Raw genomic sequence first — 67,581 nt, forward strand, 5'->3', positions numbered from 1 at the left:
TTTAACACCTGTATGGCCTACTGTATAGTAGTTCAAATATACCTGTTTTGTAACAATTGCTTTAAGTTTAACTATAGGCTAGTTGTAGGACTCGTGCTTTGCTTTCCAACTGATGCAGGTGTTATCCGTCATTATTTAAGGCTATTTTTTTAACGCATTAAAAAGAAAAACATTTATTGAACAGGCCAGTAGGTGGCACTCGTCCATAGGTCATGCGGGGATCCTTTTGCTTTGATGGATTGACTTCTTTTTCTCCTTCTGCAGCGCTCAGTTCTCCATCTTCATGTGTGCGCACGGGTCCCGAAACGTGCACATCTGTAGCGCATCTGTAGCGAAGTGCATGTAAAAAGAATGTTAGTTTTGCATAGTTGCTTGTATAGATGGTTATTGGTATGGTTTGCGACATTCAGTGGTGAAAGAGTTGTAGACCTACATGAACACTAAGGGTATCCATCTGGCTTTTCAATGGTATTTGAAGTGTCATTTTTAGTCTTCTCCACTCTACTTCAACATCTTTCCACTTGATTTATTTTCCCATTGAACTTTGTCTGGGTCACTGAGCTGACCCTTATTTTCACATGTGTTCTGTACTGTCACATTTTCTCTCCTCCCTCCCCTCATGTGTGTTCACTTGCCCCTCCCACTAACACGCTCCTCTGCTCTCTTCTCACTCTCTTCCACTCTCTCTGGCACACGCAACCCATAGGCGTACAGAGGAGACACTGACACACACAGCAACTCTACAGACATGTCGGACTCCGAGACCGCCGTTCCTACTGAGGCCCCTGTCCCTGCCACATGTGCAAGCATCAAGGCAGACCTGGACAAATGGTGAGTGTCTGTACGGACGGATGTGGTTTTCTCTGTTTTTGTCCGCCATTGCCAACGGGACCAACGTCTCCAGGATGCCCATCCATGGCTTCCAACTCATTGGATGGACATGGCAAATCCGCAGTGCTTCTAGTGCTTTTCACTTAGAAATTCGCAGTGTCTCCAAGTGGATTTCAGTGTTGAGTTGTGTTTTAATTGAAGCAACTACCCTCCCCCCCGTCGCTTGGAGGAAGGCTATAAGCGGTGCATGATGAGTTGATGTTGTTTGAAATCCTTGTGTTGCGCCATGATAAAATGGTGGAACAGTTGAGAAGTGCAGTGAATGATGATAGAAAAAAATCAAAATTTAAACTGCCTTGGAGGGTTACTATTGTAGTGTAATGGGGGGTCTTTGGGTCAAAGCACAGCAGTCTCTCACACACGCCTGATTGAAGGCAGGGAATTTGCCTACATCATGTCCTCTCCTACTCGCTGCCCCCCCCCCCCACCCCTGTCCCCGCTCAGCTTTTCTGGCCTTGATGTGTGAGCGTTAGCCAGCGCTAAGTCGCTAACTCACTGCTTCATTGTCCAAATCTGTGTGCACCTTTCCCCCCTCCTCTGTCCTCCCTCTGCAAGATTAGTGCAGAGTGAGATTGTTGTGGGTTTTATCTCTAGAAATGCGTAGAAACAGGAAACATGATGGCATGTGTGAGGGCTCAATGACAGTGCAATGTCAAAGCCTGGTTCGATGCAATGTCAAAGCCCGGTTCGTCTACTCTAGCCCTCAGCGGTTTTCAACTCTGTCAATCTTCATTGACATTTCACCAAAACCTAGATGCATTTTGACCCTTGGTGTTGTATTTTGATGTGTTGTTGCAGGGTTTGGAGCTAGGCTAGGCTAGGCTAGGGCCTGGAGTGTCCCAGCCTGTATAGGCCAGATAAGTCCAGACCAATGGGTGTGAGGGATGAGATAAGGATGCAGGGTTTAGGGGGTGGTAGGTTGCAGGTTGCAGGTTGCAGGGCAGGCTAGGGATGGGCTAGGTTGGCTGCTGGTTGTAAAGTTTTGTTTTAGTAACATTTTCAGGGTGCCTATAGCGGTCTTGAGCCATGGTGAATTGAATGTCATCGAATTGTTGTATGCCACCTTTTTATGAATGGACTGTAGTATTGATACTCATGGTAGGCCTCTTATAGTTCACGTTGCATCAAGTGCCCTTTACCTCAGTATTTATACTTGTATAATTTGTCAATGTTGCATTAGAAACTAGATGAAGGCTTTCTCAACACTTGGGTCAAGCACAATGAATTTGTACTATGTACAGCTCTTTGGTCTACGCCACAGTAAATAACATCTACTTTGAAGTTTGGTCAAGGGCCCTGTGCTGTTGGGGTGAAACCTTTCAGGACACTTTGTTAACCCTACAGTCAAGGATTGTACCGCTAACCCTCAGGCCAGGGTTCTACTGTTAACCTCATGGTCCTTGGGGTTTGTCATTGATGGGCCCAAATGATACTGTATCCTGTAACATGGTCCACGTGACGGCAGTGGACCTGCTGAAGGCAGCGTAGCTAGCTGTACCAGAGGGCTGACTGAGTAATGTATACCAGGACGATGTATTTATAGCTCCACTCTTGAATCCTAAATAGTCATGCATGGGTTGGTCCAGGATACCATGTCCTGTCCCATGGCTTTAGTTCATGATAATGTTTTCGACTTAACGTGGAACCTGAAAAAGTATACATTTTTAAACGGCCTCACACAATGCACAGCTGACTGCAGACATCTTGGCTGGCTTGGCCTGCCCTGACATGTCACCTAGAAATACATGGGTTAGTAAACGCAAACAAATTTCATGTTGTTAATTACACCTGTCTTATCCTCGGATATCCACAAGTACACATGCCTTAGGGTCTAGGGGTCAGTTTGGTAATGGGCCAAACAACTCCTCTGGAAAGTACTTTGAGCTTGTGGACACGGCCTAATTATTCTAGAACCTGCGTTGACTGACATTTGAACCTGTGACAAGGTATTTGTGTGTGCTTTGTATGTGCCTGCAGTGCGTTGCGTATCTCCTAGTCAGGACATTGTGACGTATAGATTATACATGTCAATGTATGACTTGGATACCTAACGGCTGCTTTAAATATTAATATTAACCATGTTACAGATGTCTACTACCTGTGTGGGTCCTGCTGTGTACTTTGAAATTTGGTTCTGTAGTAACTTTGGCAGTCTAACTGTGTGTAACTTGTAAGCCAACACCCTAGCCTTCCACACAGACCCTGGCCCCTGGCTTGTATGTAGACATGTGTGTGCTTGCTCTGCTTGACTGAAAATGTGGTTTACTTGGATGGAATGCAGTGTTACTGCAATTCAAGAGCCCTTAGCTACAACAGGGCTCCAACTGGAAACCAACTACACCCTATTCCCTATTTAGTGAACTTATTTTGACCAGAGCCCAGTGAGCACACAATATAGGGAATAAGGGTGCCATTTGAGAGTCAGACAATGTTTGTATTCGTCCTAGAATGATATCCCTATCATTGTAGGCCTGCCCTTAGTTCCCTCTATAGTTGTTCACTCGCAGGCGTCCCAATGCCATTGAACTCTCCAGTGTGGTGACTTTAGGTCGCTCTTAGTTTCCTACTCAGACAGGCCCGGTAACCAACTTCAAAGCTGTTCACAAGCTAGATGATATTGGCTCTCTTTTCTTTAGTATACTGGTCTGGATGGTTCCCCCCTCTTTGGTGCGCTTTTCTAAGCATCCCTTATTTTCCATTAGGACAGCCTAGTTATACACTTTCTATACACAGTTTGCACTCACTATTGAAGCTCAATTCAGATTATACTGTTGACCATATTATATTTAATACTCCAAACCAATACTTTTTTTAGTCTGAGTTTTGCAAACTTGATTGATACTCAGAATTGAGCAGGAGTTCCTTTTTAAGGCACTAAGAAGGGAAAGATTTGGTGAAGTGGTAAAAGCGGATGCTGTTTGATTGTGAGGCGCTATACAAATTTGACAGTCATAAGATGGGGACTTCAAATAGGCCTATGGCATGTCAAGGGAACTGAAGCCTACTGTTCAGATGGGTTAAATGGAAACTGAAATCTGGACTATAACCTCTCACAGCCTTAATATTAACTCCTACAGAATTAAGCATTTCTTGCAGTAAAATGTAGTAAAAATTTTGACTCAGGTACAGGAGTGGAGAAATATGATTTATTTATTTTAGCATCTTGAGAGAATGTGTTAGATTACTGTATTGCTGTATTTATTAGTTTCATAAAAGCTGATTCAGTATTTCAAACACATAAAATATGCATCCAAGCCGAACTGAAATCTTATCACAAACTATCATGTTGGGTTGTTGTCACAGCTTTCTACACTGAACAAAAATACAAACGCAACATGTAAATTGTTGGTGTTGGTGTTGGTGTTGGTCCCAAGTTGATTTAAACAGTATGATCAGGTGCAGGTGCACCATGCGCTGGGGACAATAAAAGGCCACTATAAAATGTGCAGTTTTGTCACACAACACAATGCGAAAGATGTCTCAAGTTTTGAGGGAGCGTGCAATTGGTATGCTGACTGCAGAAATGTCCACCAATGTCTACCATAATCCCCCTCAAAAATGACGTTTTTGTGAATTTGGAAGTACATCCAACCGGCCCCACAATTGCAGACCATGTGTATGGCGTTGTGTGGGCGAGGGGTTTTCTGATGTCAACATTGTGAACAGAGTGCCCCATGGTGGCGGTGGGGTTATGGTATGGGCAGGCATAAGCTGCAGACAACTAACACAATTTGCATTTTATCAATTGGCAATTTGAATGCACAAATATACCGCAATGAGATCCTGAGGCCCGTTTTGAGGCCCATTTTTAAAAATTAGGTATCTGTAACCAACAGATGCATATCTGTATTCCCAGTCATGTGAAATCCATAGATGAGGGCCTAATGAATTTCAATTGACTTATTTCCTCATATGAACTGTAGTTATGTATAATCTTTGAAATTGTTGCATGTTGCGTTTATATTTTGGTTTAGTATATTTCCTTAAAACCGATCAAACTGTGGTTATGGCATGTACTTCCCAGTCCCTAAATGTCTTTGCTTTGCAAAAGATGCAGAGATGACAGAACTTTACCAATGTCAACAAGATTGAAGCATTCATTCTATTGATTTATTCTGGTGAGCAAGGATTTATTTAGTCTTCTAGGGCAACGTATAATGACAGAAGAGAAGCTGCATGTATCTAAATACAGACAAGTTGACTAACAAATAGCCTACCAAATGTTGTAAATTATAAGCAGAAACATATCTAAATGGAGCAAAAACAAATGCTCACTTTATCACATATAGTCGGGCGGTTACGGGTGGGTTATTAGCAATTGCGGTTAAACAAACCACTGACCTGTGCACAACTAGTGGCCAGCCGACAGCCCTAAATAATTCACATCTTAATTTCCTGATTGTAAAGGCAGTGTTTCCATCAGTCCAACCACCCAATCGGTCATCCTACTCCCATACAAACCCAGCCCTTGCCACCCAACCCTCTTTAACTTGCTCTGTGATGCACCCTAAAGTGGTCGGTGCCCATTGCCATGCCAACATGGTGGCGGTGCCATAACGTGACTGATGCCCCCCAACCCCCTCATGTTGTGTGACAGCTATCATGGTGATGTCACCAGTTCACTGCCCCTGCTACCTCTGACATCCAGAGGTAACACTCTGCAGCAGATCACTCTTGCATGTTGATCACTCAATCCCAAGATGTTAACTTGAAACTAATATTTTTTTATGTACAGTATATTCAAACCCCCAAGTTCCCCCTTGGTTCATTCACAAAGGATTCCCCATTTGTTTGTGGGGAGCTGAAGATGGAGAGACAGGGGAGTTAGGTTCTGTTCAGGCAGCATTACATAACAAAGCTTAATTGGTTTGGTTGGTTAACGAGGCCCCAGGCTACAGTTGTAGGGAACCCAGACCCAGTGTCACTCTTATAGTGGCAGAATGAATGTGTTTCTATCCATCCCTCTTTCCCTTCCCTCCCTCCATTACAGTTCAATGTCATTTGATTATTAAAATGGCTGCCTGTTTTGGGTTTATCTCTCCTGCTTCTCATTGTAGGTTTGGTCCAGTCATATGTCTCTAAGCACTTTCTCTCAGTGGTAAAAGCAGGGGATGTTTATGGTGGATGGATTATCATGGCCACACAGCCTCAGGGCCAGGTCCTCTGTGCTGCTGTTGGGTCATCTCTGCTGCCTCCACGTCACTGCACTATCACCCTTCCCATGCCTCTTTTTACCACACACCCTTACACTCTTATGCGTTCAGTGACTCAATCGACACACACTACCCTTCTTCAAACCCGTAGCAATCGGCTGCATAAACCTTTTTAATCTGCAGAGACCAGCTGTGAGTTACATCATAGAGATCAGCCCAGCGACAGGGGGACGGAGGGAGGACGGGGCATGGAACCAATGGGAGAATGGTGAGGTAGTGTGGGGTTGCAGACAGTCATGTCAGTCAATCCATCCCCTCCTGCCGTCTCTGACCAACACCCTCCTACCCAGCCTTTTCGTCATCTGTTTTGAATTGTCACGCAATCACTCGCTCTCCCTGATGCCCACCTTCCATCACAGATGGGTTTATCCCCATCCCTCTCTCCCCACCTTCCTCTCTTCCCTCGCTCCCTTTCGCCGTATCACACTAATGCGTTGTGTCAGTGTCTGCCTGCTGTTTGGTGCAGAGTTCCTGAAATAATCTCCCTCAACACCCTTCCCTGTCCTCTCTAGTGACCAGTATGCCAACAATCTCTACCTATGTAACCAGTTCACTCCTTTTAGTGAGGGCAGTGTCTGTCTGTAGGACCAGTCTGACTTGGTTCAATCTGAAGAATGCCAACATTGTTTAGAAAAGCTCATACTAGGATAGGGTAGGCTTGGACACTTCCAGGCTGACAGCTTGACACCAAAACATCTTTAGTTGAGTTGACCAGGATCATTTGGTGCTGAGCTCGATGGCTAACCTATCTAAATGCTTCAGAGATCGCTATTCGCTCCATAGCTGTCAAATTGTGGGAGAGGAGAGGATCCAAGGTCCCTCCCTCAGAGGTCCTAACCATTTGTTTGTGTTCTCTCTACAGTGTGAAGGAGGGGGGTGACTGTAACGATCTGATGGAGGCATTTGCAGCCTGTCTGAAGAGTGTAGCGGAGGCGTCGTGAGGAGAGCAGGAGCTAGACTCACAGGAAATGTAAGTTCAAATGCAGGGGCGATGTGTCTTGATTTGGCTCCTAACTACTAAAGCCAACCTTTCTTTGTCCAGTAATGGACTCTCTGTAATGCCAAAGGAAATGCTTAGCTGACTATTGGGGCTCACTCATGGAATGTGAATTGAATAGCCTGCAGGATCTGGCTTATGGTGTAAACAACCCAATGGTGTGCCAGCCAGTCTATACACTCTAGCCAGGGAGGCAGATGTTAAGCCAATATGACTGAAACTAATTCTGCACACTTTCTCTTGTTCACTCTCTCCAGGTCCACTGCACAGGATCCTCCACGTTTCCCAGCATTCCCTTCTGCACAACAAGCACTGGGCTGAATGATACTGGCTGTGTTCGGCGCCTGACAGAAACCATCCACCTCTTACTTCCCTCCCCAACCCCCCTTGAAGCTTAAATGGTGTCTTCCGCGCTGCTCCCACCATGGCTGAGTACATCCAATGGTAGACAATGGAGCGTATGGGTTTTATGTAAATTGTCCACTTGAGATGTATACATTTAAATGGAATAATAAAGTCTAAAAGAAATTGGTATAACATTTTGCCTCTTGCTTTGCTTCTCTTTTTGAATGTGATGTGAAATGTCATTTTTTGCTCTTTAAACTGTTTTGTAACCTCAATAGACAGGTTGGTTGTTTAGCAACAAAACCGACACGTGTGAAACTATGGGGCAAAACAGACTGGGTTGGCATAGATTGTTGACAACATGTAAAATTTGTTTCGTCTCCAATGTTTATTGAAAACATAAATAAATGTGCACTTGTCTCAAATACATTGTTACAGTTGTTGGTTAGCTAGCAAGCTTATTTTTGGCATATTAGCACAGATGTGACATCAGTTCAAACTCCTCAAAACAAGACCATGGTATCAAGAACTAGCTGAAGGCCTCCCGGGTGGCGCAGTGGTTAAGGGCGCTCAGTGCCAGCTGTGCCATCAGAGTCCCTGGGTTCGCGCCCAGGCTCTGTCGTAACCGGCCGTGACCGGGAGGTCCGTGGGGCGACGCACAATTGGCCTAGCGTTGTCCGGGTTAGGGAAGGCATGGTCGTTAGGGATGTCCTTATCTCATTGCGCACCAGTGACTCCTGTGGCGGGCTGGGTGCAGTGCGTGCTAACCCAGGTTGCCAGGTGCACAGTGCACAGTGTAGCCTCCGACACATTGGTGCGGCTGGCTTCCGGGTTGGATGTGTGCTGTGTTAAGAAGCAGTATGGCTGGCTGGGTTGTGTATCGGAGGATGACTTTCAGCCTTCATCTCTCCCAAGCCCGTACAGGAGTTGTAGCGATGAGACAAGATAGTAGCTACTACAACAATTGGATACCATGAAATTGGGGAGAAAAAGGGGTAAAATTCAACAACAGAAAAAAGGACTAGCTGAAACGAACCACTGGTGATTCTCCACATGGAAGCTTCTTGTCATAGTTATTGGCTATTTGACCACCCAGAGTCACAATCCACAGACTTCTGCCCCATTGAAGCGTGCTCATAATTTTCTTGACATTGTCAGCTAGCCCGCAGTTTCATGTACTGAATTAGGTTATGGCTTTGGGTTTTTACATCTGTTTGATACTTTAATGACCTGTAGGGACCAGGGTCCCTATTTATAAAGCTTCTCAGTGCTGATCTAGGATCAGTTTAGCCTAATGAATGAGATTGGGGGTACATGATGCTACATCACAACTCTTACTCTGAAGTGCTTTATGAATACGGGCTCATACCATCAAAAGCTGGTGAATGTGTCAAGATGTCATTTACTTTAAGATTCAACTCATTATTCCAAAAACCTTTGAACCTGGGACTATTCTGTCTCTTTGTAATGGGTTTAAAGGACCAGGAGATACATTTGACTAATGAAGTTAACCCTTACTCTGTCAAATGCAACTGATACTCTTAATTCTGACTGATTCCATGAACGCACTCTGAACGAGGCACTGGACACATCCCCGCGAACGGGGATGCTGTGCACTGGCCTGCATCCCCATTTTCCACCCTTCTACGAAACTGTACACTTGCTCTTTCTCATATGGATTGAACAATGGTGTAAACTGACTCCAGCTTAATGCTTACACCAATCATATGCTTTTAAAAACATGATGGGAAAAGTGCAAGTACACTTCTGGAAAAGGGTGTAGAACTAAGTGGGGTTCAGGGAGGTATGACACACCCACTTTCTATGGTGTGAGTAGACTCCAAGGCCAATCAGGATGCGTGAGTACATGAAAGTTTCAATCTACCTCCTGGGGCTCCGGAATCAGATAGCTGATGTGAGAGAGAGAGATGGAACTGCATGCAAGGACAATGTGTGTGAAGGGGGCTGGGCAGTGGGACATAGCAAATCAAAGTTTATTTGTCACATATGCTGAATACAACAGGTTGTAGACCTTACAGCTTACTTACAGGCTCAAACCAACAGTGCAATTTTTAAGTTAAAAAAAGCTATTAGGTGAACAATAGATAAATAAAGAAATAAAAACAACAGTAAAAAAGTCAGTGAAAAATAACACTAGCGAGGCTATATACAGTTTCGAGGCTATAAACACGCACCGGTTCGTCGGGCTGATTGAGGTAGTATGTACATGTAGGTATGGTTAAAGTGACTATGCATATATGATAAACAGAGTAGCAGTAGCGTAAACATAACAGAACTAGGAGTGGCACATAAGTGGACGCCAGCCCATGAAGTCTTACGCTTCAAACACATCGACAGCGTCATTGCATTTTGGTACACCAGAATTACATGAATTTCCAATGAAACCTTGTGTTTGCCTTACACCATTGCGTTGCAGAGGCAGTTGCAGTGCGTTTGGTGTGGTGCATACATTGGATTTATCGAACATATGCTTCAAACTGTATGGGTAGACAGCTTGACAGAAATGGTAGCAGAAGGTGAATGTTGAACTTTTGTTGCATACATATCCAGATGATGCTGAGTATTATTGTGCGCAAAGGACCCTGTCGTTGTGTTGGAAGCGTTAGCCCACCTCTTGTAGTTGATTTGATATTTGTAAATGTGAGTTAAATGCTCTGTGAACTGAGTGTGTGAGATAGGAGATACACTAGCTATACATTATGGTCAGTATGCGTGTGTGAACTGTGTATGAGAGAGCAAATGGCGAGAGGAGATATGGCAATATAGGTGGTGGTACTGTACATGCATGTGGGAGATAGAGGGTGTGTGTGTACGTGTGTATGCGTAACAACTGTGGCCTGCTCTCACTGTGTTCCCAGGAATGTTCAATGTGAAAGAACATACCTTTATCCCCTCTCCCCAACCTCCTCCTGACACACAAACCACTCACCAGAGGGGTATCCTACAAAGCAGGTTTGAGGAGTTAGCGAAGCAACATTGGTCAATTTGGATAACCGTCATACAAAAGTGGCTCACCTTTTAGCCAGGTAAATTTCTATGGCAACAAATCCTTCAGAACTAACCAGCTCCAGGGCAGGCTAACTCCACTTACCCTGAATGAAATGTCTGAACCACGAGTTGAGGTCCATTGAAAACAGATTCCCTCCCTCTTGCAAAGATTGCATCATCATCCCCTTGATTTGAGGAAGACTGATTCAATATTTTATTAATCAAATGTTTTGTGTTAAAAAAGAGTAATGTTACAATATATCACTTTGCAAATTTAGTAACGACAGAATGCATTTTAAACTTCACGCACTGTAACGCTGACTTTTGTATGACTTAATACAACTATTTTAACGGTAGGAATGGGGAAAAAAGTGATAGTGCATTGATAAGCACACCAAAGTCAGCATTAAGGACAAGTAATAAAATGAAGATGGCACTAATAAAAGCATATTTCTCACCATAGCTAGCTGAATTTGCTAGATAACTTTTCTTTCATTTTAATTAAGGCACACATTAAAATGTGGCACTGACACGCCTATGGATTGATGTTTTAGCATTGTATCAACGAAGAGTTCGGCGTTCGGCGCGCAATATACACCGTCGTAGTACAGATGAAGCCTGAACTGGAATGTGAAGCTAACTGAAGCTGGTTAGCTTTGGAAAACCCTAAGTAGATCTAGCTTGCTTCGTATACCCCACATGACAGTGCTCAATCCAGACATATTTACTCTAACTTCACTGTACCCCTGGTTGGACCCCAGAATCTTCATTGGGACTCCTATGCCTGACTGGAATTTTGCTGAGGGGGGAGATATTTTGGTTCATCCCAGAGTTATGTGTCAAGGGGATAAGGACGAGGGGTGGGACGGGGGTGTTGAGAAGGGGTGGAGTAGTCTTTGTGGAGGATTGGATGGGGGTACATACCGTTTTAACCTGCCCGCTGGTAAACTTTCGCCCGGGACTTTTAAAAGGATAGAGGATGTTGTTCCTATGACCAGAGAAAGTTAAATATTCCTCGATATTAAAATAGACGCGATGAGCTGCTAATAATAATAAAAACCCAAGGCTATCGATACACTTGGCTACTCATTCATTTCAACTGCAGCAGTTGCAATGAAAAGTTGCTCATAAAAACAGCAGCTATTTGCTGTATTCTTTGACAGTCTCTCTCTGGTCATGGTTTCAAAAGGTATGAAATCTCAAATGGGCTAATATCAAACTTTGCTGGGTCTTCGAAGCTGTTGCCACGGTGATTTGAGCTATCCGATTGGCCAGTATATTAGGCGCACTCGGTCACAGATCCCCTGGTCTGCTGGAGTTTGTGTTCAGACAAATGAAATGGTTCCAAATGGATCCACTTTGTCTACATGGTGCACAGGGCTCGCAATCAACCAGTTGGTAACCATGAATTACACCTTCATGTCATCTGCCTGTTCATATAGTCTGGTGGTTATGACGAGAACTGCAGTAAAAAAAAAATTCACCTACTGCCCAGACACTCAAATGTATACAGGCCCTAGTCTAGAAAGGCATTTTAAGAAGTCAGTCCGCGTCTTTCTTTTTCCCAACGCAGTTAAGCCAAAACCACGTCCCAGAGGGGGCGTTCTACAACGCTTTGAGCGCTCTCCAAGTCTCCAAAATATTTGAGAAATTATTAATAATAAGCATATGCTTTTACCTGATAATTGACTACAAATGATAATATAACAACTTCAAATACTGATCTAGTAATGTTAAGTAGCCTAGGTTAACTTAGCTGACCTTCAATTGAGGGAAACTCAGAAAAGAAATACAAGGGTAAATGTTACCAAACATAATATAATAACAGGCCTGCAATTACTGTAGGCAGCTAATTGTTAAATTACACTTTCCATCCTTACCCTGGAAGGTCACTGTCTCTGTGCGGATCTCCAGTGAGTGAGACAATGCTAGCTAGTCAATGGGAGCGTAGTAGAACGCCCCTCTGAATAACTTATTTTTAAAACATTTTTTTATTCATTTCACCTTTATTTAACCAGGTAGGCTAGTTGAGAACAAGTTGTCATTTGCAACTGCGACCTGGCCAAGATAAAGCATAGCAATTCAACACATACAACAACACAGAGCTACACATGGAATAAACAAAACATAGTCAATAATACAGTAGAACAAACGAAAACAAAAAGTCTATATACAGTGAGTGCAAATGAGGTAAGATAAGGGATAAGGTAAGGCAATAAATAGGCCATGGTGGCGAAGTAATTACAATAAAGCAATTAAACACTGGAATGGTAGATGTGCAGAAGATAAATGTGCAAGTAGAGATACTGGGGTGCAAAGGAGCAAGATAAATAAATAAATACTGTATGGGGATGAGGTAGGTAGATAGATGGGCTGTTTACAGATGGCCTTATGTACAGATGCAGTGATCTATGAGCTGCTCTGACAGCTTCAGAGATTTTTGCAGTTTGTTCCAGTCATTGGCAGCAGAGAACTGGAAGGAAAGACGACCAAAGGAGGAATTGGCTTTGGGGGTGACCAGTGAAATATACCTGCTGGAGCGCGTGCTACGAGTGGGTGCTGCTATGGTAACCAGCGAGCTGAGATAAGGTGGGGCTTTACCTAGCAGAGACTTGTAGATAACCTGTAGCCAGTGGGTTTGGCGACGAGTATGAAATGAGGGCCAACCAACGAGAGCGTACAGGTCACAATGGTGGGTAGTGTATGGGGCTTTGGTGACACTGTGATAGACTGCATCCAGTTTGTTGAGTAGAGTGTTGGAGGCTATTTTATAGATGACATCACCCGAAGTTGAGGATCGGTAGGATGGTCAGTTTTACGAGGGTATGTTTGGCAGCATGAGTGAAGGATGCTTTGTTGCGATATAGGATGCCAATTCTAGATTTAATTTAGGATTGGAGATGCTTAATGTGAGTCTGGAAGGAGAGTTTACAGTCTAACCAGACACCTAGGTATTTGTAGTTGTCCACGTATTCTAAGTCAGAGCTGTCCAGAGTAGTGATGCTGGATGGGTGAGCAGGTGCGGGCAGTGATCAGTTGAACAGCATGCATTTAGTTTTACTTGCGTTGAAGAGCAGTTGGAGGCCACGGAAGGAGAGTTGTATGGCATTGAAGCTCGTCTGGAGGTTAGTTAACACAGTGTCCAAAGAGTGGCCAGAAGTATACAGAATGGTCTCGTCTGCATAGAGGTGTACCAGAGAATCACCAGCAGCAAGAGCAACATCATTGATGTATACAGAGAAGAGGGTCAGCCCAAGGCTGGTACCCTGTGGCACCCCCATAGAGACTGCCAGAGGTCCGGACAACAGGCCATCCAATTTGACACACTGAACTCTATCAGAGTAGTTGGTAAACCAGGTGAGGCAAAATTTTGAGAAACCAAGGCTGTCGAGTCTGCCAATAAGAATGTGGTGATTGACAGAGCTGAAAGCCTTGGCCAGGTTTTGGCTTAACTGTGTTGGGATAAAGAAAGACGCAGTCAGTCCATGTAATATATATCACCATTATATTCACACACTGCAAACGATACACTGAATAAGCTTAGTGTCGTATAATAAGCCCATATATGGGCCGGGCATCTGGATGACGCAAGACACTATAATAATAAATCCATCATACCAAATAATAATAATTGGCCAAATAAATAAATCAAAAATAATCAAATTAAATCATGCAATTAAATTCATGTTGTATGTTACTTTCTGCCAAGTCAGGACCATGAACAAGTACTGCCGCCCAATGTGCAAGTGCGGAACTGCATGATGGTGTGTCAACATCCTAGGCCTATTATTAATGGGGTACTGGTATCCATTCGCTACGACTGTTGTTGCAATTTATGAGAGAAACTAGACACGTCATAGAAATAACTTGAGATTAATAATATCTGTCCGATTTTACCAATCAATAGGCTAGATCAAGAGAAACATACTTTTAGTTAAACACTAGTAAAGTCGTGTATTACATTTTGTGTTGCCTGGGATGAAATACGAAAGACGTGGAAATGGATCACAGAGGGACGTACAAATACTATTAAAAGGAAATAACTTAATCGGTTTGTTATTATATACTATAATATTCTATTCTACAAGAACATTCAACAACAAGTGTATCTTCTTTTCTTTACACCATTAGATGATGGAAAGAGTATTTTCATGCGTTTCCCCCTCAGCCCAAAAGTTGGTGTGTTTGAAAAGAGAAGTAGGTGAGCGGATAGGAGGCGACGGAGAGAATATTTTAAGGAAAGGTAGACAAGGAAAGGATGGAGGAGAGAGCGGGGGGCGGAACCCGGATGCTGATGCTGCCGTATCGGATGAGGAGAAGGAAGAGGGGAGAGTGAAAAAATAAAACGGTTTTGCGGCCAGAAGGGAGGCTATCCCGTAACGGATTGTGGATGCAAAGAACTTCGACAGACAAGCAGATATTTTTTGAATCGCTTCTGAAGCTACATCTTTCTGTACAAGGACACCGGTGAAGGATGAATCTTGAAACCAGCGGCGGCAGGAGCGCGAACGGGGATGCTGTGATATGGCCATAGACGGCGAGGGAGGGAGAGAGCAAGGGATAGAAGGGAGGAGGGAGGAGAGTACTACGCCAGCTAAATATTGTCATTTTTTGTAGAACCACGATTTATTACAACCATCCAATCGAGCATTTTACATAATAGAGAAAACGATTATTTCTCGAAATAAAAAAATATTTTGGTCTGAACAGAAACGCAAGGTGAAATTGTTGACAGACGTTGACTGGAGAATACAGATAAAAATAAGTGTAGGCTAGTCCGAACGGGTGTGGATAGCAGGGTGGCTGTTTTGACTCTCTGTCCCCCCTCTATTTCATGATACCAGGCCCTGGGATAATCCGAAGAGTGCACCGGATATTGGGAAAACCACCCATCTGAGGCTAAAACGGAATATTACTATTCATATAGCCTAAAGGGCGGAGCAGAGATAGTTTTACATACCAAAATGGGATAACAAGAGGTGGAGGGAGACTAAAATATGTTACGATAATAAGATTCTTTACAAATGCCATTAGTATGTTTTTATAAGGATCACTGATGACAGTAACGGGTGTAGGCTATGGGGTGCAGAATTGTGTGCAATCTAGCCGTTACATGGAGCCTATCTGATTCAATCATTTTTGATAGGCTATTGCAGCTCCTTACATCTATCTGCCTGTACTAATATTAACAATAGGACACATTTATTTCGTATGTTAATAATAATTGTAATTCATAATAACTGGCATCATTTTGGACTTCTCAAATATGCACCTGTCAATCTCCCTACGAATTTCTCTCTTCCACTTTCTAACATCCCATTATTTAATTCCTGTTTAGTTAATTCACGGTCGTTGATAATAAACTGGAGTTTACCGAATTTATATCACGGTAACCGCATAGAAAAAGGCAAGTGCATGGGAGTAGCCCAGCCTAGACGATAGGCCACGAAATTGTCATCACGACTACAACCGCTCTCTCCATTCCTCCCTGTGATAATATCGCTAGGCGTCTGTAATGCTATTACCGTGGAGCTGTTCTACCCCGAGGACCGATAGCTATAAATTCCTATTGAAAACAACAGTAATTTGATCTCCTTATCATCATATAATATCGCCTTCAACGCACGGACATCATGACAAGCAAGGAGCTGTCCGTAGGCCAGTCGGCCCAATACGTCGGGCCTTACCGGTTGGAGAAAACCCTTGGGAAGGGGCAGACAGGTAAGCATACTTGCACCGCTCCCTTTAAACGCACCATCACGCGAAAAAGCTGCTAATAGTAGTGCATGGTAGATGAAAATAGTCATATCTATAGCTATTTATGTATATTAGGCAGAGAAATACAATTGGTCATGTAAAGAGTCCACTCTTTGTGCACCTGAACATTATGTCCTCAGTATTGATATTTGTGTGTATTTGATTGTATGTCCCAGTTGTGGTAGCAACTGACATCAATGGGCCAATATGTCCAATATTATTGATATTGATAAATATCTGTGATCAGTAATGAATTAATATGAAGCATGCTGTCACAGGTTTTACATGTGTATAATGTTGCATGTAATATTATTGTGAGAGTAGTTGTATGTATGTGTCTACCTGTTTGTGTATGTGTGTATGTCCTTTATGAATGAATCCATGTGTTCTGAGGTGTGGATCTCATTGACAATGCAGTACAGTTGTGGACACAGTCAGGCATATCTTGTTATCTTTCATCTCCTGGTGTTCTGAAGTCTAACTAACTCCAACATAAAGGGTGGTTTCCCGGTCCAGATTAAGCCAAGTCCAGGGCTTCATTCTCTATTGAAAGGCCTTTTTAGTCCAAGATTAGGGTGAATTTGTGTCTGGGAAACCGGACCTTTATATTGGAGTTAAATGACCCTCCACCATAGTAAAGTAGGCTTCTAGACGGCGGAGACTGGACTAGCAGATTGAACTGATATATTAAGATCTATTAAGTGCCGATGTACCAGTCCCAGATTAAGTCTATTCTCTATTCCTGGACTAAACAATAGTTTCTCCACTGAGAATGATTTTTAATCTAGGAGTAGACTTAATCCTGGTCTGGGAGTCTGGCCCTCGGGAAACTTTTTTAGACCTGTGTAATGTGACCAGTTTACTTGAATTTAAATCGATAGAGAAGACTGGAATTCCTTGGTTTATTATAGAGGCTTTGATGAGTAAGTAGTAGACTTGTCGTATCAGATGTCAGTGCTGGAAACAGGCTGGTGTAGCCTTAGTGGATTGAACTGGTTGAACTGTAAACAGATTGATGTAGACTGCAGTCGCTAAATTAGGCCATTAGGTTCTGCATAGTCAAGTCAATATGGTATGTGTGAGGTCATGCTCCACATGTGTCTCCTGTAATGGTCTGGTGCTGGTTCACTTGTTATGAAATGAGAATTGAGCTGTGTTGAAAATAAAGGTAACTAAAGCAAACAAGACAAACTCAAAGCTTTTCTTTCTTTCTGCTCTATTTTGCTCTCTCTATCTCGGTCTTTGTCTCTCTATTTATCTCACTATCCCCCCATCTCCTCCTCCACCCTCTCTCTCCCAGGTTTGGTGAAGCTGGGAGTCCACTGTATTACGGGACAGAAGGTGGCCATAAAGATTGTGAACCGAGAGAAGCTGTCTGAGTCTGTCCTTATGAAGGTATGAACCCAGAGAAGCTGCCTGCGTCCCAAATGGCACCCTATTCCCTACATCATATGTTACTTCTGACCAGAGCATGGGCACTGGTCAAAAGTAGTGCACTTTATAGGGAGTAAGGTGCCAATTGGGACACAGACGCTCTCTGAGTCTGTCCTTCTGAAGGTCCAGTAGCCTACAGAGAGAGCCATGAGCCTGCTAATATGAATTTGTAGAAGCACATTATATAGACAGCCAGCGTGCTGTCGTTACTAATTAAGGTATTGATATACAATATATCATCAGCTTTTTCTTCCTCTTTGGTTCTTCTTTGTATTCTACTTCTGGGTTATTTGAGGTGTGTATAGGCTATGCACCGTGTGTATACAAACTCTCTGTCACATTCATTCACAGACACACTCTCTCTCTCTCTCTCTCTCTCTCTCTCTCTCTCTCTCTCTCTCTCTCTCTCTCTCTCTCTCTCTCTCTTGCTCTCTTTCTTCCCCTCTTGCTCCTGCTATATTTATCTCCTCTCTCTCTCTCTCTCTCCCTCTCTCTCTCTCTCTCTCTCTCTCTCTCTCTCTCTCTCTCTCTCTCTCTCTCTCTCTCTCTCTCTCTCTCTCTACCTCCTCTCTGTTCATACCTCCCTCTCTCTCTCTCTCTCTCTCTCTCTCTCTCTCTCTCTCTCTCTCTCTCTCTCTCTCTCGATCTCTTTCTCTATCTCCAGGTGGAGAGGGAGATAGCTATTCTAAAACTAATAGAGCACCCTCATGTGCTGAAGCTGCATGATGTTTATGAGAATAACAAATACCTGTAAGTATATTATCCTCTTTTCTCACTCTTTCTCCCTCTCTTTCTGCCTGTCTCTTGTACAGTACTAAAACTCAATGATATACTGTGTGTGCATGTACAGTTGATGTCGGAAGTTTACATACACTTAGGTTGGAGTCATTAAAACTCGTTTTTCAACCACTCCACAAATTTCTTGTTAACAAACTATAGTTTTGGCAAGTCGGTCATGTGCAAGTGTAACAGTTTAGCTTCCGTCCCTCTCCTCGCCCAAACCTGGGTTCGAACCACATCTGCACACATCGTTATCCATCGCGCCACAGCAGAGCAAGGGGAAGAACTACTTCTAGGTCTCAGAGCGAGTGACGTCACCGACTGAAACACTATTAGCGCGCATCACCGCTAACTAGCTAGCCATTTCACATCGGCCACACATGACACAAGTAATTTTTCCAGACAGATTATTTCAATTATAATTCACTGTATCACAATTCCAGTGGTCAGAAGTTTACATACACTGTTGAAAAACTTTTGACTGTTGAAAAATAGAACTGTTTGGCCATAATGACCATCGTTATGTTTGGAGGAAAAAGGGGGAGGCTTGCAAGCCAAAGAACACCATCCCAACCGTGAAGCACAGGGGGTGGCAGCATCGTGTTGTGGGGATGCTTTGCTACAGGAGGGACTGGTACACTTCACAAACTAGATGGCATCATATGAAAGGAAAATTATGTGGATATATTGAAGCAACATCTCAAGGTATCAGTCAGGAAGTTAAAGCTTGGTCGCAAATAGGTCTTCCAAATGGACAATGACCCCAAGCATACTTCCAAAGTTGTGGCAAAATGGCTTAAGGACAACAAAGTCAAGGTATTGGAGTGGCCATCGCAAAGCCCTGACCTCAATCCTATAGAAAATCTGTGGGGAGAACTGAAAAGGCATTTGCGAGCAAGGAGGCTTACCTACCTGACTCAGTTACACCAGCTCGGGCAGGAGGAATGAGCCAAAATTCACTCAACTTATTGTGGGAAGCTTGTGGAAGGCTCCCCGAAACGTTTGACCCTTCTTATGCCTTGGGGGCAGTATTTCGACGTCTGGATGAGAAGCGTGCCCGAAGTAAACTGCCTGTTAATTCAGTCCCAGAAGCTAGGATATGCATATAATTGGTATATTTAGATTGAAAACACGCCAAAGTTTCCTAAACTTTAAAAAAACAATATCTGAGTATAACATAACTGATATGGCAGGTGAAAACCTGAGGAAAATCTATCCAGGAATTTGGATTTTTTTGATGTGGGTATTTTAAATTGAATGCGTTTAGAGTATTTAATGGGTTTAGGACCCAGATTGCAGTTCCTATGTCTTGTATTTTTATGAATGTTTATTAATAATATATAATAATAATATATGCCATTTAGCATTTATTAAGACCTTCTGTATTTTGAATTTGGCGCTCTGCAATTTCACAGGATGTTGTCGAGGTGGGTCGCTAGCGGAACGCCTGCGCCAGAAAGGTTAAACGAATTAAAGGCAATGCTACCAAATACTAATTGAGTGTATGTAAACTTCTGACCCACTGGGAATGTGATGAAAGAAATACATGCTGAAATAAATAATTCTCTCTGCTATTATTCTAACATTTCACATTCTTTAAATAAAGTGGTGATCCTAACGGACCTAAGACAGGGAATTTTTACTAGGATTAATTAAATGTCAGGTATTGTGAAAAACTGAATTTAAATTTATTTGGCTAAGGTGTATGTAAACTTCTGACTTCAACTGTATGTGTGTGTGCGCGCATCAATGTGTGAGTGATAATTGTTGCTGTACTGAAAGTGTGAGCATATGAACAGGCCTATGTTCAAGCAGGTACACATCAGATTGCATGAGTGTATGTATTTTCATTTATTTAACTAGGCAAGTCAGTTAAGAACAAATTCTTATTTTCAATGACGGCCTAGGAACAGTGGGTTAACTGCCTGTTCAGGGGCAGAATGACAGATTTGTACCTTGTCAGCTCGGGGATTTGTACTTGCAACCTTTCAGTTACTAGTCCAACGCTCTAACCACTAGGCTACCCTGCCGCCCCAATGAGCATGAGTATGAGTATGAGCATGTACAGTGGGTATATAGTTTGTTATTATTATATGCTTGAACATACAGCATTTGATCCCTCCCTCCCTCCCTCCCTCCCTCCCTCCCTCCCCCTCCCTCCCTCCCTCCCTCCCTCCCTCCCTCCCTCCCTCCCTCCCTCCCTCCCTCCCTCCCTCCCTCCCTCCCTCCCTCCCTCCCTCCCTCCCTCCCTCCCTCCATGTCATTCTCTCTCCCACTTCCTTCAATCACCCCACCTTTTTTCTATCCCTCTCTCCCTCCCTCCCTATCCCCCTCTCCCAGGTATCTGGTGTTGGAGCATGTTTCAGGAGGAGAGTTATTTGACTACCTGGTGAAGAAGGGCAGACTGACACCTAAAGAGGCCAGGAAGTTCTTCAGACAGATCATCTCAGCACTGGACTTCTGCCACAGCCACTCTATATGGTCAGCCACTACAGCAATATAATGTATACAGCAATATATACACAACCACTCGATAGTCAGACACTACAGCAATGCAGTAAATACAGCAATATACTGTATATAGCGATTAACACTGAGTATTTCAAACATTAGGAACACCTTCCTAATATTGAGTTGCACCTCCCTCAGAACAGCCTCAATTCGTAGGGGCATGGACGCGTTCGACAGGGATGCTGGCCCATGTTGACTCCAATGCTTCCCACAGTTGCGTCGAGTTGGCTGGATGCCCTTTGGGTGGTGAACCATTCATGATTCACAGGGGGAACTGTTAAGCGTGAAAACCCCAGAAAGGCTTTCCAGGTCTTGAAACACTCAAACCAGGGCGCTTGGCACCTACTACCATACTCCATTCAAAAGCGCTTAAGTCTTGCCCATTCACCCTCAGAATGGCACACCTACACAATCCATGTCTCAGTTGTCTCAATACTTAAAAATCCTTCTCTAGAAGGGAACAACTACTTCTAGGTCTCAGAGCGAGTGACGTCACCGACTGAAACACTATTAGCGCGCACCACCGCAAACTAGCTAGCCATTTCACATCGGCCACACATGACACAAGTCATTTTTTCATCAATTGTTTCCAGACAGATTATTTCACTTATTAATCCACTGTATCACAATTCTAGTGGGTCAGAAATTTACAGACACTAAGTTGACTGTGTCTTTAAATAGCTTGGAAACGTCCCGAAAAATAAGCTTCTGATAGGCTAATTGACATCATTTGAGTCAATCGGGGGGGGGGGGGGGGGGGGGTACCTGTGGATGTATTTCAATGCCTACCTTCAAACTCAGTGCTTCTTTGCTTGACATCATGGGAAAATAAAAAGAAATCAACCAAGACGTCAACAAAAAAAATAGTAGACCTCCACAAGTCTGGTTCATCCTTGGGAGCAATTTCCAAATGCCTGAAGGTACCACGTTCATCTGTACAAACAATAGTACGCAAGTATATACACCCTGGGACCAATCAGCCGTCATATTGCTCATGAAGGAAACGCGTTTGGTCTCCTAGAGATGAACGTACTTTGGTGGGAAAAGTGCAAATCAATCCCAGAACAACAGCAAAGGACCTTGTGATAATATCTGTATCAGTATCTGAAAAAAAGTATCTGTATCCACAGTAAAACGACTCCTATATCGACATTTGGCTAAGGTGTATGTAAACTTCCGACTTCAACTGTATACACAGCCTCAATTTTAAATAAATCCATTTAAAACTAGAGAGATTGAGAGGTAAGAAAATAGGTGAAAGAAGAGAACAGACCTGTTTCTCTAACCTGTGTGTGTGTGTGTGTGTGTGTGTGTGTGTGTGTGTGTGTGTGTGTGTGTGTGTGTGTGTGTGTGTGTGTGTGTGTGTGTGTGCGTGCGTGCGTGCGTGCGTGCGTGCGTGCGTGCGTGCGTGCGTGCGTGCGTGCGTGTGGTGTGTGTGTGTGTAGTCATAGAGACCTGAAGCCTGAGAACCTGCTCCTGGATGAGAAGAACAACATCCGCATCGCTGACTTTGGCATGGCCTCCCTACAGGTGGGGGACAGCCTGCTAGAGACCAGCTGTGGGTGAGTACTGTGTGTTCCTGCATGCGGGTGTTCTTAGTGATGTACAGTATGTTTATGAATGTTAAGAATGTTATTTTCTTTCTTCTGAATGATTTCAGATCTCCTCACTATGCATGTCCAGAAGTTATCAGGGTAAGTTCCCTTTCTCTCTGTATGTCTGTGGTTATTGTCAAGGTGCATGCACCTACAATATGTGTGTATATATACTGTATGATTGAACAGTGAACAGAGTGTAGTGCCGTCTTGTATTGCAGGGGGAGAAGTATGATGGTCGCAGGGCAGATGTATGGAGCTGTGGCGTTATTCTCTTTGCACTGCTGGTGGTAAGAACCTCTTCCTCTCTCCATCTTTCTTCCCCTCTGTCTGTCGCTCTGTAACTCCCCTCTCTCCTCTCCTGTGTGTATAGGGAGCTCTACCCTTTGACCATGACAACCTGCGCCAGCTCCTTGAGAAGGTGAAGAGTGGGGTGTTCCACATGCCCCACTTCATCCCCCCAGACTGCCAGGCCCTGCTCAAAGGAATGATTGAGGTCAACCCTGACAAGAGACTCACGGTACGGGGGAGGAGAGGGGGATAAAAGGGGGGATGGTGGAAGGGAGAGAGGAGAGGGAAGGGGATTATGGAGAGAGGGAGGATGATGACGGGGCGAAGGAGAGCCAGACCCTGCTCAAAGGCATGATCGAGGTCAACCCTGAGACTCACCGTATGGGAAAGGGGGAAAAAAGGGTGGGGGGGAAAGACTCACGGTACTGACTAGATGTAGGAGTACCCTGTGTTCTGTTTAGGTAACTAACTGACTGTGTCTGTGTTCTCTTACAGCTAGAAGCAATACAAAAACACTCATGGTATCTGTAAGTACACTCATTCGACTCTATTTTCTCTACTTTCTCACCCACAGCTGGTATTCTCTGACACGAGTCAGGGAGCCTGGTGGTTAGAGCGTTGTTTAGAGCGTTCTGCCCTTGAACAAGGAGGTTAAGCCACTGTTCCTAGGCTGTCATTGTAATAAGAATTTGTTCTTAACTGACTTGCCTAGTTAAATAAAGGTTCAATTTAAAAAATGTATCAGTCTTCTCTCTGAATAGAAGAATAAAAGAAAGTCAGTTGAGTTGCTTGTGTATGTGACCTTGTTCACGGAACTCTTTATTTATCTGTACTCTCTCCCCTCCATTTGTCTTTCTATCTCGATCTCTGTGTCTGTTATCACACTATCTCTTTCCCCCTTTCCATATTTCTCCCTTTTCAGTGGTGGTCGTAACGAGCCGTGTCCGGAGCAGCCTCCTCCCAGACGTGTGTGTGTGAAGAGGATTGTGTCACTGACAGAGCTGGACCCCGATGTACTGGACAGCATGCACTCTCTTGGCTGCTTCAGAGACCGGGGAAAACTGACCCAGGACCTGCAGTGTGAGGAGTGAGTACTGTCTGGGGTGCTTTTAGAGATGGGGGAAAGCTGACCCGGGACCTGCGCTGAGTGTCCCTTGATATGGCCCCTGTAATGTCACCATTCACTGATTGCTATGGAAAAGAACTCTTGATCTCTCTCTTAGTGTCTCTGGTACCTCTATTAGAAGTAGGAATAGGATAATTATTTTATTTATCTTTTTCTCTCTTTGTCTTTCTCCCTACTAGTGTTTTCCTGCCTCTCTCTATCCTAGTATTTTTCTCTCTGTCTCTCTGGAGAAGTAAACGTAATCTGACTTTAGGACTTTGTGGAGTATTTGGACAGGGTCCTTCTTCTTCCTATTTTTAATCTCTCTCTCTCTCTCTCTCTCTCTCTCTCTCTCTCTCTCTCTCTCTCTCTCTCTCTCTCTCTCTCTCTCTCTCTCTCTCTCTCTCTCTCTCCCGACTGACTGACTGACCAATCTAATCTGCTTTTTTGGCACGTCAAATATTACATCACTCTGGCAAAGCATAAACATGACCAAAGATATTAACAATGGCTCTTTCTCCTTCTACTGTTGTCCCTCCAACTCTCACATTCACATTATGCTCTAGTTCTGAATGCACTATTCAGGCTGTAACTATACTACTACAACTGTTTCGTTATTGTTAATAAAACAATAATATTCTGGTCAGATATTAACCCCAGATATCGCAACACTCTTTTTCAATCCCTGAATGTCTCTTACGATCTCTCGCTCTCTCTCTCTCTCGTTTTCCAAGAGACAACCAGGAGAAGATGATCTACTACCTCCTCTTGGACAGGAAAGAGCGTTACCCCAGCTGTGAGGACGAAGACCTGCCGCCCAGGAATGATATAGGTTAGAAAGAAAACCTTTAGACAACATATATTAGAAAGGAACAACATTCCTAACCTACACTTATTGGACACTGATTTCTCCACCGTGTCCACCGTGTGCTCTGAGCACTCCCAGAAATATTCTATTCATTTTCAATTCTAACATAACATTTTAAGAAATAATTTGGAACATTATTTTTCTAGCCAACTTGGACTTACTGATAGGTATCTGTGAAGCTAGCGACAATAAGCAACATCTGGCGATTCTGTTTCAAAATAAAAGAGCTGCAATTAAACTTGTCAAAATAATTGTCCTGTGACAAAATTTTACAACAAATTAATGTTGGTCTGCAGTTTTTTTGGAAACATGTCCAACATGTCAGCATCTCAAAACCTCCAGACAAAGCACCAGTGCTTTAATTAACATAAGTTAGAGGTGCTTTAACCTTTGTGTACCTCTGAGACCTGGATTCTAACCTTTCTAAGGTCTCCCAGCAGATCCCCCTAGGAAACGGGTGGACTCTCCCATGCTGACCCGTCATGGCCGGTGCCGGCCAGAGAGGAAGAGTCTGGAGGTGCTGAGTGTGACGGAGCAGGGCTCCCCCACACCCACGCGCAGGGCGCTAGACACCTCCGCACACAGCCAGAGGTTAGACATAGATACACTACCGGTCAAAAGTTTTAGAACACCTACTCATTTAAGGGTTTTTCTTTATTTTTACTTTTTTCTATGTTGTAGAATAATAGTGAAGACATCAAAACTATTCTTCAAATAGCCACCCTTTGCCTTGATGACAGCTTTGCACATTCTTGGCATTCTCTCAACCAGCTTCATGAGGAAAGCATTTCAATTAAAAGGTGTGCCTTTATTAAAAGTTCATTTGTGGAATTTCTTTCCTTAATACATTTGAGCCAATCAGTTGTGTTGTGACAAGGTAGGGGTGGTATACAGAAGATAGCCCTATTTGATAAAATACCAAGTCCATATTATGGAAAGAACAGCTCAAAAAAGCAAAGAGAAACGACAGTCCATTACTTTAAGACATGAAGGTCAGGTCAATCCAGAAATTCTCAAGAACTTTGAACCTTTCTTCAAGTGAAGTCGCAAAAAACATCAAGCTCTATGATGAAACTGGCTCCCATGACGACAGCCACAGGAATGTAAGACCCAGAGTTACCTCTGCTGCAGAGGATAAATTCATGAGTTACCTGCCTTAGAAATTGCAGCCCAAATAAATGCTTTACAGAGTTCAAGTAACAGACACATTTCAACATCAACTGTTCAGAGGAGACTGTGTGAATCAAGCCTTCATGGTCGAATTGCTGCAAAGAAATCACTACTAAAGGACACCATTAAGCAGAGACTTGATGTGCCAAGAAACAAGAGCAATGGACATTAGCAACGGAACGGTGAAAATGTGTCCTTTAGTCTGGAGTCCAAATTGAAGATTTTTGGTTCCAACCGCCGTGTCTTTGTGAGACGAGGTGTGGGTGAACGGATGATCTCTGCATCTGTATTTCCCACCGTAAGCATGGAGGAGGTGTTATACACTGTCTGTGATTTATTTTGAATTCAAAGCAAACTTAACCAGCATGGCTACCTCAGCATTCTGCAGCGATACGCCATCCCATCTGGTTTGTGCTTAGTGGGAGATTCATTTGTTTTTCAACAGGACAATGACCCAACACAGTGACGGAAAAGCAGCCAAAAAGTGCTCAGCATAGGTGGGAACTCCTTCAAAACTGTTGGAAAATAATTCCAAGTGAAGCTGGTTGACAGCAAGCCAAGAGTGTGCAAAGCTGTCAAAGGCAAAGGGTGGCTATTTGAAGAACCTCACATACACACACACTCAGGTCACACATAAAGACACACATATGCACCATATATACAGTGTTGTGAAAAAATATTTGCCTCCTTCCTGATTTCTTATTTCTTTGCACATTTGCCACACTTAAATGTTTCAGATCAGCAAACACATTTTAATATTACACAAAGATAACCCAAGTAAACACAAAATGCAGTTAAGTGATAGCTTTTTTCCTTTAATTAAATTATCCGAACCTTCATAGCCCTCTATGACAAAGTAATTGCCCCCGCTTGTTAAATTTCACTAGCCACACCCAGGCCTGATTACTGCCAGACTTGTTGAATCATGAAATCAAATAGAACCTGTCTGACAAAGTTAAGTAGGCCAAAAGATTTCAAAAAGCAAGACATCATGCTGCGATCCAAAGAAATTCAGGAACAGATGAGAAACAAAGTAATTGACATCTATCAGTCTGGAAAGGGTTACAAAGCCATTTCTAAAGCTTGCAGTGCAGGCCTCACTTGCCTCAGTTATGGTCAGTGTTCATGACTCAACCATAAGAAAGAGACTGGCCAAAAATGGCATCCATGGCAGTTCCAAGGCGAAAACCACTGCTGACCAAAAAGAACAAAGGCTCATCTCACTTTTGGCAAAAAACATTTTGATGATCCCCAAGACTTTTGGGAAAATATTCTGTGGACTGACGAGACAGAAATTAAACTTTTTGGGAGGTGTGCGTCCCGTTACATCTGGCGTAAAAGTAACACAGTATTTTAGAAAAAGAACATCATACCAACAGTCAGATATGGTGGTGGTGGTGTGATGGTCTGGGGCTGCTTTGCTGCTTCAGGACCTGGATGACTTTCTGTGATTGATGGAACCATGAATTCTGCTCTCTACCAAAAAATTGTGAAGGAGAATGTCCGGCCATCAGTTCGTGACCTCAAGCTGATGTGCACTTGGGTTCTGCAGCAGGACAATGATCCAAAACACACCAGCAAGTCCACCTCTGAATGGCTTAAAAAAAATATGAAGGTTTTGGAGTGGCCTAGTCAAAGTCCGGACTTTGAGATGCTAGTTAAAATCCAATTGAGATGCTGTAGCGTGACCTTAAAGGTGGTTCATGCTCGAAAACCCTGCAATGTGGCTGCAATGAAAACAATTCTGCAAAGAAGAGCGGGCCAAAATTCCTCCACAGCGATGTGAAAGGCTCAATGCCAGTTATCGCAAATGCTTGATTGCAGTTGTTGCTGCTGAGGGTGGCACAACCAGTTATTAGGTTTAGGTGGCAATTACTTTTTCAAATACTTTTTTCCCTTAACAAATAAAATCATCACTTAACCCAAGTAAACACAAAATGCAGTTATCTTTGTGTAATATTTAAATTGGTTTGATCTGAAACCTTTAAGTGTGACAAATGTGCAAAAAAATAAGAAATCAGGAAGGGGGCAAATACTTTTTCACAGCAATGTGTGTGTGTGTATGTATGTATGTGTGTGTGTGTGTATTATATATATATATATATATATATATATATATATATATATATATATATATATATATATTATATGTGAAATGATGTTTTTCCATGACAACATTGGTACAGTAATACATAGTATGGTCAACTAACAGGCTACACTAGTACAACACAAAGTATGTGTTTATTATTTATATATATATAAATAATGTGTGTATTATATACATATATATAATACACACATACTTTGTGTTGTACTAGTGTAGCCTGTTAGTGGACCATACTATGTGTTACTGTACCAATGTTGTCAGTCATGGAAAAAACATCATTTAACATGTGGAAAATCACATCATTTCACATGTGAAAGTTCCACATCATTTCACATGTGAAAGTTCCACATGTTTTGCACATGCAAAATTCTATTTCACATGTGAAACCATGTGGTTTTGGAACACTACACATGTGGTGATATTTCACAAAGTTTCACGTGGATTTTCACGTGATCATATAACCTTTCACATGATGACCTGCAAATGAAAAGTTAATAGGATGTCACAAAATTGCTGCAGTGGTTTCCACACATTACATTGTGTATGGTTATTTATACAGTAATTATTTTACAACAGGTCCTCAACTGGGATTTGTACTCACGATCCCGTGGGTCACAGTATTACAATCTTCCTGTTACACCACATTGTCTGTGTCAATGACTGATTTCACATGTATTCCTACATTTTGGATGTAATAGTAAATCTCAGTTTTGTATAATACAGTCAAGAAAAATGATTATATTTATATTCAGGAGTAACATTAATACAGAATAATATACCCCACCAACAATAGACAACTATACAGAAAACCCTCAAATTGCTGAAAAAAGTAAATCATATCAATGATGAAAGAATAGTCAGATAACTAAAATAGCAGTGCAGATGACACTCTATGTGCAAAAAATGTATTATAGGTAATGAATGTGTATGTGACTTCTTAGACTGCTACAGACTCTGTGGTGCAGCAGCAAGATCAGCGTAATCCAGAGGTTGTGAGTTCAAAACCAATCTTGGGTCATATTGAAAAGTCAATACTAAGTGAATATGTCAAATGTAAGCATATTGTCATTGATGAAAGATATGTACACCTTTTTTATCACACAATTTAGCTTCACAACGTACCACTTACCTTAAAACCCCTATACCATTTATTTACTTCCCTTTAAAAAAAAATGTGAAGCTGAAATTGAGCTGACATTTTTACATGGATAAAATTAGGCACATTAGATCAGTTCTTCACATGTATTCAATATAGAGTTCACATGCTAACACCACCCTATCACATGTGAGAAGAGTAAAATGTTTTCACCTCACATGTGAATTGCAGATTCACAAATTTGCACTTTCATGTGTAAACAGTTTTCACTTGTGAAAATCAAACTCTCATATGTGGAATTGCATTTTCACATGTGAAAACTTTCACGTGAAAATCAAATTTGCACTTTCACATGTGGAAAACTTTGAAATGTTGTGACGTGTAGTTTCATTTTATCACATGTTATCACATTAACTTCACATGAGGTCACGTGAAATTCATGTGTTTTTTCCATAAGGGGACTATGCTATTGTCAGGATTTGGCCAGGGTTGTTCCGGTTTTTGGTCACTAGATGCCCCCATTGTGCCTTTTGACCTTTTGTTTTCCCTTGATCCCCATTATTATTTGCACCTGTGCCTCGTTTCCCCTGATTGTATTTAAACCCTTTGTTTTCCTCAGTTCTGTGCTCTGTGTTTGTATGTTAGCACCCAGCCCCAGTACTCTGAACTCTTGTAGATCCCGGTGGACTCTCTTGTGGAATTCTGTTTTTTTGTTCTTGTTTGTTTGTTTTTTGAGTATCTTTTGAGGCTTTTTGTGCTATTCCTTCCACCTTGTGGATTTACCTTTTTGTCTTGGAGGATTACCTTTGTTCTTGTGGAATTCCTTTTGAGGTTGTGGAGTTACATGTTTTCCTGAAGAACTTCACTTTTTACTTCATTAAATACACCGTCTCAAGTACTGCTGTGTCTGCCTCATCTTCTGGGTTCTGCCGACTATTCGTGGCTCAGTTAGTTAAGTGACTGTTTCTCACTCCGGAGACCCGGGTTCGTAACCGGGTCCTGACAGAAACACAGAGCCAAAAATGTACCCAGAGGCAGCTGGTTCCCAGGACCTTGTTGCCATGCTGTCCCACCACCAGGAGACTGTTCAATGCCACGAAGCTGCCCTGGTTCAGCAAGAGGCCTTAATGGCTAGACATTCTCATCTTCTGTCGGAGATGCTGACTTCCATAAAGCAGATATCTGATCGACTTACCCCGGCAACAGTTCCCATCCCAGTACCTCAGATTCACGTACCCATGGTAGTTAACCCTCTGGCTGAACCTCGTCTTCCACCTCCCCAACGGTTCTCAGGTGATCCAAGTGCTTGTAAAGGGTTTCTCACCCAATGTTCTCTCTCCTTTGAGCTGCAACCCTCGTCGTTCCCCACTGACTGGTCTAAGATCGCATATATCATCACCCTGCTGTCGGAAAAAGCCCTGGCCTGGGCTACTGCTGTGTGGGATGCCCATAATTCCTGCTGTGCCAGCTACTCTGCCTTTGCTGAGGAATTCAAACGAGTGTTTCAAGGCCCAAGCAGTGGTCCTGACTCAGCCAAACAGCTCCTGACTCTCCACCAAGGTCGGCGCAGCGTGACGGACTATGCCATCCAGTTCCGCACGGTGGCAGCAGTGAGTGGCTGGAACAACGAGGCGCTCACGGTGTGCTTTCTGAAAGGCCTTTCCGACACTATCCAAGATGAACTGGCCACTCGGGAACCACCGGACAATCTAGAGTCCCTGATCAAGTTGGCCTCACGCATTGACCAGCGTCTGAGAGAGAGAGAACTCAACCGTAGACCTCTAGCCCCTATCAGTCCCAGCTCCCGAGTCCCCACCTTTATCCTCGCTGGCTCCACCGGAACCCATGCAGATTGGACGCATCTCCCAGGCTGAGAGAGACCGCCGGATGAGGGAGCGACGCTGTCTATATTGCGGCAAACCGGGCCATTTCCGTTCCACGTTCCCCGGGCTCCAGGGAACCCCTCTGTCCCGTACAGACCGGGGGGAACTGTAACAGGAAACATAACCTCCTCCCATCCGTCCAACTCCCGTCTGCTCATTCCAGGCACCCTTTCCTGGGACAACCACAAGCTTCACCTTCAAGCCTTGGTAGACTCTGGAGCCGCAGGTAACTTCATGGATGGTGTCTGGGCGAAGGAGAATGGCGTTCCCTCTGAACCTCTAAGTGACCCCATGAGGGTTACTACATTGGATGGAAGCCCTTTGGGATCTGGACTTGTCACTCATGTCACTACCTCCTTGCGACTTTCAGTTTCACAACACCAGGAATTGATGAACTTTCATTTGATCTCCTGTTCCGAGTTCCCTCTCGTCCTTGGATACCCCTGGCTTCACAGCCGTAACCCTCACATCGACTGGTCTGTGGGCACTATCAAGCAGTGGGGTCCTACGTGCCAAGCTACTTGTATTTTCCCGAATTCCCCGAGTTCTACTCCCGAGTCTTTAGAATCCATCGACCTGACCCGAGTTCCCGAGTGTTACCATGACCTCAAACTGGTATTTAGCAAACAGAGGGCCACCATGCTACCACCCCATAGACCTTATGATTGCCCCATCGAACTGTTTCCGGGCACTTGCCCCCAGGGGTCGGATCTTTCCCTATCTCCACCCGAACGAACTGCTATGGATACCTACATCAAGGACGCTCTGGAAGCAGGCCTCATGCGTCCATCCACCTCCCGGCGGGAGCAGGGTTTTTCTTTGTGGCCAAGAAAGACGGTGGATTACGTCCTTGCATCGACTACCGGGGACTCAATGCCATAACCGTCCGTAACCGTTACCCGCTACCCCTTATGGCCACAGCCTTCGAGCTGCTCCAGGAAGCAGTTGTTTTCACTAAGCTTGACCTGCGGAACGCATACCATCTTGTGCGGATCAGACCTGGTGACGAGTGGAAGACCGCTTTCAACACGCCTACTGGTCACTATGAATACTTGGTGATGCCCTTCGGCCTGACCAACGCCCCAGCGGTGTTCCAAGCGCTCATAAACTATGTGCTTAGGGATATGCTTAACATATTTGTGTTTGTTTACTTGGATGACATCCTCATCTTTTCGAGCTCTCTTCAAGAACACACAAAGCATGTCAGACAAGTACTCAAACGCCTCCTAGACAGCCATCTGTACGTTAAGCCGGAAAAATGTGAATTCCATTCATCCCGAGTACAATTCCTGGGATTTGTAGTGGAACCCGGTCGAGTCCAAATGGACCCCAGAAAGGTAGGGGCGGTAGCGGATTGGCCCACGCCCAAATCCGTTAAGGAAGTTCAGCGTTTCCTGTGCTTCACTAACTTTTACCGCAAGTTCATCAAGAACTTCAGCTTGGTGGCAGCCCCTCTCTCAGCTTTAACCAAGGGTGGCAATGCAAGGTTTTTGTGGGGAAGAGAAGCTGAGATGGCCTTCCAAGGACTCAAGCAGCGCGTCCTCTCTGCTCCCATCCTGATACTACCGACTACGGATGAACCGTTTGTGGTGGAGGTAGACGCCTCAGAGGTTGGTGTTGGAGCTGTCCTGTCTCAGAGGGGTGAAGACAAGAAGCTTCATCCGTGCGCTTTCTTCTCACACCGGCTTACCCCGGCTAAGAGGAACTACGATGTGGGGGATCGTGAACTCCTAGCGGTTAAGATGGCATTGAAGGAATGAAGACACTGGCTCAAGGGGGCTTCTCACCCGTTTCAAGTGCTTACGGACCACAAAAATCTGGAGTATATCCAGCAGGCGAAGCGGTTGAACTCTAGACAAGCTAGATGGTCTCTTTTCTTCAATCGATTCCAGTTTATCCTCACCTATCGGCCCGGGTCGAAGAATCTCAAACCGGATGCCCTGTCCCGAGTCTACGCTCCTGCCATTCGAGATGACACGGACATGCCTGTCCTTCCTGCTGCTAAGATCGTGGCTCCGATCTCGTGGCACGTTGAGGATAGACGAGCTCAAGACGAGCTCAAGCTATTGAACCGGACCCGAAAGGAGGTCCTGCCAATCGGTTGTTTGTCCCCAAGGCAGTGAGGACTCAGGTCCTTCTGTGGGGGCACTCCTCTCGCCTCACCTGTCACCCGGGCGTAGGTCGCACCTTGGAGTTCATCCAGCGTAAGTTCTGGTGGCCTACCATAAGTGAAGACGTTGCCACTTTCGTCAATGCCTGCTCCGTGTGCTGCCAGGGCAAATCTTCTCACCTCCGCCCGCAAGGACTCCTTCACCCTTTACCTGTCCCCCACAGACCCTGGTCCCATATCTCGTTGGACTTTATTACTGGCCTTCCTCCATCCCATGGCAATACTACTATCCTAGTCATAATCGACAGGTTTTCTAAGGCGGCCAGGTTTGTCTCTCTGACTAAGTTACCTTCTGCCAAGGAAACGGCTGAGTTGGTAATTAATCATGTGTTCCAAGTCTTCGGCATTCCTCAAGATATGGTTTCTGACAGAGGTCCCCAGTTCGCCTCTAGGTTTTGGAAGACCTTCTGCCAACTCATGGGGGCTTCTGCCAGTCTATCTTCAGGGTACCATCCAGAGTCCAACGGCCAACAGAGAGGATGAATCAAGAGCTGGAAACCACCCTCCGATGTATGACTCGTAACAACCCGTCCACATGGTCGTCCTTCATTGTTTGGGCCGAATACGCGCACAACACCTTGCGCTCCTCCTCCACTGGTATGTCCCCGCACGAGTGTCAGTTTGGCTATGCCCCTCCATTGTTCCCGGACCAGGAGGCAGAAGTCAGAGTGCCTTCAGCCTTGAAGTTCGTCAGACGCTGTCGGCTTATGTGGAGGAAGACCCGTCTTAATCGTATGCTTTCCTCACAGAGGTACCAACAACAAGCCAACAGACGTCGCCGTCCCGGGCCTACCCTGCGCCCCGGCCAGAGAGTCTGGCTCTCCACAAGAGACTTACCACTGCTGGTGGAGTCTCGCAAGCTGTCCCAAAAATACATCGGTCCCTTTAAGGTTGCCAGGAGAGTTAACCCAGTTTCTTATCGCCTACACTTACCCAGATCCCTTAAGATTAATCCCACGTTTCACATTTCCTTATTAAAACCTGTTGTTTATTCTCCCCTTGTCCCGGCAGACAGACCTCCCCCTCCGCCTCGTGTCATTGGAGGCCAGCCGGCTTATACCGTCCATCGGATACTGTATTCCCTCCGGGTGCAGCGGTCCTGGCAGTATCTGGTGGACTGGGAAGGCTACGGTCCCGAGGAGCGCTCCTGGGTTCCTGCCAAAGACATACTGGACCCTGACCTCATTCGTCAGTTCAGGGCCCTCCACCCTGATAGAGCTGGTAGGAACGTCAGGAGCCGTTCCTAGGGGGGGGGGATTCTGTCAGGGTTTGGCCAGGGTTGTTCCGGTTTTTGGTCACTAGATGCCCCCATTGTGCCTTTTGACCTTTTGTTTTCCCTTGATCCCCATTATTATTTGCACCTGTGCCTCGTTTCCCCTGATTGTATTTAAACCCTTTGTTTTCCTCAGTTCTGTGCTCTGTGTTTGTATGTTAGCACCCAGCCCTAGTACTCTGTGAACTCTTGTAGATCCCGGTGGACTCTCTTGTGGAATTGTTTTTTTGTTGTTCTTGTTTGTTTGTTTTTTGAGTATCTTTTGAGGCTTTTTGTGCTATTCCTTCCACCTTGTGGATTTACCTTTTTTTGTCTTGGAGGATTACCTTTGTTCTTGTGGAATTCCTTTTGAGGTTGTGGAGTTACATGTTTTCCTGAAGAACTTCACTTTTTACTTCATTAAATACACCGTCTCAAGTACTGCTGTGTCTGCCTCATCTTCTGGGTTCTGCCGACTATTCGTGGCTCAGTTGGTTAAGTGACTGTTTCTCACTCCGAGACCTGGATTCGTAACCGCGTCCTGACAGCTATTTGTTACTGTACCAGTGTTATCTGATACTAGGATTTTTGTCCTCCAGGTCTCGTTCAGTCAGTGGAGCTTCAACAGGGCTCTCATCAAGTCCTCTCAGCAGTCCCAGGGTAAGTCACGCTTGGTCACGCTCTTTTACAAATGGACACACATTTACACTACCTGATTGTTATTGAGGTGGTTCTACTGAAGAATTTATAAAATACCATACCTGTAATATCAGTATATTTTTTTGTACAGACTACCTTTTGTTCATGGTGAAATGTGCTACTGCACATCTACACTACTGTGATTTGATTGTGTTTCTCTGTACTGAAGTGTAATTGTAACTGTTCTTCTGAGACTGTCCATCACCCTCATACTGTCCCATTCTGAGCCATTACCCATAACATAGATACTCACACACACCAATAGTAAGGGCCTAGAGGAACACTAGAGACACACATACACATTCCAAATAGAGGCACACGAGAAGAGGCACACACTGATAAGATCACATATTAGCCCTCAAATTGAAAGGGTCTCTGGACCTTTATTCAAAATGAACGCTAATTACATTTACATAATAAGATGAATATCAGAATATTCATTTGATAAATCCCTACAATTAGAAATGTAAGTACAATCAGAAGTCTATAGTATATTCATAAATCATAACTCATGACCATTGCTCTCTTCATCTTTCCTTCCCTCCTTCCTTCCTCTCCATCCCTCTGTCCTTTCTCTTCCCACGCATCAGAGCCCAGTTTTCACTTTCAGCCAATCAGAAGTCACCTCCGCCTCCACCACCCACTCCAAAGACCCCAAACCAGGAAGTGCCACCACTCCCCCGGCCGTCACAACGGACGACCGTGCCTGACCCCAAAACCCAGACTCTGCCCTCCAAAGGGCTCTCCGATCGCCCTCACCTCCAGTCCATGAAGTCACTACCTCTCCAAGCTCCCCCCTCTCCGTCCCCCTCACCCATCCTCTCCCCCATCCCTCGCTTCTTTTTTTTCCCCGCCCCCTCCGTCTTTAAGTCAGTCACTAAGAACATCTATCCTAACTCTGCCCCTGTGCCACAGGTCACCCCTCAGGGGTCTCCACTCCCCACCCCCCTGGGCACCCCCGTCCACCACCCCCAGCTCCCCCCGCCCACCCCTCCCTCCTCCTCCTCATCCTCCTCCTCCTCGCGGGTGGAGGGAGGCGGCGGGGGTGTGGGCGGGGGAGGATCCCTCTCCCTAACTCCACCCTCCAGCCCTGGAGGCAGCGGGGGGGATGGCCGCCAGTAGCTCCGCCCACTGGAGGACACGCCTCAACTCCTTTAAGAACAACCTGCTGGGATCGCCACGCTTCCACCGACGCAAACTGCAGGGTAAGAGAGAGAGGAGGGGAGTGTGTGCAAGCTGTAGTATGAGAGTGGGACGGGTTATTGGCAAAATGCAGTGGGAGAGAGGTCAATGCTACTTCAATTCAGGAATTTGACAATTCAATGTATTTCATTTAATTTGGAGTCAAAACAGATTTGGGCCAAACCTTGATGTTTGGATATCGAAACTATATGATATAAACAATTATATGCATTGTGATTCATATTTTCAATGTGTACATCAGTAGTTAAGTGTCTTCAGAAGTATTCATATCCCTGGACTCATTCCACATTTTGTTGTTACAGCCTGAATTCAAAATTGATTAAATATATTTATTTGCGCACCCATCTACCAATAATAACACATATTGACAAAGTGAAAAATGTGTTTTAGACATTTTATTCAATTTAAAATAATTATTCACACCCATGAGTGTTGTAATCACTGCCAAAGGTGAGTCCTTCTGGGTAAGTCTCTAAATAGATTTGCACACCTGGATTGTACAACATTTGCCTATCATTATTTTCTAAATTCTTCGAGCTCTGTCCAATTAATTGTTCATCATTGCTGGACAACCATTTTCAAGTTTTGCCATAGATTTTCAAGCAGATTTAAGTCAAAACTGTAACTCGCCCACTCAAGAACATTCACGGTCTTTTTGGTAAGCAACTCTAGTTTAGATTTGACCTTGAGTTTTATGTTATTGTCCTTCTGAAAGGTGAATTCATCTCCCAGTGTCTGGTGGAAAGCAGACTGATCTAGGTTTTCACCTGTGCTTAGCGCCATTCCGTTTCTTTTTTTTTTATGCTGAAAAACTCTCCAGTTATGCCCATTTACATGATGCAGCCACTAGTATGCTTGAAAATATGGAGTGGTGCTCAGTAATGTGTTATATTGGATTTTCCCCAAACAATACTTTTTGTAGTATTACTTTACTTCCTTGTTGCAAATGTTTTGGAATAATAAATAAAACAATTCTGTACAGGCCTCAATTAGGTTAGTATTGTGTAGTAACTACAACGTTGTTCATCCATCCCCAGTTTTCTTCTATCACAGGCATTAAACTCGAACTGTTTTAAAATCACCATTGGCCTCATGGTGAAATCCCCTAAGCGATTTCCTTCATATCCGGCAATTGAGTAAGGAAGGATGCCTGTATCTTTGTAGTCAATCGGTGTATTGATACACCATCCACAGTGTCCTTAATAACTTCACCATGCTCAAAGGGATATTCAATGTCTGCTTTTTTAACCCATTTACCAGTAGGTTCCATTTGCGAGGCTTTGGAAAACATCCCTGGTCTTTGGTTGAATCTGTGTTTGAAATTCACTGCTCGACTGAAGGACCTTACAATTATCTGTATGTGTCGGGTACAGAGATGAGGTTGTCATTCAAAAATCATGTTATAAACACTATTGTTGCACACCATGCAACTTATTATGTGAGTTAAGCACATTTTTACTCCTGAACTTATTTATATCAGGTTAGAAAGTGAGACCCAGATGCAGACATTGTCGAATTAACAGTGGTTTAATAATCCAACAGGGGCAGGCAGTAGACAGGTCAAGGCTGGCAGGGGTCAGTAAACCAGAGGTGGGGCAACGGTACTGGATGGCAGACAGGCTCAGGGTAGGCAGAGGTGGGGCAAAGGTACAGGTCGGCAGGCAGAGTGGTCAGGCAGGCGGGCTCAGAGTCAGGACAGGCAAGGGTCAAAACCAGGGTGACGAGAAAAAGAGACTGGGAAAAACAGGAGCTAAGAACAATCGCACTGGTTAACTTGACAAACAAGACGAACTGGCAACAGACAACCAGAACACAGTTATAAATACACAGTGCATAATGGGCAAGATGGGCGACACCTGGAGGGGGGTGGAAACAATCACAAAGACAAGTGAAACATCAGTGTGTGACAATTTAGGCTTGCCAAAATGAAAGGGTTGATTACCTGAGTCAAGACATTTCAGCTTTTAATTTTGTATTAATTTGTAAAAATGTCTAAACATAATTTCACTTTCACACTACGGGGTGTCGTGTGTAGGCCAGTAAAAAAAAGATATTTAATTAATTTTAAATTCAAGCTGTAATACAACAAAATGTGGAAAAAGTCAAGGGGTGTGAATACTTTCTGAAAGCACTGTATATAGGATAGGCCATGACAGTAAATACATATGAATTGTGTAAAACAGTATGTAAACATTATTACCAGTATGTGCATATTCTGTTCTCAAAGTAGCCACAGTCTCTGCTACCATTGCAGAAAGACCGTAGTGTACTATACGTTGCTCAAATTAATTAGACAGATTGGTAATTAAATCAATGAAACTGAACCTCATCAAGTGGTGTCATCAAATTTTTACTTCCCCTTCTCCACTCCACTCTACTTTCTCCCTCCCCACCCTCTCTCTTTCTCCTTATTTTTCTATCTTTCCTCTATATATAACTCCCCCACCTCTCCTTTCTCTCTCCATCTCTCTCCTTTTGCTCTCCTGTAGTTCCAACACCGGAGGACATGTCCAGTCTAACTCCAGAATCAAGCCCAGAGTAAGTAGATAATCCTAGACATACACAGTTGATCTATCTGTATCCATCAGAATGACTGTCCTGCCTGTCATGTAAAATGCTATCTGCTAGGCTGTAGCACATTTCTATGCTGCATGTTTAGGTAACACTTTAAATCAACTTCCTTGAATAAGCCATTATAAATGCTTATAAAAGCACCTTTATTTAACGTTTGAAATGTAGATTCTTTAAAAAAAAATACTATATGACTGTTGCTTCTGACTGGCAGGCTGGCCAAGAAGTCGTGGTTTGGGAACTTCATCAGCCTGGAAAAGGAGGAACAGATATTTGTTGTCATTAGAGACAAACCGCTTAGTTCCATTAAAGCTGATATAGTCCATGCCTTCTTGTCTGTGAGTATCTCTGTCTATTCTCACTCATTCTTCCTCTGTCTCTCTCTGACAACTCTCTCCTCTCCTCTGTACCTTCCCCTACTCGGTTTCAGTGAAAGGCCTTTACAGCCATGATACAAAGCTACACAACCACATTCATAAAACATGAACACATAAACATAGATGGAAAGCTTGTAAAGCTGTTTCCACCTCTGTTTCCAATGCTGTGTTGTTACATTACATCTGTCCAGATCCCGTCCCTGAGTCACAGCGTCGTCTCCCAGACCAGCTTCAGAGCAGAATATAAGTCCTCTGGTGGCCCCTCCGTCTTCCAGAAGCCTGTTAAGTTCCAGGTGGACATTGCCTTCTCTGAGGGAGAGAGGGACAGAGAAAAGGAACGAGCCGAGAGGGAAGGAAAGAGGGAAAATGGCATCTACAGTGTGACTTTCACCCTCATATCAGGTAGTGGTTCCCAAACCTGCTTGTGTTACAGTAAGACTTTTTAAAGTGTTCTTGCAACCAACCAAGGGGCAAATCCTAACTTTCACTTAAGACGTATTGTCACTTCGTTATGCATTTGATTTCAATGGGAGTAGGATTTTCAAGTGAGAATATGACTTAAGCAGAAGGTATGATTTGCTTGAAGTTACAGTTTAATTTGGTCTTATGATACATTTATTGGCAAAAATGTGTAATCAGTGTTTGGTAACTAATGTTTGGCATGATTTGATCCTATAATATATCCCCAACATATACCACAAAACTGTCAAGACAGTTAACAGAACTCATTATACATGTAGGTAATTCATCTAAAATATTGATGCGGGGCAGTGTATACCTTGACTGAGTGTTTGTCTTTCTCCTTAGGTCCAAGTCGCAGGTTCAAGAGAGTGGTGGAAACGATTCAAGCCCAGCTACTTAGTACTCATGATCAGCCATCTGTGCAGGCACTGGCTGGTGGGTCCCCTCACGCACACACACACTGTTTATATCTCTGTCATCATCAAACTCATGTCTTTTTATATTTTTCTCCCCAGATGAGAAGAATGGGCAGCTGACCTCGCGTCCGCCCAGCACCCCGACCCGGCAAAACTCCCGACGTTCGGAAGGAGGCGGGGACCGGGGCGAGAGGTGTGAGCATGGTGACGCAGGGATAGGGGGCAGTGGGAGCGTGCTTCAGAGGAGGAGCTCGGGCAAAGACAAGACCAGACTCCTTTCCTCCAATGGGACACAGTCCCAGCCCTGAGGGAACATTCTGGAAACAGACAACAGGATAGGGCAGATAGAGAGAGATGACCCTAGAGAACAACACAGACAAACCCCCTCAGACTACCACTATCACCACTACCACCGTCACATCTACCAAACCACCTGACCCAGCAATCATCATCACAAACCACTGCTTCAACCTGAAACGGGCCCAACAAGATAGTTGGCCACCAAGATGGAAGAAAGAAAATAGCGGATGAGAGTAAAACGCAGTGTCACTCAGATTAGTTTCAGAACAGAAGACAAGATCAGAAAAATGTCTAATTGTACGTTTGAAGTACAACACATCATGCAACTGCCAACAACAATATGTAGCCAGTAAAATAAGCGGGCAGACTTATATAGGGAATGGCAGGCTCTGAATGGTTAAAGGCTAAATGGATTTTTTTTTTAAGTTATCTGGTCTACAACCAATAAGATGAAAACCATTGTGAAAATTCCGAAATAATATCAACAATTATAACAGTGTTTCCCAGTTGACGTGGATCCACTTTTAAGTTTTACCTAACATCGGTTTTTGGGACAGTGAGAGTGAAATATTACGGGTCAAGTCAATTCAGTGGATATCAAGGAAACAGACAGGTTGGGTCCTTTCACTGGATTCTCATTAACGATAAGTTACGAGAACAGAAACATGGTAGAATTTAAAGATAATGATGAGGAACACTGCATCAAAATCAGAATGAAGCGTCCAAATGCATCTTTTGCATCCAAGTAGCTCCAAAGATGTCAATACAGCTATTTGAACAAAATAAAGACAAATATCTGTTTTTCTTTATAACTAAGCACCACAATTGTATGATTCCTAAAATGCAATTGAAACAAACTTATGAAAACCATCTTGCCTTTAAATGAGGATTAAGCAACAGATATCTCTACAGATATCACGCAAGTCAAAGAAAAATAACAGACGAGGTATGGAAGAAAGTCTCAACGCCCCCACTACAACTGACATCTGGAATATGTAGAGATTTCAAACAGGTAATGGAACGATATAACTAGAATCATTAGAGTAGAACTATGAATGGAACCCTCAGCAGATCCTCTGAATGATGAGCTCTGTTCACTTCAGTCCAATGGAAGATGAAGAAGATGTAGTTCAAAGGAAGTTACCTTCATCGGTTGTTTATTCCAGGAGGACTGAACCAAGCACTCCACATACATTATTGTTTTCTACAGAAAACAACCAACCATCCCTCCTCCCTCCCTTACATTCACAATATGGCCGACATGGGGCACTGAATGATGCGGCTTTTGAAAAGGCCCTAAACTGACTTGTTCTGTTAAGAGAGCAGAGGGTGGTGAGGAGGTGGAAAAGCTCATTTCAAGAAACAAAGAGACTTTGACTTAAGGATGACAGAGAAAAACATTGAAACCGCTGCACACTCATTCCCAGGAGAGGAAAGGAACAGACCACACAAAAATTATGAAATCCATTTAGTTTTTTGTTTGCTTTCACCTTTTGTTTATGTGATTTGAGCACAAATGAGTTTGATGTTTGCCGCCAACAAAATGGAGTTAACGCTAACCAAGTGAATGTCAAAAACAAACACTATTGTGACAATATTTATTTATTTCATTTTATGTCATAGATTTATTTAATATTTATTTATGTATTTATTTGTTGATTTATATATTGCAAAGAGGAAATGTAGTGGAAAGGGAAGATGCTGACAAAAATAGAGGGGAAAGTTCTGTTGGAATATTGGAACAGCATTGAAACTGACAAAATGGCTGCTGTAGTTGAAACCAGATTGAACCCTCTTTTCAATGTTTTAGAAACCAATGCTGCAAAATTTCTCCCTGCTCTTTTTGATGTCTTTATTGTTGATTTGTCTTTGTTTGGTATAATGAAGATTTCCCATTTAAAGCAACAAAACAAAACTAATTTTAAGAAATGAAGGATAGATTTGATGCTTTGGGAATTTCTGGGATGGCAAAAAATATGAAAATCTTCCATGAAGTAAATAAAACATTATCGCATAGACACTTGAAAAAGCAGAGAGCAGGAAAGGGTGGGGATAGTAATCTCTAATTCCTTCTTTGTCATATTCTGCTAGAATGTTGTTACTTAAGCGTACAAAGATATGGACACACCACCTAAAAACACTGACTGAGGGCCCAACATCACGTGCAGAACACAAGCAGTATTCACATACACACGGACCCTCCTGTTCTTTCAGAGAAAAAAAAAACGATTCTAAATTTGACCTTAAAATTGGAATGCACTGTCCTAAAAGACACAAAACAAATAAAGTGGTTTCCCCCTACCATCCCTTCGCCCTTGGCCACTGCCATGCCCCCCCCAACCCCTTCATTATCGACCCCCCCTCATACCCCTTCCCCTTGCACAGAGCGTCAAAAGAAAACACAGGTTTCGTTCTAGTCGCTCCCCTAGTCCCTCCCTAGTCCGTGTAACTCTGTGTTGTCTGTTCACACTGCTATGCTTTATCTTGGCCAGGTCGCAGTTGCAAATGAGAACTTGTTCTCAACTAGCCTACCTGGTTAAATAAAGGTGAAATAAAAATAAATAAAAGTCCCTCGTCGTCACCTGGTTGTTTCATGCCACTACCATTAAGCACCTATTATCAGTCTCACCCTGCCTCACCATTCCTTGGCTGTGACCACAGCACAGTGACTAAGAATCACCGCTGCAAGTTATACCACTTCCCCATCAGCCATCATCACACTTCATATCAGTCGGAGTCAACACACTGCTACCGTAGGAAACAACTGCATGTACAGCAAACAGGGCGATTCTGTAGCCAGGAGACTTAGAACCGTAGGTTATTGTAACTCTTTATTTATCATACTCTGTCTATAACAGCTGTACTGTATACTTAATTGGTCTGAATCGGCCATTTACCATGAAATACGAAAAGAGTGGGAGGCAGTCTTCCTCAATTTCCTTGCCTAGTGCTCGTCTCGCTCCCCTTCCTCACAGCAAAGAACATGATTATTTATTGTTGACTTTAGTAGCTCACCTCTCATTGTAGCTCACACCCTTCACTCAAGGCCTTTTGGCAGGAATCATGTACCCATTTTCCTACTATCGTGACGAACCGTACTGTGCTGTCTTGGATATTTTCCTTTCATGTAGTCCTTTCCAGCATGGTTCCAGGAACTATTGTGAATGTGTAACCATGCTAGCCGAGCTAGTCGCCAATGAAATGCTGCATGACACTACTCGAAAGCAATGTGGCCCCGTAGATGATGATGACAGTGAATGTTTTTTTTACTGCATTAATATAGGTGGATCCAGCACCGTCCTGCACAGAATAGTAGTAGTAAGAGTTCAGGAATTTGTTTGAGCGCCTTAAGATGATGCGTACGGAGTGAGGTACATGTCTGTTTTATTTGCTCGACCTGTCAGTGTGTGTCCCCGGTGTCTGTGAGATTGTGTGTGCACAACCTCTCAGAGCCCTCATCCTCCCCCCGCCACATTCTAGGTCAGAGGTCAGGGTCATTTGAATGGGAGATATTTGTAAGTCGCTCTGGATAAGAGCGTCTGCTAAATGACTTAAATGTAATGTAATGTAGATAGATGTGACACAAGACCCACGACCCCGCAGACTTTCATTTTCCATTACCCTGTGCTAAAAAACAGAGTTAGTGGGAGACCGTGTTACCTTTACCTTTTGTATAGGTGGGGTAGGCCTCCCTGCCCAGCTCTGTTGCTTCACGTTTAAAAGAGTTTGGCTTCTATTGGTTTCAATTGGCGTTGTTGAGGCCAGAGGGCCTGGACGTTGCTGTTACTGAGAGCTTTGACACCCCGCCTTGCCTCGCCTGAAAACAAAAACTAGGGGAAATGCTGGCTGGAGACACAACTAGAGCGAAACCCTTAGACATTCTGTGTAAATAACCGTTCAAAGTAAACGATGGGATGAGGGGAGATGTTTGAACCCCATTGTGGGTGAATCTTACAGCAACCACCCCAACTCCCTCCTTGCCCCCTTCCTACACCCTCATTATCTCTTCTTAAACCCCCCCACACTCTCATCCAGATGAAAATACCTCAACCCAACCCCATCCTTATATAATCACACCCCTATCCATTGTATACAGTAAGTATGAAACCATATCTTGATTCTTTATTCACACTGTACTCACAATATGATTATTGTCATCATCATCCAAGATTGTAAAATTGTAATCCCCCCTTCATACACAGTAGAACAAAACAATTCGTAAATATATAAAACAGGGGGGGGAAAACATGATAGGGATGATTATATAAGAAATGTCTGTATTATATAAAAAAAATGAAAGTGCACTATTATGATTATTATTGCCTGTGATAAATAAAGAACAATAAACTACATCAGAAGTAAAGAAACGGTGCCTCAATTCCTACTCTTCTATTAATTAGGATTACTGACCATAAATTGTGATCAAACATCATCTGCGTTATGTTATGGTTGAACAGAATAATTTTCTTTAGCAAAAATAGTATTTAAAATAAATAAATATATATATATATAATATTGCCAAATGTAGACTACACCGTGTAGCAACACGACAGCTCCTGGGTTGTGAGAGTTAAGTCATCCATGTATGTGGCTCTCTGGCGCCACAGCCCACCTACTCCAGTCTGTTTTCACTGGAAGTGACAGGAGTGGTTGAAGGAAAAAAAGAGATTCGGTGTTTGAATAACTTCTTATTTGGTGTGCTTTTACGACAAGACATTTCAGGATTAAACAGGTATTTATATAAAAATTGTTGCTATCCGTGTTGTTTTTCTTTTGTGCGTGGTTTCCAGTGTGCTTGGATACACACATTTAATTCCTGCACCAGCAGCTGTGCTTTTGTTGGCTTTTGTGTGTAGCGAGCGATGGATGTACGATATTGAATGAACCCACCATTCGTTCTAGGGACGCAGAACCACGGTTGGGGAGCACCGGATTACTTTTTGTAACGGATTACCGTTACAAAAAAAAACGGTAACTGTAATCCATTACCAGCAAAAACATTGTAATCAGATTACAGATACTTTTGAAAAACTAGATTACTTTTTAATTTCGTGTTTGATGGATCGTGGGAAAAGAGCAGGAATAGGCGTTTGTAGGCTACAGTCCATGTAAATCACAGTGCTGCTCTCATTTAGCTATTTGCGCCTTACAGATTGTGGTTATTGTAGGATGGCTGTTCACACATCTAAATGTGAATCCAATAATGGTTGAATTCAAGAAATATATAATATATATGTATATCCACAAATATTGACCACTAAGACGCCATACTCCCATTGACTATAATGGGGAATCTTGCTTTCTAAAAACATTATCTGCCTTGAACTTGAAGATGTAGACCAGGGCTCTCCTACCTTGTTCCTGGCAAGCTTCCCTCCTGTAGGTTTTCGCTCCAACCCCTGTTGTAATTAACCTGATTCAACCTATCAACCAGCTAATTATTAGAATCAGGTGCGCTAGATTAGTGTTGGAGTGAAAACCTAGAGGACAGTAGATCTCCAGGAACAGGATTGGAGAGCCCTGAGGTAGTACATCAGTAGACTATTTTATGCAACTGTACGGTCCTGTTTCTATAGTGATGGTACTGTAGTTCTAACTGTAATTTCCTGTTTAATAGATGATTGTATGTGACTCTGGTCCTGTTTCCATAGCGATGGCAGAAGCCATCTGTGACTCTAGACTACTAGTAGAGTGAAATATGTGAATGTGACTAAGTAGAGCAGGCTATTGTATGTAACTCTGGCCCTGTTTCCATAGAGATGGCGTAGGCCCACCAGGCAGTGGCGTTCCAGTTCACCATCATTTTTGTGTGTGTTATTTCTTACATTATTTGCTCAGAACGTATCTTGCATTATTACCTAACAATCACTTTACAACAGGAGTATAGCCTGACTGGCTGGCATGAAAATGAACCACTGAAAAAGCATCCTCCATTTGCTATTTAAGTACATAGATTCCACCCCCCCCTCCCCGCCCCCCCCCCCCTCAGCCCTGTGCAGAGATAGGTGCATGAAATTGGTTCATTCTAAATCAAAACTAATTTCACACATATATTATTTAGTCTATGTAAAGACTAGATTAAATTAAGAATAGTCTGATAGGTGACAATATTATCACTTGTGAATGATGTATCATTCACAAGTGATGATACATCATTCACAAGTAATAATATTGTCACCTATCAGACTATTCTTAATTTAATTTTATCACTTGTGAAGGCAAGAAAGAGTGCATGCCTTTTTGTGTGACTTTTTCAAATCATAGTTGCACACCTCATGTAGCCTAGGCAATAGGCCTATGTTTTTTATCACAACTAAAGTGGACAAATAACTTCTTAAAATGAAGCACATTAATCCGCTTTACAACCGGTGTAGAGCCTAACTGGCATATATAGGTGCTGCGTGATTTTCAAATTTGGAAGATAATTATCACCATAAAAATGTACCTTTGTATTAAAGCATTGCATGCATAATCACATTTTTTTTCTCGCACAGAAGGTCAAGTTGACCCATAGAATAGGTCAATTTCTATACTATGGGGGATAGTAGATTGATATATGCTAGTGGTTATGCTGTTCATTAGGCCGACTCATTTTATTGGCTGATGAATACGAAATGTGTTCTTCTAACACTTGGGCGGCAGGGTAGTCTAGTGGTTAGAGTGTTGGACTAGTAACCGAAAGGTTGCAAGTTCAAATCCCTGAGGTGACAAGGTACAAATCTGTTGTTCTGCCCCTGAACAGGTAGTTAACCCACTGTTCCTAGGCTGTCATTGAAAATAAGAATTTGTTCTTAACTGACTTAAAAGGTAAAATATATATATATATTTTTTTAAATCTTCAATTTGTGCCTCGGAATTCGATAAGGACGGAGTTGTATCTATATCCTCTAACGTGTTGTGTTTTTGGCTATGCCGGATTAAGTGATATGACATACTATTCTATAAAATAATTTCTCTGTAATTAATATTACCTGATTCTGCTCACACTGCCCTACCCTGTGCTCTGACCTCTTTCTCCCCTCTCTCTCCAGATGAAATCTCGCGTCTTGTGACGGCCGGCCGCCCAACAACCTGCCCGCTTGACCCTATCCCCTCCTCTCTTCTCCAGACCATTTCCGGAGACCTTCTCCCTTACCTCACCTCGCTCATCAACTCATCCCTGACCGCTGGCTACGTCCCTTCCGTCTTCAAGAGAGCGAGAGTTGCACCCCTTCTGAAAAAACCTACACTCGATCCCTCCGATGTCAACAATTACAGACCAGTATCCCTTCTTTCTTTTCTCTCCAAAACTCTTGAACGTGCCGTCCTTGGCCAGCTCTCCCGCTATCTCTCTCTGAATGACCTTCTTGATCCAAATCAGTCAGGTTTCAAGACTAGTCATTCAACTGAGACTGCTCTCCTCTGTATCACGGAGGCGCTCCGCACTGCTAAAGCTAACTCTCTCTCCTCTGCTCTCATCCTTCTAGATCTATCGGCTGCCTTCGATACTGTGAACCATCAGATCCTCCTCTCCACCCTCTCCGAGTTGGGCATCTCCGGCGCGGCCCACGCTTGGATTGCGTCCTACCTGACAGGTCGCTCCTACCAGGTGGCGTGGCGAGAATCTGTCTCCTCACCACGCGCTCTCACCACTGGTGTCCCCCAGGGCTCTGTTCTTGGCCCTCTCCTATTCTCGCTATACACCAAGTCACTTGGCTCTGTCATAACCTCACATGGTCTCTCTTATCATTGCTATGCAGACGACACACAATTAATCTTCTCCTTTCCCCCTTCTGATGACCAGGTGGCGAATCGCATCTCTGCATGTCTGGCAGACATATCAGTGTGGATGACGGATCACCACCTCAAGCTGAACCTCGGCAAGACGGAGCTGCTCTTCCTCCCGGGGAAGGACTGCCCGTTCCATGATCTCGCCATCACGGTTGACAACTCCACTGTGTCCTCCTCCCAGAGCGCCAAGAACCTTGGCGTGATCCTGGACAACACCCTGTCGTTCTCAACCAACATCAAGGCGGTGGCCCGTTCCTGTAGGTTCATGCTCTACAACATCCGCAGAGTACGACCCTGCCTCACACAGGAAGCGGCGCAGGTCCTAATCCAGGCACTTGTCATCTCCCGTCTGGATTACTGCAACTCGCTGTTGGCTGGGCTCCCTGCCTGTGCCATTAAACCCCTTCAACTCATCCAGAACGCCGCAGCCCATCTGGTGTTCAACCTTCCCAAGTTCTCTCACGTCACCCCGCTCCTCCGTTCTCTCCACTGGCTTCCAGTTGAAGCTCGCATCCGCTACAAGACCATGGTGCTTGCCTACGGAGCTGTGAGGGGAACGGCACCTCAGTACCTCCAGGCTCTGATCAGGCCCTACACCCAAACAAGGGCACTGCGTTCATCCACCTCTGGCCTGCTCGCCTCCCTACCACTGAGGAAGTACAGCTCCCGCTCAGCCCAGTCAAAACTGTTCGCTGCCCTGGCCCCCCCAGTGGTGGAACCAACTCCCTCACGACGTCAGGACAGCGGAGTCAATCACCACCTTCCGGAGACACCTGAAACCCCACCTCTTTAAGGAATACCTAGGATAGGATAAGTAATCCCTCTCACCCCCCCCCCCCTAAGTTTTAGATGCACTATTGTAAAGTGACTGTTCCACTGGATGTCATAAGGTGAATGCACCAATTTGTAAGTCGCTCTGGATAAGAGCGTCTGCTAAATGACTTAAATGTAAATGTAAATGTAGAAAGTCAGGGCACCACGAAATAATTTTTATAGAGCTGTTATCTTCTGAATAAACTCTTAAAGACCTGGTAATCTTTTACGTCAATAGCAGTCAATATTTAATCGTCACCTTATTTAGTCTCATCTGAATGTTGTACATATCTTACATTTACATTTACATTTAAGTCATTTAGCAGACGTTCTTATCCAGAGCGACTTACAAATTGGTGCATTCACCTTATGACATCCAGTGGAACAGTCACTTTACAATAGTGCATCTAAAACTTAGGGGGGGGGGGGTGAGAGGGATTACTTATCCTATCCTAGGTATTCCTTAAAGAGGTGGGGTTTCAGGTGTCTCCGGAAGGTGGTGATTGACTCCGCTGTCCTGACGTCGTGAGGGAGTTGGTTCCACCACTGGGGGGGCCAGGGCAGCGAACAGTTTTGACTGGGCTGAGCGGGAGCTGTACTTCCTCAGTGGTAGGGAGGCGAGCAGGCCAGAGGTGGATGAACGCAGTGCCCTTGTTTGGGTGTAGGGCCTGATCAGAGCCTGGAGGTACTGAGGTGCCGTTCCCCTCACAGCTCCGTAGGCAAGCACCATGGTCTTGTAGCGGATGCGAGCTTCAACTGGAAGCCAGTGGAGAGAACGGAGGAGCGGGGTGACGTGAGAGAACTTGGGAAGGTTGAACACCAGACGGGCTGCGGCGTTCTGGATGAGTTGAAGGGGTTTAATGGCACAGGCAGGGAGCCCAGCCAACAGCGAGTTGCAGTAATCCAGACGGGAGATGACAAGTGCCTGGATTAGGACCTGCGCCGCTTCCTGTGTGAGGCAGGGTCGTACTCTGCGGATGTTGTAGAGCATGAACCTACAGGAACGGGCCACCGCCTTGATGTTGGTTGAGAACGACAGGGTGTTGTCCAGGATCACGCCAAGGTTCTTGGCGCTCTGGGAGGAGGACACAGTGGAGTTGTCAACCGTGATGGCGAGATCATGGAACGGGCAGTCCTTCCCCGGGAGGAAGAGCAGCTCCGTCTTGCCGAGGTTCAGCTTGAGGTGGTGATCCGTCATCCACACTGATATGTCTGCCAGACATGCAGAGATGCGATTCGCCACCTGGTCATCAGAAGGGGGAAAGGAGAAGATTAATTGTGTGTCGTCTGCATAGCAATGATAAGAGAGACCATGTGAGGTTATGACAGAGCCAAGTGACTTGGTGTATAGCGAGAATAGGAGAGGGCCAAGAACAGAGCCCTGGGGGACACCAGTGGTGAGAGCGCGTGGTGAGGAGACAGATTCTCGCCACGCCACCTGGTAGGAGCGACCTGTCAGGTAGGACGCAATCCAAGCGTGGGCCGCGCCGGAGATGCCCAACTCGGAGAGGGTGGAGAGGAGGATCTGATGGTTCACAGTATCGAAGGCAGCCGATAGATCTAGAAGGATGAGAGCAGAGGAGAGAGAGTTAGCTTTAGCAGTGCGGAGCGCCTCCGTGATACAGAGGAGAGCAGTCTCAGTTGAATGACTAGTCTTGAAACCTGACTGATTTGGATCAAGAAGGTCATTCAGAGAGAGATAGCGGGAGAGCTGGCCAAGGACGGCACGTTCAAGAGTTTTGGAGAGAAAAGAAAGAAGGGATACTGGTCTGTAATTGTTGACATCGGAGGGATCGAGTGTAGGTTTTTTCAGAAGGGGTGCAACTCTCGCTCTCTTGAAGACGGAAGGGACGTAGCCAGCGGTCAGGGATGAGTTGATGAGCGAGGTGAGGTAAGGGAGAAGGTCTCCGGAAATGGTCTGGAGAAGAGAGGAGGGGATAGGGTCAAGCGGGCAGGTTGTTGGGCGGCCGGCCGTCACAAGACGCGAGATTTCATCTGGAGAGAGAGGGGAGAAAGAGGTCAGAGCACAGGGTAGGGCAGTGTGAGCAGAACCAGCGGTGTCGTTTGACTTAGCAAACGAGGATCGGATGTCGTCGACCTTCTTTTCAAAATGGTTGACGAAGTCATCTGCAGAGAGGGAGGAGGGGGGAGGGGAGGAGGATTCAGGAGGGAGGAGAAGGTGGCAAAGAGCTTCCTAGGGTTAGAGGCAGATGCTTGGAATTTAGCGTGGTAGAAAGTGGCTTTAGCAGCAGAGACAGAGGAGGAAAATGTAGAGAGGAGGGAGTGAAAGGATGCCAGGTCCGCAGGGAGGCGAGTTTTCCTCCATTTCCGCTCGGCTGCCCGGAGCCCTGTTCTGTGAGCTCGCAATGAGTCATCGAGCCACGGAGCGGGAGGGGAGGACCGAGCCGGCCTGGAGGATAGGGGACATAGAGAGTCAAGGGATGCAGAGAGGGAGGAGAGGAGAGTTGAGGAGGCAGAATCAGGAGATAGGTGGGAGAAGGTTTGAGCGGAGGGAAGAGATGATAGGATGGAAGAGGAGAGAGTAGCGGGGGAGAGAGAGCGAAGGTTGCGACGGCGCGATACCATCCGAGTAGGGGCAGTGTGGGAGGTGTTGGATGAGAGCGAGAGGGAAAAGGATACAAGGCAGTGGTCGGAGACTTGGAGGGGAGTTGCAATGAGGTTAGTGGAAGAACAGCATCTAGTAAAGATGAGGTCGAGCGTATTGCCTGCCTTGTGAGTAGGGGGGAAGGTGAGAGGGTGAGGTCAAAAGAGGAGAGGAGTGGAAAGAAGGAGGCAGAGAGGAAAGAGTCAAAGGTAGACGTGGGGAGGTTAAAGTCGCCCAGAACTGTGAGAGGTGAGCCGTCCTCAGGAAAGGAGCTTATCAAGGCATCAAGTTCATTGATGAACTCTCCGAGGGAACCTGGAGGGCGATAAATGATAAGGATGTTAAGCTTGAAAGGGCTAGTAACTGTGACAGCATGGAATTCAAAGGAGGCGATAGACAGATGGGTAAGGGGAGAAAGAGAGAATGACCACTTGGGAGAGATGAGGATCCCGGTGCCACCACCCCGCTGACCAGACGCTCTCGGGGTGTGCGAGAACACGTGGGCGGACGAAGAGAGAGCAGTAGGAGTAGCAGTGTTGTCTGTGGTGATCCATGTTTCCGTCAGTCCCAAGAAGTCGAGGGACTGGAGGGAGGCATAGGCTGAGATGAACTCTGCCTTGTTGACCGCAGATTGGCAGTTCCAGAGGCTACCGGAGACCTGGAACTCCACGTGGGTCGTGCGCGCTGGGACCACCAGAGTAGGGTGGCCGCGGCCACGCGGTGTGGAGCGTTTGTATGGTCTGTGCAGAGAGGAGAGAACAGGGATAAACAGACACATAGTTGACAGGCTACAGAAGAGGCTACGCTAATGCAAAGGAGATTGGAATGACAAGTGGACTACACGTCTCGAATGTTCAGAAAGTTAAGCTACGTAGCAAGAATCTTATTGACTAAAATGATTAAAATGATACAGTACTGCTGAAGTAGGCCAGCTGGCAGTGGGTGCGTTGTTGACACTACACTAATCAAGTCGTTCCGTTGAGTGTAATAGTTTCTGCAGTGTTGCTATTCGGGGGCTAGCTGGCTAGCTAGCAGTGTTGTTTACGTTACGTTGCGTTAAAAGAACGACAATAGCTGGCTAGCGAACCTAGAAAATCGCTCTAGGCTACACAATTATCTTTGATACAAAGACGGCTATGTAGCTAGCTATGTAGCTAGCTACGATCAAACAAATCAAACCGTTGTACTGTAATGAAATGAAAATGTGATACTACCTGTGAATGCGACCGGGTTGTTGAGTTCTATACAGAAGACGTTGGCTAGCTAGCAGAGTCACCTACGTTAAGGACGACAAATAGCTGGCTAGCTAACCTCGGTAAATTAAGATAATCACTCTAAGACTACACACTCTAAACCTAAACAACACAATTATCTTGGATACGATGATACGAAGACAGCAAAGACAGCTATGTAGCTAGCTAACACTACACTAATCAAGTCGTTCAGTTGAGTGTAATAGTTTCTCCAGTGCAGCTAATCAGTGGACGTTAGCTAGCTGGCTAGTGAAGACTACGTTAGGACGGCGAAATACGATAATTACGCAATTATCTTTGATACAAAGACGGCTATGTAGCTAGCTGAGAAGAAATTGCTAAGATTAGACAAATCAAACCGTTGTGCTATAATGAAATATAATGAAAAAGTTATACTACCCGCGGGAGCGAAGTGCAGATGCGACCACTCGCTCCAACCAGAACCGGAATCTTCACGAACCCTGGCTAACAAGTTGAATCAGCAATACAAAATTTGGTTTAATTATTTATTTACTAAATACCTAAATAATCACACAGAATTACATCTCCAAAGAATGGATCATACATTGATTACAAATGATGTCATAAAGGAAAACGGACGGAACAGGTATGACAGCTGGTTACACAAAGAAAGGGTGTTGGGTTTGAGTGAAAGAGCGGGAAGACTGAGGAGCAAAAAGGTTTTGTGTCTCTATCAGCCCGTAGATCGTAAATACAGTATCTTATGCATTCTAAATACCTGCCCATTTGAAAAAGGAAAATGCAATAAATGTTTACTCTGAGCTGCGCATCGGTAGATTGGTCGTAGATAGAAGGCGGGGTGGTCCAGCATGGATCTCAGGTCCTCTGAAGAATGTCTAGTGGTGAGCTGGAGCGTGGTAAAGTGAATACTCTGTCTGTCCTCTCCTAGCCCACGTTTATCGGGCGGAGAGGGTATCACTTCTTTAGTGAGTAAGAGTTCAAAGTTGCCATACTTTTAAGCTCATGCTATATTCTGGTTGGTATAGTCGAAATTCATCCTTTCGGCCTGTTGACCATTATCTTCACGTTGAAATACGATGCTAATTTCTTTATGTTCTTGTCGTTCAACCAGAGCTCACGCCGAGGTTGGCTTAGTTCTGTAGGTGCACTTTGTCCTTTCAACGTGGGGTCCGCACGTCCTTGGAACAGGAAGTTGAATTTTCGTCAACGGGTGTATATAGTGGTGTCAAGCAAGCTGCTCCCACAACAGCTCGATAGGATTGAGATCCGGTGACTGTGCTGGCCACTCCTCTGTTTGCTTTTTATTGGCCAGTCTGAGATATGGCTTTTTCTTTGCAACTCTGCCTAGAAGGCCAGCATCGCGGAGTCGCATCTTCACTGTTGACGTTGAGACTGGTGTTTTGCGGGTACAATTTTATGAAGCTGCCAGTTGAGGACATGTGAGGTTGTCTGTTTCTCAAACTAGACACTCTAATGTACTTGTCCTCTTGCTCAGTTGTGCACCAGGGCCTCCCACTCCTCTTTCTATTCAATTAGTCTTTTAAAATTATAAACTTGGAGTAGCTAACACAACGTCCCATTGGAACACAGGAGTGATGGTTGCTGATAATGGGCATCTGTACGCCTACAGTTGAAGTCGGATGTTTACATACGCCTTAGCCAAATACATTTCAACTCAGTTTTTCACTATTTCTAACATTTAATCCTAGTAAAAATTCTCTGTTTTAGGTCAGTTAGGATCACCACTTCATATTAATTAGTGGTCCTTCTGTAGCTCAGTTGGTAGAGCATGGCGCTTGTAACTCCAGGGTAGTGGGTTCGATTCCCGGGACCACCAATATGTAGAATGTATGCACACATGACTGTAAGTCGCTTTGGATAAAAGCGTCTGTTAAATGGCATATATTATTATTATTAAGAATGTGAAATGTCAGAATAATAGTAGAGAGATATTTATTTAAGCTTTTCATTCTTTCATCACATTCCCAGTGGGTCAGAAGTTTACATACACTCAATTAGTATTTGGTAGCATTGAATTTAAATTGTTTAACTTGGGTCAAATGTTTTGGGTAGCCTTCCACAAGCATCCCACAATAAGTTGGGTGAATTTTGGCCCATTCCTCCTGACAGAGCTTGTGTAACTGAGTCAGGTTTGTAGGCCTCCTTGCTCGCACATGCTTTTTCAGTTCTGCCCACAAATTGTCTATGGGATTGAGGTCAGGGCTTTGTGATGGCCACTCCAATACCTTGACTTTGTTGTCTTTAAGCAATTCTGCTTGGAAAATATGCTTGGCGTCATTGTCCATTTGGAAGACCCATTTGCGACCAAGCTTTAACTTCCTAACTGATGCCTTGAGATGTTGCTTCAATATATCCACATAATTTTCCTGCCTCATGAAGCAATCTATTTTGTGAAGTGCACCAGTCCTTCCTGCAGCAAAGCACCCCCACAACATGATGCTGCAACCCCCGTGCTTCACAGTTGGGATGGTGTTCTTCAGGCTTGCAAGCCTCCCTCTTTTTCCTCCAAACATAACGATGGTCATTATGACCAAACAGTTCTATTTTTGTTTCATCAGACCAGAGGACATTTCTCCAAAAAGTATGATCTTTTTCCCCATGCAGTTGCAAACGGTAGTCTGGCTTTTTTATGAACGTTTTGGAGCAGTGGCTTCTTCCTTGCTGAGCGGCCGTTCGGGTTATGTCAATATAGGACTTTTTTTACTGTATATATAGATAATTTTGTACCCGCTTCCTCCAGCATCTTCACAAGGTTCTTTGCTGTTGTTCTGGGATCGATTTGCACTTTTCGCACCAAAGTACGGTCATCTCTAGGAGACCGAACGCATCTCCTTCCTGAGCTTTGTAAGTCGCTCTGGATAAGAGCGTCTGCTAAATGACTTAAATGTAAATGTAAATGTGAGCTGTATTTTTTTATTTCACCTTTATTTAACCAGGTAGGCAAGTTGAGAATAAGTTCTCATTTAATATTGTGACCTGGCCAAGATAAAGCAAAGCAGTTCGACACATACAACCACACAGAGTTACACATGGAGTAAAACAAACATACAGTCAATAATACAGTAGAAAAATAAGTCTATATACAATGTGAGCAAATGAGGTGAGATATTGGAGGTAAAGGCAAAAAAAGGCCATGGTGGCAAAGTAAATACAATATAGCAAGTAAAACACTGGAATGGTAGATGTGCAGTGGAAGAATGTGCAAGGTAGAGATATAAATAATGGGGTGCAAAGGAGCAAAATAAATACATACAGTAGAGGGAGAGGTAGTTGTTTGGGCTAAATTATAGATGGGCTATGTACAGGTGCAGTAATCTGTGAGCTGCTCTGACAGCTGTTGCTTAAATCTAGTGAGGGAGATAAGTGTTTTTGTAGTTCATTCCAGTCATTGGCAGCAGAGAACTGGAAGGAGAGGTGGAAGGAAGAATTGGAAGAATTGGTTTTGGGGGTGACCAGAGAGATATACCTGCAGGAGCGCGTGCTACAGGTTGGTGCTGCTATGGTGACCAGTGAGCTGAGATAAGGGGGGACTTTACCTAGCAGGGTCTTGTAGATGACCTGGAGCCAGTGGGTTTGGCGACGAGTATGAAGCGAGGGCCATGACGACTGCGTGGTCCCATGGTGTTTATACTTGCGTACTATTGTTTGTACAGATGAACATGGTACCTACAGGCGTTTGGAAATTGCTCACAAGGATGAACCAGACTTGTGGAGGTCTACAAGTCTTGGCTGATTTCTTTTGATTTTCTCATGATGCCAAGCAGAGAGGCACTGAGTTTTAAGGTAGGCCTTGAAATACATCCACAGGTACACCTCCAATTGACTCCAAATGATGTCAATTAGCCTATCAGAAGCTTCTAAAGCCATGACATCTTTTTCTGGAATTTTCCAAGCTGTTTAACCTTTTTGGGATAGGGGGCATCATTTTCACTTTTGGATGAATAGCGTGCCCAGAGTGAACTGCCTCCTACTCTGTCCCAGATGCTAATATATGCATATTATTATTAGTATTGGATAGAAAACACTCTGAAGGTACTACAACTGTTTGAATGATGTCTGTGAGTATAACAGAACTCATATGACAGGCGAAAACCTGAGAAAGATCCAACCAGGAAGTGGGACATCTGAGGTTTGTAGTTGTTCAAAGCTTTTCCTACCGAATACATATTGAGATATGGATAAAGTTGCACTTCCTACGGCTTCCACTAGATGTCAACCATCTTTAGAAACTTGAATGAGGATTCTACTATAAAGGAGGGGCTCATGAGACCTCTTTGAGTCAGTGGTCTGACAGAGTGCCTTGGTCTCATGACGCGTGCTCCCGACAGAGTTACCTCTCGTTCCAGTGCTTTTCTGAAGACAAAGGAATTCTCCATTTGGAACATTATTGATATTTTATGTTAAAAACATCCTAAATATTGATTCCATACATCGTTTGACATTTTTGTAAAGGACTGTAATGGAACTTTTAGAGTTTTTGTCTGGATGAAGTGCCTGCGCCTCATGAAGATGGATTGCTGGGCTGATCACGCTAACAAGTGGCTATTTGGACATAAATGACTGACTTTATGGAACTTTATTGAACAAATCAGTCATTTATTGTCAACCTGGGATTCCTGTGAGTGCCTTCTGATGAGGATCATCAAAGGTAAGTGAATATTTATGGTGTTGTTTCTAACTTTGTTGACTCCAAAATGATCAGATATTCCTCTGGCTGTTTTGGGTTCTGAGCGCCGTTCTCAGATTATGCTTTTTCCGTAAAGTTTTTTTGAAATCTGACACAGCGGTTGCATTAAGGAGAAGTCAATCTTGAATTATGTGAATAACACTTGTATCTTTTATCATTGTTTATTATGAGTATTTCTGCAAAATCACCAGATGTTTTGGAATCAAAACATTACTGCACGTAAGGCACCAATGTAAACTGAGATTTTTGATATAAATATGCACATTATAGAACAAAACATACATGTATTGTGTAACATGATGTCCTATGAGTGTCATCTGATGAAGATCATCAAAGGTTAGTGATTCATTTTATCTACATTTCTGCTTTTTGTGACTCCTATCTTTGGCTGGAAAAATGGCTGTGGTTTTTTGACTTGGCTATGACCTAACATAATCATATGTTGTGCTTTAGCTGTAAAGCATTTTTTAAATTGCACACGATGGGTAGATTAACAAGATGTTTATCTTTCATTTGCTGTATTGGACTTGTGAATGTGTGAAAGTTACATATTTCTGAAAAATATTTTTGAATTTCGCTCGCTGGCTTTTCAGCGGAATGTTGTCGAGGAACCCCTGCGCTAGAAAGGTCAACTTAGTTTCTGTAAACTTTTGGAAAAATGACTTGTTTCATGCACAAAGTAGATGTCCTAACCGACTTGCCAAAACTATAACAAGAAATTTGTGGAGTGATTGAAAAACATTTTAATGACTACAACCTAAGTGCAGTTGTGAACAAAGGTTTTGAGAATGACACAAATATTAATTTTCACAAAGTCTGCTGCCTCAGTCTGTATGCTGGCAATTTGCATATACTCCGGAATGTTATGAAGAGTGATCAGATGAATTGCAATTAATTGCAAAGTCCCTCTTTGCCATGTAAATGAACTGATTCCCCAAAAAACATTTCCACTGCATTTCAGCCCTGCCACAAAAGACCAGCTGACATCATGTCAGTGAGTCTCTCGTTAACACAGGTGTGAGTGTTAATGAGGACAAGGCTGGAGATCACTCTGTCATGCTGATTGAGTTTGAATAACAGACTGGAAGCTTCAAAAGGAGGGTGGTGCTTGGAATCATTGTTCTTCCTCTGTCAACCATGGTTACCTACAAGGAAACACGTGCCTTCGTTATTGCTTTGCACAAAAATGGCTTCACACGCAAGGATATTGATGCCAGTAAGATTTCACCTAAATCAACCATTTATTGGATCACCAAGAACTTCAAGGAGAGCGTGTCATGTTTTGTCATTGGTTATCATGTCTTGTCTCTGTGCTTCCCTTCTATTCGTTTCCCTCTGCTGGTCTTATTAGGTTCTTTCCCTCTTTCTATCCCTCTCTCCCCCTCCCTCTCTCCCTCTCTCGCTCTCTCTCTCTATCGTCCCGTTCCTGCTCCCAGCTGTTCCTCATTCTCCTAACTACCTCATTTACTCTTTTCACACCTGTCCCCTATTTTGCCCTCTGATTAGAGCCCCTATTTCTCCCTCTGTTTTCCGCTTCTGTCCTTGTCGGATCCTTGTATGATGTTCGCTGTTCTGTGTCCTTGTTTCGCCCTGTCGTGTTTTACCTTCTTCAGATGCTGCGTGTGAGCAGCTGTCTATGTCAGCTACGGCCGGTGCCTTCCCGAAGCGACCTGCAGTCTGTGGTCGAGTCTCCAGTCATTCCTCTCTACTGACGAGTGGATTTCAGTTTTCCTGTTTTTGCTTTCACCAAGATAATATCCAGGAATATCACTTTTGTCTAAGACTGGAATAAAGACTCTGTTTTCGTTAAGTCGCTTTTGGGTCCTCATTCACCTGCATTACAGAGCGGTTCAATTGTTGTGAAGAAGGCTTCAGGGCGCCCAAGAAAGTCCAGCATGCGCCAGGACCGTTTCCTAAAGTTGATTCAGCTGCGGGATCGGGGCACCACCAGTAAAGAGCTTGCTCAGGAATGGCAGCAGGCAGGTGTGAGTGCATCTGCACGCACAGTGAGGCGAAGACTTTTGGAGGATGGCCTGTTGTTAAGAAGGGCAGCAAAGAAGCCACTTCTCTCCAGGAAAAACATCAGGGACAGACTGATATTCTGCAAAAGGTACAGAATGGTACCAACTCATCCTCAGAGAGCAACTTCTCCCAACCTTCCAGGAACAGTTTGGTAACAGTTGATGGAGCACCTTGCCATAAGGCAAAAGTGATAACTAAGTGTCTCGGGGAACAAAACATAGACGTTTCGGGTCCATGGCCAGGAAACTCCCCAGACCTTAATCCCATTAAGAACTTGTGGTCAATCCTCAAGAGGCGGGTGGACAAACAAAAACCCACAATGCCTGACAAACTCCAAGCGTTGATTATGTAAGAATGGGCTGATCAGTCAGGATGTGGCCCAGAAGTTAGTTGACAGCATGCCAGGGCAGATTGCAGGTCTTGAAAAAGATGGGTCAACACTGCAAATATTGACTCTTTGCATCAACTTCATGTAATTGTCAATAGAAGCCTAAATGAATTGTATTTATACCTCAGTATTCCATAGTAACATCTGACAAAAATATATAAAGACACTGAAGCAGCAAACTTTGTGTAAATTAATATTTGTGTCATTCTCAAAACTTTTGGCCACAACTGTAGATAGTCCATTAAAAATCACCCGTTTCCAGCAACAATAGTCATTTACAACATTTAACAATGTCTACACTGTATTTCTGATCAATTTTATGTTATTTTAATGGACCAAAAATTAGCTTTTCTTTCAAAAACAAGGACATTTCTAGGTGACCTCCTTGTGTGTATATATATATATATATATATATATATATATATATATATATATATATATATATATATATATATATATATATATATATATATATATATATATATATATATATTTTATATCACCACCTTTATGGGTTCTTCACTATTTCACCATTATACATATTTAATACTTTCTTATGTTTTTATGTTATTTTAATGGACCAAAAATTAGCTTTTCTTTCAAAAACAAGGACATTTCTAGGTGACCTCCTTGTGTGTGTATATATATATATATATATATATTTTATATCACCACCTTTATGGGTTCTTCACTATTTCACCATTATACATATTTAATACTTTCTTTACTTTTCCTCAGGTAACCATATCCAATTCATCCTAAACACTGTATGTTTTTCTACTGGTCTTTAAGTATCCTGTACACTGACCTTTACCTGTATATTTTCTACCAGTCCTACCATTTCATATTCTATATACAGTATATTCATACTGTGGCCTTCTTCTGTGGTGACAGAACAGGTTGATCAAAGGGGTGTACCCCGCCAGCCCTTCCTTCTGGCTGTTTGATGTCATAGCAATCCTGGCCACCATGTGCATGTGCTCTGTCCCCTCTGAAGGATTCAAATTGTCCCCCACCATTGATTATGTTGTTATTAGTTTGCTAACGTGCCATTTTAATTATGCTCACTGTATAGCTGAATATTGAGGCCTCTGTCTGTGTCTAGCTCTCTGCCAAAACCTGCAGCCCCATGTCTGTGAGAGAAGGTGAGAAAAGGCACTTTTCTCTGAAACAAGGGCAGATTTGCATGCCACTGAGACAGGTTCTCAGAAACCTTGTGTTAAGAATAACTTGTTCTTTTAGCTGTTCATGCAGGATTTGACATGAGATCATACCATAAGGTGTGATCTCGGGTATATAAGATGCTGTCTTTTGTAATGGGTAGAACTCAGGAGAATTATCAGTATGTTTGATCTTTGACTTCTGTCTACAGCTGTATTCTAATTAAAATATCTTAATTTTATATATGCACATTTTGAGTGTTCCTTATTTGTTAAGTAAATAACGGAGCCCAGAAAAGTGGAACCAACACCTTGCCAAAATCCAGGTGCACCTGCCCTTCAGGTAACTAGCTATATCACTCACTACCTCTGCCTGTGAGGTAGTAACTACATCATACACTGTACTAAGGAGGAAGATTAGGAAGGAAGAGGCAAGTAGGGGGGAGGGAGTGAGATGGGGGAGGGGGGGATAGTCACTTTGTGTAGTAGATGGTATACATATTGATTGACTGACTGACTGACTACAGATCATGTTAACTACATCTTACTATAAAATCATATAATATAAAATATTCCCTCTGCATGGCAATCAAACAAGCTAAGCGTCAGTATAGAGACAAAGTAGAGTCGCAATTCAACGGCTCAGACACAAGAGGTATGTGGCAGGGTCTACAGTCAATCACGGAATACAAAATGAAAACCAGCCCCGTCGCGGACCAGGATGTCTTGCTCCCAGACAAACTAGATACATGTTTTGCTCGCTTTGAGGACAATACAGTGCCACTGACGCCGCCCTCTACCAAAACCTGTGGACTCTCCTTCACTGCAGCCGACGTGAGTAAAACATTTAAATGTGTTAACCCTCGCAAGACTGCAGGCCCAGACGGCATCCCCAACCGCGTCTTCAGAGCATGCGCAGACCAGCTGGCTGGTGTGTTTATGGACATATTCAATCAATCCTTATCACAGTCTGCTGTTCCCACATGCTTCAAGAGGGCCACCATTGTTCCTGTTCCCAAGAAAGCTAAGGTAACTGAGCTAAACGACTACCGTCCCGTAGCACTCACTTCCGTCATCATGAAGTGCTTTGAGAGACTAGTCAAGGACCATATCACCTCCATCCTACCTGACACCCTAGATCCACTCCCATTTACTTTACCGCCCCAATAGGTCCACAGACGACGCATGTTTATGTTTTATCTGTCGGCCGCACTCAGGCTCTGTGTGTAGTTAATCCGACCCTCTCTGCCTAGTCAACGCCATTTTACCTGCTGTTGTTGTGCTAGCTGATTAGCTGTTGTTGTCTCACCTACTGTTTTAGCTAGCTCTCCCAATCAACACCTGTGATTACTGTATGCCTTGTTTTAGTTTTACAATGGAGCCCCTAGGTCCACTCTTCATACCCCTGATACCTCCCTTTTCCCACCTCCCACACATGCGGTGACCTCACCCATTACAACCAGCATGTCCAGAGATACAACCTCTCTTATCATCACCCAGTGCCTGGGCTTACTTCCGCTGTACCCGCACCCCACCATACCCCTGTCTGCGCATTATGCCCTGAATATATTCTACCATGCCCAGAAATCTGCTCCTTTTATTCTTTGTCCCCAACGCTCTAGGCGACCAGTTTTGAAAGCCTTTAGCCGCACCCTCATACTACTCCTCCTCTGTTCCGCGGGTGATGTGGAGGTAAACCCAGGCCCTGCATGTCCCCAGGCACCCTCATTTGTTGACTTCTGTGATCGAAAAAGCCTTGGTTTCATGCATGTCAACATCAGAAGCCTCCTCCCTAAGTTTGTTTTACTCACTGCTTTAGCACACTCTGCTAACCCTGATGTCCTTGCTGTGTCTGAATCCTGGCTCAGGAAGGCCACCAAAAATGCTGAGATTTCCATACCCAACTATAACATTTTCCGTCAAGATAGAACTGCCAAAGGGGGAGGAGTTGCAGTCTACTGCAGAGATAGCCTGCAAAGTAATGTCATACTTTCCAGGTCCATACCCAAACAGTTCGAACTAATAATAAAAAAAATTACTCTCTCCAGAAATAAGTCTCTCACTGTTGCCGCCTGCTTACAGACCCCCCTCAGCTCACAGCTGTGCCCTGGACACCATTTGTGAATTGATCGCCCCCCATCTAGCTTCAGAGTTTGTTCTGTTAGGTGACCTAAACTGGGATATGCTTAACACCCCCACAACAGTCCTACAATCTAAGCTAGATGCCCTCAATCTCACACAAATCATCAAGAAACCCACCAGGTACAACACTAAATCTGTAAACAAGGGCACCCTCATAGATGTCATCCTGACCAGCTGGCCCTCCAAATACACCTCCGCTGTCTTCAACCAGGATCTCAACGATCACTGCCTCATCGCCTGTATCCGCTATGGATCCGCAGTCAAACAACCACCCCTCATCACTGTCAGACGCTTCCTAAAACACTTCTGTGAGCATGCCTTACTAATCGACATGGCCCGGGTATCCTGGAAGGATATTGACCTCATCCCGTCAGTTGAGGATGCCTGGTCATTCTTTAAAAGTAACTTCCTCACCATTTTAGATAAGCATGCTCCGTTCAAAAAATGCAGAACTAAGAAGAGATAAAGCCCTTGGTTCACTCCAGACCTGACTGCCCTCGGCCAGCACAGAAACATCATGTGGCGGACTGCAATAGCATCGAATAGTCCCCACGATATGCAACTGTTCAGGGAAGTCAGGAACGAATACACGCAGTCAGTCAGGAAAGCAAAGGCCAGCTTCTTCAGGCAGAAATTTGCATCCTGTAGCTCTAACTCCAAACAGTTCTGGGACACTGTGAAGTCCATGAAGAACAAGATCACTTCCTCTCAGCTGCCCACTGCACTGAGGCTAGGTAACACGGTCACCACCGATAAATCCATGATTATCGAAAACTTCAATAAGCATTTCTCAAAGGCCTTCCTCCTGGCTACTCCAACGTCGGCCAACAGCTCCCCCCCCCCCCCCGCAGCTACTCGCCCAAGCCTCTCCAGGTTCTCCTTTACCCAAATCCAGATAGCAGATGTTCTGAAAGAGCTACAAAACCTGGACCCGTACAAATCAGCTGGGCTTGACAATCTGGACCCTCTATTTCTGAAACTATCCGCCGCCATTGTCGCAACCCCTATTACCAGCCTGTTCAACCTCTTTCATATCGTCTGAGATCCCCAAGGATTGTAAAGCTGCCGCAGTCATCCCTCTCTTCAAAGGGGAAGAAATCCTGGACCCAAACTGTTACAGACCTATATCCATCCTGCCCTGCCTATCTAAGGTCTTCGAAATCCAAGTCAAAAAACAGGTCACTGACCATCTCGAATCCCACCGTACCTTCTCCGCTGTGCAATCTGGTTTCCGAGCCGGTCACGGGTGCACCTCAGCCACGCTCAAGGTACTAAACGATATCATTAACCGCCATCGATAAAAGACAGTACTGTGCAGCCGTCTTCATCGACCTTGCCAAGGCTTTCGACTCTGTCAATCACCATATTCTTATCGGCAGACTCAGTAGCCTCGGTTTTTCTGATGACTGCCATGCCTGGATCACCAACTACTTTGCAGACAGAGTTCAGTGTGTCAAATCGGAGGGCATGCTGTCCGGTCCTCTGGCAGTCTCTATGGCGTGCCACAGGGTTCAATTCTCGGGCCGACTCTTTTCTCTGTATATATCAATGATGTTGCTCTTGCTGCGGGCGATTCCCTGATCCAACTCTACACAGACGACACAATTCTGTATACTTCCGGCCCGTCCTTGGACACTGTGCTATCTAACCTCCAAACGTGCTTCAATGCCATACAACACTCCTTCGGTGGCCTCCAACTGCTCTTAAACGCTAGTAAAACCAAATGCATGCTTTTCAACCATTCGCTGTCTGCACCCGCACGCCCGACTAGCATCACCACCCTGGATGGTTCCGACCTAGAATATGTGGACATCTATAAGTACCTTGGTGTCTGGCTAGACTGTAAACTCTCCTTCCAGACTAATATCAAACATCTCCAATCTAAAATCAAATCTAGAGTCTGCTTTCTATTCCGCAACAAAGCCTCCTTCACTCACACCGCCAAACTTACCCTAGTAAAACTGACTATCCTACCGATCCTCGACTTCGGCGATGTCATCTACAAAATAGCTTCCAATACTCTACTCAGCAAACTGGATGCAGTTTATCACAGTGCCATCCGTTTTGTTACTAAAGCACCTTATACCACCCACCACTGCGACCTGTATGCTCTAGTCGGCTGGCCCTCGCTACATATTCGTCGCCAGACCCACTGGCTCCAGGTCATCTACAAGTCCATGCTAGGTAAAGCTCCGCCTTATCTCAGTTCACTGGTCACGATGGCAACACCCACCCGTAGCGCGCGCTCCAGCAGGTGTATCTCACTGATCATCCCTAAAGCCAACACCTCATTTGGCCGCCTTTCGTTCCAGTTCTCTGCTGCCTGTGACTGGAACGAATTGCAAAAATCGCTGAAGTTGGAGACTATTATCTCCCTCACCAACTTCAAACATCTGCTATCTGAGCAGCTAACCGATCGCTGCAGCTGTACATAGTCCATCGGTAAATAGCCCTAACCAATTTTACCTACCTCATCCCCATACTTTTTATATTTATTTACTTTTCTGCTCTTTTGCACACCAATATCTCTACCTGTACATGACCATCTGATCATTTATCACTCCAGTGTTAATCTGCAAAATTGTAATTATTCGCCTACCTCCTCATGCCTTTTGCACACAATGTATATAGACTCTCTTTTTTTCTACTGTGTTATTGACTTGTTAATTGTTTACTCCATGTGTAACTCTGTGTTGTCTGTTCACACTGCTATTCTTTATCTTGGCCAGGTCGCAGTTGCAAATGAGAACTTGTTCTCAACTAGCCTACCTGGTTAAATAAATGTGAGAAAAAAAAGAACACACTGCACACTGTCCTAACCCATCTGGACAAGAGGAATACCTATGGGAAAATGCTGTTCATCGACTACAGCTCAGCATTTAACACCATAGTACTCTCCAAACTCATCATCAAGCTCGAGACCCTGGGTCTCGACCCCGCCCTGTGCAACTGGGTACTGGACTTCCTGACGGGCTGCCCCCAGGTGGTGAGGGTAGGTAAAAACATCTCCACCCCGCTGATCCTCAACACTGGGGCACCACAAGTGTGCGTTCTGAGCCCTCTCCTGTACTCCCTGTTCACCCACGACTGCGCGGCCATGCACGCCTCCAACTCAATCATCATGTTTGCGGACGACACTACAGTGGTAGGCTTGATTACCAACAACGACGAGACGGCCTACAGGGAGGAGTTGAGGGCCCTCGGAGTGTGGTGTCAGGAAAATAACCTCACACTCAACGTCAACAAAACAAAGGAGATGATTGTGGACTTCAGGAAATAGCAGAGGGAGCACCCCCCTATCCACATCGACGAGACAGTAGTGGAGAGGGTAGTAAGTTTTAAGTTCCTCGGCGTACACATCACGGACAAACTGAATTCGTCCACCCACACAGACAGCGTTGTGAAGAAGGCGCAGTAGCGCCTCCTCAACCTCGGCTTGTCACCAAAAGCACTCACAAACTTCTACAGATGCACAATCGAGAGCATCCTGTCGGGCTGTTAGTGTAATTTAATTATGCCAATGTGCTTTCATCAATTGAAATGAAATCTATTATATGAGAATTTCTAAGATTCTTGTTTGCATAAAATAGACGCAGACCAGTCTTTCAATAATAGGTAACAGAATTTATTATCGGAGCGTGCTCCCACTTAACCACAAGGAACAGTTTATATACAGATCATGACGTCATTTCATTGCTTTAACAGAATCCCCTCCTCTCAACCGGGACAAAGTGAGGTGAAAAGTTCATTCTCACTTACTAACACACTCCCAGTTAACTTTTGACCCCTCAACATTATCGATCACCACTGAGCTGACAGTTCTAATTAACAGAAAACCTAGGAATGCACTCACTGCCTTATCTAAAAACCCCAGAGCTAAGTTTCTGTAGGTTCAAAGTTATGTTAACAATCTTATTTGTTCACACAGTCCCCAACCCATTCGTTTCTTCCTAGTTGGAATGGTGTTCATTAACTTTAATTACTCCTTGTCCGTGTCACACACAATCCCTTCTTATGAACTCATATTGTTAATCAGATATAATAAAACAGAGTATAAGTTTACTTGGTTACAATTCTATTTAAAATGGGGATATTGTTTATTAATTTATTCATAATAATCCCAACAGCCTGGTACAGCAACTGCTCCGCCCACATCTGTAAGGCTCTGCAGAGGGTAGCGAGGTCTGCACAACGCATTACCGGGGGCAAACTACCTGCCCTCCAGGACACCTACAC

General features: G+C 44.1%; 1 protein-coding gene and 1 long non-coding RNA gene across 3 annotated transcripts in view; both read left to right on the top strand.

Moving 5' to 3' along the window:
• The window catches only part of LOC124037129, a 7,869-nt gene extending 229 nt beyond the window's left edge, over positions 1 to 7,640 (top strand). The window contains exons 2-4 of one of the 2 annotated variants that reach the window (XR_006839122.1): positions 707 to 831; positions 6,967 to 7,074; positions 7,359 to 7,640. This is a non-coding gene — a long non-coding RNA (uncharacterized LOC124037129). Of the gene's footprint in view, positions 1 to 667; positions 832 to 6,966; positions 7,075 to 7,358 lie in introns of those variants that run through there. The other variant, XR_006839121.1, reaches the window with a different exon arrangement.
• Positions 7,641 to 14,780: 7,140 nt separating this feature from the next.
• LOC124037921 (serine/threonine-protein kinase BRSK2-like) lies at positions 14,781 to 42,838 on the top strand. Its single transcript, XM_046353177.1, has 20 exons — positions 14,781 to 16,176; positions 17,513 to 17,607; positions 18,311 to 18,396; positions 20,767 to 20,907; positions 22,383 to 22,499; positions 22,598 to 22,631; positions 22,754 to 22,822; positions 22,906 to 23,052; positions 23,319 to 23,350; positions 23,746 to 23,910; positions 24,663 to 24,760; positions 25,237 to 25,387; positions 35,074 to 35,143; positions 36,089 to 36,199; positions 36,270 to 36,378; positions 38,866 to 38,914; positions 39,162 to 39,285; positions 39,516 to 39,726; positions 40,132 to 40,221; positions 40,302 to 42,838. The coding sequence occupies exons 1-20, from the start codon at positions 16,089 to 16,091 to the stop codon at positions 40,508 to 40,510; spliced, it is 2,196 nt and encodes a 731-aa protein (XP_046209133.1). The 5' UTR covers positions 14,781 to 16,088; the 3' UTR covers positions 40,511 to 42,838.
• The last annotated feature ends 24,743 nt before the right edge of the window (positions 42,839 to 67,581 follow it).

The sequence above is a fragment of the Oncorhynchus gorbuscha genome, linkage group LG06 (assembly GCF_021184085.1).
Source record: "Oncorhynchus gorbuscha isolate QuinsamMale2020 ecotype Even-year linkage group LG06, OgorEven_v1.0, whole genome shotgun sequence".
Classification (NCBI taxonomy): Eukaryota; Metazoa; Chordata; class Actinopteri; order Salmoniformes; family Salmonidae; genus Oncorhynchus; species Oncorhynchus gorbuscha.

Bases quoted from the DNA above. Each gene is read 5' to 3' on its own strand.
- LOC124037921 (XM_046353177.1), top strand. From the start codon at position 16,089: ATGACAAGCAAGGAGCTGTCCGTAGGCCAGTCGGCCCAATACGTCGGG. The intron at 35,144-36,088 runs GCTTGGTCACGC...CCTGTGCCACAG, and splicing joins GCAGTCCCAGGGTAAGTCAC to GTCACCCCTCAGGGGTCTCC. The intron at 40,222-40,301 runs GTGGGTCCCCTC...TTTTCTCCCCAG, and splicing joins ATCTGTGCAGGCACTGGCTG to ATGAGAAGAATGGGCAGCTG.